The sequence below is a fragment of the Salmo trutta genome, chromosome 20 (genome assembly GCF_901001165.1).
Source record: "Salmo trutta chromosome 20, fSalTru1.1, whole genome shotgun sequence".
Lineage (NCBI taxonomy): Eukaryota > Metazoa > Chordata > Actinopteri > Salmoniformes > Salmonidae > Salmo > Salmo trutta.
The window spans coordinates 12474649-12546737 of NC_042976.1; the positions used below are offsets into that span (position 1 = coordinate 12474649).

The window sequence follows — 72089 nt, forward strand, 5'->3', positions numbered from 1 at the left end:
GTGGACTTGGACACAACTATCTACAGCAAGAGTTTCCAGTCGTGACATCTAAAATATACGGATCCAACAAGACGTTTAATGAGGGCTTTTCATATAGGGACTTCAATGGCCACTTCTTCGCTCTTTACATCTCACCAGTGGAGTTGGAACATGGTGGGAAGTTCATCTTCCATTTTAAAACCTCCTAGTCTCCTCTATTAATGTGGTAAACATAAAAGAGGTTCATCTTCCATTTCAATACCTCCTAGTTGCCTCTATTAATGTCGTAAACATAAAGGAGGTTCATCTTCCATTTTAAAAACCTCCTAGTTGTCTCTATTAATGTGGTAAACATAAAGGGTGAGCATATCCAAAGGTACATTTCTTAGAATAAATTAATTCTACTTGCATTTGTGAGAACAGATAACTGATCCCCACTGTCTTCCATTTCATTCTCCACAGTGCCCCCTAGTGGTGTGTCCATCATGAATCATCCGGTTGTGCTGAGGTGCGAGGTGTTGGAGGTGAGCGGTGATCTGGTGACCCTGTCCAGGCTGAGGATGAAGGGGAGGAGGGGGCTACTGGTCAAACAGGACATCCTGATAGTGAGTCACCCCAACAGGACGCTCAGTGTGAAACCCCCCCAGCCTCTGTATGGACCAGCTGCACTTGGCAGTGTGTGGTGTTCAAAATATTGAAATATATATTTTAATATCAAATATTTTAACATGTAAAAAATATTTAAGCAATTTTAAAATAAGGCTGTAACATAACAAAATGTGGAAAAAGTCAAGGGGTCTGAATACTTTCCGATTGCGCAGTATAATATATGCATTTTTTCAGCACTTACAGGTTGAATTAAAAGTTTATTTGACCAGATCTGTGTCTTCTTGTCTACACACAGTGATGAAACGGAGCATGTTCTTCATCTCTGTGCAGACAGAGTGTGAATCTGTCTGTGTCCCACCTGGATCAACAGCCAGGGTCAGACCTGGCTCAACCTCACTGCTCAGAGTTCAGCTGGGAGTGGACGTCACATGATGACATCACAGTGAAGCCAAAGTTTGAAAGCGCAGGAGTGTTTTTGTTTGCAAGAACTCTACCAGAGAATGTCTCAATTCTTGTCTGTTTTGTCCAGACAATCCATTGTGAATTTTCCATAATTACAAAATAGTTTCCAGTGTTGAAATAGTTTTGAAAGCCAGCTTCTGCAAATACTCTTCTTTCTTAACTTTCTTTGTTCATTCAGTTAGTATGTAACAATATACAGTTGAAGTTGGAAGTTTACATACACTTAGATTGGAGACATTATAACTCGTTTTTCAACCACTCCACAAATTTCTTGTTAACCAGCTATAGCTTTGGCAAGTCGGTTAGGACATCTACTTTGTGTATGACACAAGTCATTTTTCCAACAATTGTTTACAGACAGATTATTTCACTTATAATTCACTGTATCACAATTCCAGTAGGTCAGAAGTTTACATACACCAAGTGTGTGGTGTTCAGAGGGCTTGCTCAGAGCGACAGCCTCCCTGACCTCACAATGCCCACACAGACAACAGTGTCTTCAATGACAGGTAACAACTTGTGATTTTATAGACTCTGCGATCTGTACCCATATGTTCCAAACCCAGCACAATCTAAAAATATTGTTCAGCACGGGACCTCTGCATAGGCTTATTGTAACAAAGGAAAGAGGTCATCATTTGTACTTGAGAGAATTTCTTGTAGAATATAATCTAACAGAGAATCTCTGTTTCTTAGAGACGGGCACAGCGACGGTGGTCAGAGGGGAGATTATGGGGGGTGCCACCCTAGTAATACTGGTTCTGCTGTCGAAGACCAAAAGGTAAGGAAACACTCCCTCTTGGATACTCTCCATAGAAAAGAATAGAGGCATCCAACCTAATCCCAAAGAAATGGAAAAGACACTGCAGGTACCATCTAAAATGACTGAATTAGACAGTGCATATCTTTCTCATTCATTTGGGAAAGACGCATATATCTAGCCTACACGTGGATTCATCTCCACATTGGTCTTCAAACAACTGACACACTTAGATTTGTGAATTGTCACTTTAATACATGGATGTACAGAAAGTATTACTATTACAATTTTTTTTAACAATACAAAACATCCACATGCAAATGACAGCATTCAGATGCTCACCAACATCCACAACATCACCGCTGGCCAGATCCACCTGTTCACACCCCCATCACCAACATCCACAACATCACCGCTGGCCAGATCCACCTGTTCACACCCCCATCACCAACATCCACAACATCACCGCTGGCCAGATCCACCTGTTCACACCCCCATCACCAACATCCACATCACCGCTGGCCAGATCCACCTGTTCACACCCCCATCACCAACATCCACAACATCACCGCTGGCCAGATCCACCTGTTCACACCCCCATCACCAACATCCACAACATCACCGCTGGCCAGATCCACCTGTTCACACCCCCATCACCAACATCCACAACATCACCACTGGCCAGATCCACCTGTTCACACCCCCATCACCAACATCCACATCACCGCTGGCCAGATCCACCTGTTCACACCGCCATCTTCAACATCCACAACATCACCGCTGCCCAAATCAAACCTGTTCACACCCCCATCACCAACATCCACAACATCACCGCTGGCCAGATCCACCTGTTCACACCCCCATCACCAACATCCACAACATCACCGCTGGCCAGATCCACCTGTTCACACCCCCATCACCAGCATCCACAACATCACCGCTGGCCAGATCCACCTGTTCACACCCCCATCACCAACATCCACAACATCACCGCTGGCCAGATCCACCTGTTCACACCACCATCACCAACATCCACATCACCGCTGGCCAGATCCACCTGTTCACACCCCCATCTTCAACATCCACAACATCACCGCTGGCCAGATCCACCTGTTCACACCCCCATCACCAACATCCACAACATCACCGCTGCCCAGATCCACCTGTTCACACCACCATCACCGACATCCACATCACCGCTGGCCAGATCCACTTGTTCACACCCCCATCTTCAACATCCACAACATCACCGCTGGCAAGATTCACCTGTTCACACCCCCATCACCAACATCCACAACATCACCGCTGGCCAGATTCACCTGTTCACACCCCCATCACCAACATCCACAACATCACCGCTGCCCAGATCCACCTGTTCACACCCCCATCACCAACATCCACAACATCACCGCTGCCCAGATCCACCTGTTCACACCACCATCACCAACATCCACATCACCGCTGGCCAGATCCACCTGTTCACACCCCCATCACCAACATCCACAACATCACCGCTGGCCAGAACCACCTGTTCACACCCCCATCACCAACATCCACAACATCACCGCTGGCCAGATCCACCTGTTCACACCCCCATCACCAACATCCACATCACCGCTTACCAGATCCACCTGTTCACACCCCATCACCAACATCCACAACATCACCGCTGGCCAGATCCACCTGTTCACACCCCCATCACCAACATCCACAACATCACCGCTGGCCAGATCCACCTGTTCACACCCCCATCACCAACATCCACAACATCACCGCTGCCCAGATCCACCTGTTTACGCCCCCATCACCAACATCCACAACATCACCGCTGGCCAGATCCTTTTGTAAGGATACTGGCCATAATGTAGCAAGTTTAGTGTTCTATTTTCAGCTTCTGTTCTACCCCTTAACCCCAGCCCGACATACAGTATAGGGTCATGAAGTACCCAAGGATGTTTATAAAATAATGATATGTTTAAAGATAAATTATTAAATAATTCTACCCTGAAACCTAACTATTAGTGATATAGTTTATGTAGCATATATAATGAGTCATTAAATTGTTAAACATAAAGTTCTAACTAGGTTGGACTAGGATAAGAGAGGAATGTGTGTGTGTTTAAGAAAACACCGAGAACCATTAACCCATGTTTGACCCGACCTAGCTAGAACTCAGAGAGTAGATGATATGAGAGGGAGTAACTGTCACGGGTGTCGTAGGGTAGAGACCAAGACGCAGCGGGAAAATATATACTCATCTTCTTTTTATTTGGTGAAGAAGGAAAACACAATAAATGTATACAAAACAAAACGAACTGGACAGTCTTGTCAGGCATACAGCTAAACAAGCACAATCTCCCACAAAAAAACCATGAAAAACAAACTCCTAATTATAGGACCCTCAATCAGAGGCAACAATAACCAGCTGCCACCAATTGAAGGTCCAACCCCAATTAACTACACATACAAATACAAAAGACTAGATAGAACATAGAAAATATACAAACATAGACTAACAAACCCCGGACCACATAAACCAAACACCCATCTACCTAAATACATAACCCAAACCACATAAAACAAACACCCCCTGCCACGTCCTGACCAAACTACAATAACAAATAACACCTATACTGGTCAGGACATGACAGTAACCCTCAAGGTTTCCCTAATCTCGGAGGAATGGAACTGTCAGCTAGGTAGTGATACACATTGTTGAGAACTCTGGAGAAGGAGATAACTCTCCTAAAAGTTTGTGTGTATGTGTGTGCGTAAAGAAGGTGCCTGGTTTAAAATAGAGGTCTTTGTATATGAACTGGAGAGTGCCCTCGTGAATAAACATTTTGACTATTGTAAGCTGGGAATTCTGTCTTATTTAATTCTGTTTTATTTAAACCAGAACTTTACAAACTCTGGGTTGCAGACTGAGTAGATGATTTGAAGTTTATGAAAATTATATATCAGATATGCAGTCAGTTTATTTTGCATTACATAATCGGTAGTTTTGTTTTTACTTCCTCTTTTCTTCAGTCATTTCCTGTAGAAACTTAACAGGGCCCTAAGTAATGATGTGAGTTTGCTACTGAGCAAAGACGGGAACAGAACAGGTAACTACAGTAACATGGGGAAGGACAGAGGCTCTATGAGTGTGACATTGTTGTGGATCCTGGTATGGATATCAGCATACGGTCAAGGATTCTCAGCTGAAGGTGAGTAGCGGGTTTCTGGTTGAATTATCAAGATCATTTTTGAGTGTAAAATAAAACATCTCCATTTAGAGTTTGGCATACAAGTACAATGATAAAGCTATCGAGGAGTCATTCGAGAAAGAAGAAGGGGGGGGGTTGCTTTTTATTGTATCATTTTGACACATTTCTGCTCTCCACAGTATTGTCGAAGAACATATTTTTCATTGCCAAGCCCAGAGAAAAAGTCACTGTTCCAGTTTCCCCTGTGGTTCTACAAGGGACAGAGCACCAGTACCAATGGATATGGACCTCGCATGACGGCAGACACTCAAACACCACAATAGCCAATATCATTTCATCCACTTGGGAATCTGTATCGAAAACTTTGGGTTTTTCAAAAGGCCGTGGATATGGTCTTTCCATGTGGGCAAACTTTGGAAATGCTGGAGAGTTTGTGTTCATGCAAACCAAACCAGCTTCAGTTATTGTGATGAGGTTTCAGGTGTTTGCTTTCAAAGGTATTATGTTTATTGTCACTTTTTCAATATCAGAATTGGAGTCAAACATAAGCATGTTCCTTTTGTGTTTGATATCACAAAAAACATGTACTGGATATGCCAACAAGGATGTTTGATTTGTAAATGTTAACCAATTATTTTGTTTGCAGTTACACCCAATGAATGGTCTTCATTTCATCTGGGTTCTGATGTGAGTTTTAGTTGTGAGCTGTCCAGCCTACCAGAAGGGACCACACTTCAGTGGGAAAGAGAAGGAGATCCCACTTCTAACACCACGTTGTTTTACAACAACACTGCCCACGTGGTCATCCATAGTGTTGATCAGAGCAGTAAGGGGAGATGCTACTGCACTCTCAGACAGAATGGAACATTGTTATATGGAGTTTATAATACCTTGAATGTTCAGACAAGTAAGTTAGCTAGATTCATGGATATTGTCAGTAATATATTAATTCATTAACAGTAACTGCAGGTTCACTCATCATGTGTAGATTAACTTGATTGTTGTAGATATTCTTCTTCATAGTATTTTCCACAATGTTTATTTTTTCCAGGCACATTCAACATGCCAGTAACTTTGTTCAGAGAGAGCAGCATCAGCAGTGAGGTGGAGATGACGTGCAGGTCTTTATCCTTGTACAAAAAAGCCTCCTGGACCAAGAGTACATCTCCAGTGGAAGCACCTGCTACTCTGACATCAGATGATAGACTAGAAATAGACCGGTTCTCATTTCCCACGTTCAACTCTAAAGATTTTCCCCTGAGACTTTCACCAGTGGTATTTGAGGATGGAGGAGTGTTCAGATGTAATTTTAATAAAGACCTTATGTCTTATGTTCAACTCACAACCATTCAAGGTAACTTTGCTTTTGTCTTTTAAAATGTTCAATGAGAGAGCAAACACTCTCTGCTCAAGTAACCTAATGTTGGTTCTCTGATTGTCAACCACAAAATGACATGTTTCATTGACCAGATATATACTAGGCCTACATTATTATTATTATTACGGTATACTGTTCTTTCAGATGGGAAAGTTCAGTTCTGTTTTCTGTTCTCTGGCCCAGTCTCTGCATCTAGAGAGCCCCCTGGTGGCCAGTCGGTGGTACTGAAGTGTGAGGTGTCGGAGGTGAACGGTGACCCTGTGACCCTGGCCTGGCTGAGGATGGAGGGGGGGACGGGGGTAGTGGTAAAACAGGACATCCTTACAGAGAGTCAACCCAACTGGACACTCAGTGTGACCCTGCCCAGCCTCCATAGGGACCAGCTGGACTGGCAGTGTGTGGTGTTCAGAGAGGACATGCTCAGAGCGAGTGTTCCCCTCAGACTCCGTGGTGCTGGTGGAAGATCTGGGTTACCAGGCCTAGTGTTACCATCGCCTCTGAAAGGTTACTAATGACGATAGTCGATTATAGTAGGTCACAGTAGATCACATCCTCTGAATGAGTAGATTCAGTGAGACATCATGATCATCATAAACAATACCAAACAAGTAACCAAATCAATGTCTCTACATTGCTGATTGCCCCCCACTATACTGTGATGCCTTTGGAGTCATAGCAAAAGTCGTAGTAAGTCCTCAGCTGTCTCATTTTTAGCATGTTCTCTTCATACTCGGTTTCCAACAGATTACACTCTGCAGACTTCGATCATTGTGGCCAGTACGGCTTTGGTTGTTGCCGGGATACTGATTGGTGCTTGGTTGTTCTACCTGAAGAGGAAGACGACAGACCCAGGTAAAGACTGATAATGACTGTAACTACAGTAACAGGGCTGTCTCTACTCCTGAAATGACTAACTACAGTAACAGGGCTGTCTCTACTCCTGATAATGACTATGACTACAGTAACAGGGCTGTCTCTACTCCTGATAATGACTGTAACTACAGTAACAGGGCTGTCTCTACTCCTGATAATGACTATAACTACAGTAACAGGGCTGTCTCTACTCCTGATAATGACTAACTACAGTAAAAGGGCTGTCTCTACTCCTGATAATGACTATAACTACAGTAACAGGGCTGTCTCTACTCCTGATAATGACTAAAACTACAGTAACAGCGCTGTCTCTACTCCAGATAATGATTATAACTACAGTAACAGAGCTGGCTCTACTCCTGATAGAAACTACAGTAACAGGGCTGTCTCTACTCCTGATAATGACTTTAACTACAGTAACAGGGCTGTCTCTACTCCTGATAATGACTGTAACTACAGTAACAGGTCTGTCTCTACTCGTGTTAATGACTACTACCACTGTAACAGTGCTGTCTCTACTCCTGATAATGACTATAACTACAGTAACAGGTCTGTCTCTACTCGTGTTAATGACTACTACCACTGTAACAGAGCTGGCTCTACTCCTGATAAAAACTACAGTAACAGGGCTGTCTCTACTCCTGATAATGACTACTACTACAGTAACAGGGCTGTCTCTACTCCTGATAAAGACTAACTACAGTAACAGGGCTGTCTCTACTCCTGATAATGACTATAACTACAGTAACATGGCTTTCTCTATTCCTAATAAAGACTATAACTATAGTAACAGGTCTGTCTTTACTCCTGATAATGACTAACTACAGTACAGGGCTGTCTCTAATCCTGATAATGACTATAACTACAGTAGCAGGGCTGTCTCTACTCCTGATAATGACTAAAACTACAGTAACAGGTCTGTCTCTCCTCCTGATAATGACTAACTACAGTAACAGAGCTGTCTCTACTCCTGATAATGACTATAACTACAGTAACAGGGCTGTCTCTACTCCTGATAATGACTATAACTACCTGATAATGACCATGACTACAGTAACAGGGCTGTCTCTACTCCTGATAATGACTGTAACTACAGAAACAGGGCTGTCTCTACTCCTGATAATGATTATAACTACAGTAACAGGGCTGTCTCTACTCCTGATAATGACTGTAACTACAGAAACAGGGCTGTCTCTACTCCTGATAATGACCATGACTACAGTAACAGGGCTGTCTCTACTCCTGATAATGATTATAACTATAGTAACAGGGCTGTCTCTCCTCCTGATAATGACTATAACTACAGTAACAGGGCTGTCTCTACTCCTGATAATGACTATAACTACAGTAACAAGGATTTCTCTACTCCTGATAATGACTACTGCTACTACTGTAACAGGGCTGTCTCTACTCCTGATAATTACTGTAACTACAGTAACAGGGCTGTCTCTCCTCCTGATAATGACTATAACTACAATAACAGGGCTGTCTCTACTCCTGATAATGACTATAACTACAGTAACAGGGCTGTCTCTCCTCCTGATAATGACTATAACTACAGTAACAGGGCTGTTTCTACTCCTGATAATGACTGTAACTACAGTAACAGGGCTGTCTCTACTCCTGATAATGACTAAAACTACAGTAACAGGTCTGTCTCTCCTCCTGATAATGACTAACTACAGTAACAGAGCTGTCTCTACTCCTGATAATGACTATAACTACAGTAACAGGGCTGTCTCTGCTCCTGATAATGACTATAAATACAGTAACAGGGCTGTCTCTGCTCCTGGTAATAACTATAACAACAGCAAAAAGGGCAGTCTCTCCTCCTGATAATGACTGTAACTACAGTAACAGGGCTGTCTCTCCTCCTTATAATGACTATAACTACAGTAACAGGGCTGTCACTACTCTTGATAATGACTCTAACTATAGTAACAGGGCTGTCACTACTCTTGATAATGACTACTACTACAGTAACAGGGCTGTCTCTCCTCCTGATAATGACTAAAACTACAGTAACAGGTCTGTCTTTACTCCTGATAATGACTATAACTACAGTAACAAGGATTTCTCTACTCTTGATAATGACTACTACTACTACTACTACTACTGTAACAGGGCTGTCTCTACTCCTGATAATGATTATAACTACAGTAACAGGGCTGTCTCCACTCCTGATAATGACTGTAACTACATTAACTGGGCTGTCTCTACTCCTGATAATGACTATAACTACAGTAACAGGTCTGTCTTTACTCCTGTTAATGACTATAGCTACAGTAACAGGCTGTCTCTCCTCCTTATAATGACTATAACTACAGTAACAGGGCTGTCTCTACTCGTGTTAATGACTGCCTCCACTGTAACAGAGCTGGCTCTACTCCTGATAAAAACTACAGTAACAGGGCTGTCTCTACTCCTGATAATGACTGTAACTACAGTAACAGGGCTCTTTCTACTCCTGATAATGTCTAACTACATTAACTGGGCTGGCTCTGCTCCTGGTAATGACTATAACAACAGTAACAGGTCTGTCTCTACTCCTGATAAAGATTAACTACAGTAACAGGGCTGTCTCTACTCCTGAAAATGACTATAACTACAGTAACATGGCTTTCTCTATTCCTAATAAAGACTATAACTATATTAACAGGTCTGTCTTTACTCCTGATAATGACTATAACTACAGTAACAGGGCTGTCTCTCCTCCTGATAATGACTATAACTACAGTAACAGGGCTGTCTCTACTCCTGATAATGACTGTAACTACAGTAACAGGGCTGTCTCTACTCCTGATAATGACTATAACTACAGTAACAGGTCTGTCTCTCCTCCTGATAATTACTAACTACAGTAAGAGATCTTTCTCTACTCCTGATAATGACTATAAATACAGTAACAGGGCTGTCTCTGCTCCTGGTAATAACTATAACAACAGTAACAGGGCTGTCTCTACTCCTGAAAATGACCATGACTACAGTAACAGGGCTGTCTCTACTCCTGATAATGACCATGACTACAGTAACAGGGCTGTCTCTACTCCTGATAATGACTGAAACTACAGAAACAGGGCTGTCTCTACTCCTGATAATGACTGTAACTACAGTAACAGGGTTGTCTCTACTCCTGATAATGATAATAACTACAGTAACAGGGCTGTCTCTACTCCTGATAATGACCATGACTACAGAAACAGGGCTGTCTCTCCTCCTGATAATGACTATAACTACAGTAACAGGGCTGTCTCTACTCGTGTTAATGACTACTACCACTGTAACAGGGCTGTCTCTACTCCTGATAATGACTATAACTACAGTATCATGGCTGTCTCTACTCGTGTTAATGACTGCCTCCACTGTAACAGGGCTGTTTCTACTCCTGACAATGACTAACTACATTAACAGGGCTGTCTCTACTCCTTATAATGACTATAACTACAGTAACAGGGCTGTCTCTCCTCCTGATAATGACAGTAACTACAGTAACAGCGCTGTCTCTACTCCTGATAATGATTATAACTACAGTAACAGGGCTGTCTCTACTCCTGATAATGACTATAACTACAGTAACAGGGCTGTCTCTACTCCTGATAATGACTGTAACAACAGTAACAGGGTTGTCTCTACTTCTGATAATAACTACAGTAACAGGGCTGTCTCTACTCCTGATAATGACTATAACTACAGTAACAGGGCTGTCTCTATTCCTAAAAAAGCCTATAACTATAGTAACAGGGCTGTCTCTCCTCCTGATAATGACTATAACTACAGTAACAGGGCTGTCTCTACTCCTGATAATGACTATAACTACAGTAACAAGGATTTCTCTACTCCTGATAATGACTACTGCTACTACTGTAACAGGGCTGTCTCTACTCCTGATAATTACTGTAACTACAGTAACAGGGCTGTCTCTCCTCCTGATAATGACTATAACTACAATAACAGGGCTGTCTCTACTCCTGATAATGACTATAACTACAGTAACAGGGCTGTCTCTCCTCCTGATAATGACTATAACTACAGTAACAGGGCTGTTTCTACTCCTGATAATGACTGTAACTACAGTAACAGGGCTGTCTCTACTCCTGATAATGACTAAAACTACAGTAACAGGTCTGTCTCTCCTCCTGATAATGACTAACTACAGTAACAGAGCTGTCTCTACTCCTGATAATGACTATAACTACAGTAACAGGGCTGTCTCTGCTCCTGGTAATGATTATAACTACAGTAACAGTGCTGTCTCTACTCCTGATAATGACTATAAATACAGTAACAGGGCTGTCTCTGCTCCTGGTAATAACTATAACAACAGTAAAAGGGCTTTCTCTACTCCTGATAATGACCATGACTACAGTAACAGGGCTGTCTCTATTCCTGATAATGACCATGACTACAGTAACAGGGCTGTCTCTACTCCTGATAATTAACATGACTACAGTAACAGGGCTGTCTCTACTCCTGATTAAAGCTACTGTAACAGGGCTGTCTCTACTCCTGATAATGACTGTAACTACAGAAACAGGGCTGTCTCTACTCCTCATAATGACTGTAACTACTGTAACAGGGCTGTCTCTACTCCTGATAATGACCGTGACTACAGTAACAGGGCTGTCTTTACTCCTGATAATGATTATAACTACAGTAACAGGGCTGTCTCTACTCCTGATAATGACTGTAACTACAGTAACAGGTCTGTCTCTCCTCCTGATAATGACTATAACTACAGTAACAGGGCTGTCTCTACTCGTGTTAATGACTGCCTCTACTGTAACAGGGCTGTTTCTACTCCTGATAATGACTAACTACATTAACAGGGCTGTCTCTACTCCTTATAATGACTATAACTACAGTAACAGGGCTGTCTCTCCTCCTGATAATGACTAAAACTACAGTAACAGCGCTGTCTCTACTCCTGATAATGATTATAACTACAGTAACAGGGCTGTCTCTACTCCTGATTATAACTATAACTACAGTAACAGGGCTGTCTCTACTCCTGATAATGACTGTAACAACAGTAACAGGGTTGTCTCTACTTCTGATAATAACTACAGTAACAGGGCTGTCTCTCCTCCTGATAATGACTAAAACTACAGTAAAAGCGCTGTCTCTACTCCTGATAATGACTGTAACTACAGTAACAGGGCTGTCTCTAATCCTGGTAATAACTATAACAACAGTAACAGCGCTGTCTCTACTCCTGATAATGACCATGACTACAGTAACAGGGCTGTCTCTACTCCTGATAATGTCTGTAACTACAGTAACAGGGTTGTCTCTACTCCTGATAATGACCATGACTACAGTAACAGGGCTGTCTCTACTCCTGATAATGAACATGACTACAGTAACAGGGCTGTCTCTACTCCTGATAATGACTGTAACTACAGAAACAGGGCTGTCTCTACTCCTGATAATGACTGTAACTACAGTAACAGGGCTGTCTCTACTCCTGATAATGACTGTAACTACAGAAACAGGGCTGTCTCTACTCCTGATAATGACTGTAACTACTGTAATAGGGCTGTCTCTACTCCTGATAATGATTATAACTACAGTAACAGGGCTGTCTCTACTCCTGATAATGACAATGACTACAGTAACAGGGCTGTCTCTACTCCTGATAATGATTATAACTACAGTAACAGGTCTGTCTCTACTCCTGATAATGACTATAACTACAGTAACAGGGCTGTCTCTGATCCTGATAATGACTATAACTACAGTAACAGGGCTGTCTCTGCTCCTGGTAATAACTATAACAACAGTAACAGGGCTGTCTCTACTCCTGATAATGACCATGACAACAGTAACAGGGCTGTCTCTACTCCTGATAATGACCATGACTACAGTAACAGGGCTGTCTCTACTCCTGATAATGACTGTAACTACAGAAACAGGGCTGTCTCTACTCCTGATAATGATAATAATTACAGTAACAGGGCTGTCTCTACTCCTGATAATGACCATGACTACAGTAACAGGGCTGTCTCTACTCCTGATAATGAACATGACTACAGTAACAGGGCTGTCTCTACTCCTGATTAAAGCTACTGTAACAGGGCTGTCTCTACTCCTGATAATGACTGTAACTACTGTAACAGGGCTGTCTCTACTCCTGATAATGATTATAACTACAGTAACAGGGCTGTCTCTACTCCTGATAACGATTATAACTACAGTAACAGGGCTGTCTCTACTCCTGATAATGACTGTAACTACAGTAACAGGTCTGTCTCTCCTCCTGATAATGACTATAACTACAGTAACAGGGCTGTCTCTACTCGTGTTAATGACTACTACCACTGTAACAGTGCTGTCTCTACTCCTGATAATGACTGTAACTACAGTATCATGGCTGTCTCTACTCGTGTTAATGACTGCCTCCACTGTAACAGGGCTGTTTCTACTCCTGATAATGACTAACTACATTAACAGGGCTTTCTCTACTCCTGATAATGACTACTACTACAGTAACAGGGCTGTCTCTCCTCCTTATAATGACTATAACTACAGTAACAGGGCTGTCACTACTCTTGATAATGACTATACCTACAGTAACAAGGATTTCTCTACTCCTGATAATGACTTTTACTACTACTACTACAGTAACAGTGCTGTCTCTACTCCTGATAATGTCTAACTACAATAACTGGGCTGTCTCTACTCCTTATAATGACTATAACTACAGTAACAGGGCTGTCTCTACTCCTGATAATGACTATAACTACAGTAACAGTGCTGTCTCTCCTCCTGATAATGACTAAAACTACAGTAACAGCGCTGTCTCTACTCCTGATAATGATTATAACTACAGTAACAGGGCTGTCTCTACTCCTGATAATGACTATAACTACAGTAACAGGGCTGTCTCTCCTCCTGATAATGACTACTGCTACTACTGTAACAGGGCTGACTCTACTCCTGATAATGACTGCAGTAACAGGGCTGTCTCTACTCCTGATAATGACTATAACTACAGTAACAGGGCTGTCTCTATTCCTAAAAAAGACTATAACTATAGTAACAGGGCTGTCTCTCCTCCTGATAATGACTATAACTACAGTAACAGGGCTGTCTCTACTCCTGATAATGACTATAACTACAGTAACAAGGATTTCTCTACTCCTGATAATGACTACTGCTACTACTGTAACAGGGCTGTCTCTACTCCTGATAATTACTGTAACTACAGTAACAGGGCTGTCTCTCCTCCTGATAATGACTATAACTACAATAACAGGGCTGTCTCTACTCCTGATAATGACTATAACTACAGTAACAGGGCTGTCTCTCCTCCTGATAATGACTATAACTACAGTAACAGGGCTGTTTCTACTCCTGATAATGACTGTAACTACAGTAACAGGGCTGTCTCTACTCCTGATAATGACTAAAACTACAGTAACAGGTCTGTCTCTCCTCCTGATAATGACTAACTACAGTAACAGAGCTGTCTCTACTCCTGATAATGACTATAACTACAGTAACAGGGCTGTCTCTGCTCCTGGTAATGATTATAACTACAGTAACAGTGCTGTCTCTACTCCTGATAATGACTATAAATACAGTAACAGGGCTGTCTCTGCTCCTGGTAATAACTATAACAACAGTAAAAGGGCTTTCTCTACTCCTGATAATGACCATGACTACAGTAACAGGGCTGTCTCTATTCCTGATAATGACCATGACTACAGTAACAGGGCTGTCTCTACTCCTGATAATTAACATGACTACAGTAACAGGGCTGTCTCTACTCCTGATTAAAGCTACTGTAACAGGGCTGTCTCTACTCCTGATAATGACTGTAACTACAGAAACAGGGCTGTCTCTACTCCTCATAATGACTGTAACTACTGTAACAGGGCTGTCTCTACTCCTGATAATGACCGTGACTACAGTAACAGGGCTGTCTTTACTCCTGATAATGATTATAACTACAGTAACAGGGCTGTCTCTACTCCTGATAATGACTGTAACTACAGTAACAGGTCTGTCTCTCCTCCTGATAATGACTATAACTACAGTAACAGGGCTGTCTCTACTCGTGTTAATGACTGCCTCTACTGTAACAGGGCTGTTTCTACTCCTGATAATGACTAACTACATTAACAGGGCTGTCTCTACTCCTTATAATGACTATAACTACAGTAACAGGGCTGTCTCTCCTCCTGATAATGACTAAAACTACAGTAACAGCGCTGTCTCTACTCCTGATAATGATTATAACTACAGTAACAGGGCTGTCTCTACTCCTGATTATAACTATAACTACAGTAACAGGGCTGTCTCTACTCCTGATAATGACTGTAACAACAGTAACAGGGTTGTCTCTACTTCTGATAATAACTACAGTAACAGGGCTGTCTCTCCTCCTGATAATGACTAAAACTACAGTAAAAGCGCTGTCTCTACTCCTGATAATGACTGTAACTACAGTAACAGGGCTGTCTCTAATCCTGGTAATAACTATAACAACAGTAACAGCGCTGTCTCTACTCCTGATAATGACCATGACTACAGTAACAGGGCTGTCTCTACTCCTGATAATGTCTGTAACTACAGTAACAGGGTTGTCTCTACTCCTGATAATGACCATGACTACAGTAACAGGGCTGTCTCTACTCCTGATAATGAACATGACTACAGTAACAGGGCTGTCTCTACTCCTGATAATGACTGTAACTACAGAAACAGGGCTGTCTCTACTCCTGATAATGACTGTAACTACAGTAACAGGGCTGTCTCTACTCCTGATAATGACTGTAACTACAGAAACAGGGCTGTCTCTACTCCTGATAATGACTGTAACTACTGTAATAGGGCTGTCTCTACTCCTGATAATGATTATAACTACAGTAACAGGGCTGTCTCTACTCCTGATAATGACAATGACTACAGTAACAGGGCTGTCTCTACTCCTGATAATGATTATAACTACAGTAACAGGTCTGTCTCTACTCCTGATAATGACTATAACTACAGTAACAGGGCTGTCTCTGATCCTGATAATGACTATAACTACAGTAACAGGGCTGTCTCTGCTCCTGGTAATAACTATAACAACAGTAACAGGGCTGTCTCTACTCCTGATAATGACCATGACAACAGTAACAGGGCTGTCTCTACTCCTGATAATGACCATGACTACAGTAACAGGGCTGTCTCTACTCCTGATAATGACTGTAACTACAGAAACAGGGCTGTCTCTACTCCTGATAATGATAATAATTACAGTAACAGGGCTGTCTCTACTCCTGATAATGACCATGACTACAGTAACAGGGCTGTCTCTACTCCTGATAATGAACATGACTACAGTAACAGGGCTGTCTCTACTCCTGATTAAAGCTACTGTAACAGGGCTGTCTCTACTCCTGATAATGACTGTAACTACTGTAACAGGGCTGTCTCTACTCCTGATAATGATTATAACTACAGTAACAGGGCTGTCTCTACTCCTGATAACGATTATAACTACAGTAACAGGGCTGTCTCTACTCCTGATAATGACTGTAACTACAGTAACAGGTCTGTCTCTCCTCCTGATAATGACTATAACTACAGTAACAGGGCTGTCTCTACTCGTGTTAATGACTACTACCACTGTAACAGTGCTGTCTCTACTCCTGATAATGACTGTAACTACAGTATCATGGCTGTCTCTACTCGTGTTAATGACTGCCTCCACTGTAACAGGGCTGTTTCTACTCCTGATAATGACTAACTACATTAACAGGGCTTTCTCTACTCCTGATAATGACTACTACTACAGTAACAGGGCTGTCTCTCCTCCTTATAATGACTATAACTACAGTAACAGGGCTGTCACTACTCTTGATAATGACTATACCTACAGTAACAAGGATTTCTCTACTCCTGATAATGACTTTTACTACTACTACTACAGTAACAGTGCTGTCTCTACTCCTGATAATGTCTAACTACAATAACTGGGCTGTCTCTACTCCTTATAATGACTATAACTACAGTAACAGGGCTGTCTCTACTCCTGATAATGACTATAACTACAGTAACAGTGCTGTCTCTCCTCCTGATAATGACTAAAACTACAGTAACAGCGCTGTCTCTACTCCTGATAATGATTATAACTACAGTAACAGGGCTGTCTCTACTCCTGATAATGACTATAACTACAGTAACAGGGCTGTCTCTCCTCCTGATAATGACTACTGCTACTACTGTAACAGGGCTGACTCTACTCCTGATAATGACTGTAACTACAGTAACAGGGCTGTCTCTCCTCCTGATAATGACTATAACTACAGTAACAGGGCTGTCTCTACTCCTGATAATGACTATAACTACAGTAACAGGGCTGTCTCTACTCCTGATAATGACTGTAACTATAGTAACAGGGCTGTCTCTACTCCTGATAATGACTGTAACTATAGTACCAGGGCTGTCTCTACTTCTGATAATAACTACAGTAACAGGGCTGTCTCTACTCCTGATAATGACTATAAATACAGTAACCGGTGCTGTCTCTACTCCTGATAATGACTGTAACTATAGTAACAGGGCTGTCTCTACTTCTGATAATAACTATAACTATAGTAACAGGGCTGTCTCTACTTCTGATAATGACTACAGTAACAGGGCTGTCTCTACTCCTGATAAAGACTAACTACAGTAACAGGGCTGTCTCTACTCCTGATAATGACTATAACTACAGTAACATGGCTTTCTCTATTCCTAATAAAGACTATAACTATAAAAACAGGTCTGTCTTTACTCCTGATAATGACTATAACTACAGTAACAGGGCTGTCTCTACTCCTGATAATGACTGTAATTACAGTAACAGGGCTGTCTCTACTCCTGATAATGACTATAACTACAGTAACAGGGCTGTCTCTACTCCTGAAAATGACTGTAACTACAGTAACAGGGCTGTCTCTACTCCTGATAATGACTAAAACTACAGTAACAGGTCTGTCTCTCCTCCTGATAATGACTATAACTACAGTAACAGAGCTTTCTCTACTCTTGATAATGACTATAACTACAGTAACAGGGCAGTCTCTACTCCTGATAATGACTATAACTACAATAACAGGGCTGTCTCTACTCCTGATAATGACTATTACTACAGTAACAGGGCTGTCTCTACTCCTGATAATGACTATAACTACAGTAACAGGGCTGTCTCTACTCGTGTTAATGACTGCCTCTACTGTAACAGGGCTGTTTCTACTCCTGATAATGACTAACTACATTAACAGGGCTGTCTCTACCCCTTATAATGACTATAACTACAGTAACAGGGCTGTCTCTCCTCCTGATAATGGCTAAAACTACAGTAACAGCGCTGTCTCTACTCCTGATAATGATTATAACTACAGTAACAGGGCTGTCTCTACTCCTGATTATAACTATAACTACAGTAACAGGGCTGTCTCTACTCCTGATAATGACTGTAACAACAGTAACAGGGTTGTCTCTACTTCTGATAATAACTACAGTAACAGGGCTGTCTCTCCTCCTGATAATGACTAAAACTACAGTAAAAGCGCTGTCTCTACTCCTGATAATGACTGTAACTACAGTAACAGGGCTGTCTCTAATCCTGGTAATAACTATAACAACAGTAACAGGGCTGTCTCTACTCCTGATAATGACCATGACTACAGTAACAGGGCTGTCTCTACTCCTGATAATGTCTGTAACTACAGTAACAGGGTTGTCTCTACTCCTGATAATGACCATGACTACAGTAACAGGGCTGTCTCTACTCCTGATAATGAACATGACTACAGTAACAGGGCTATCTCTACTCCTGATAATGACTGTAACTACAGAAACAGGGCTGTCTCTACTCCTGATAATGACTGTAACTACAGTAACAGGGCTGTCTCTACTCCTGATAATGACTGTAACTACAGAAACAGGGCTGTCTCTACTCCTGATAATGACTGTAACTACTGTAATAGGGCTGTCTCTACTCCTGATAATGATTATAACTACAGTAACAGGGCTGTCTCTCCTCCTGGTAATGACTATAACTACAGTAACAGGGCTGTCTCTACTCCTGATAATTACTGTAACTACAGTAACAGGGCTGTCTCTCCTCCTGATAATGACTATAACTACAATAACAGGGCTGTCTCTACTCCTGATAATGACTATAACTACAGTAACAGGGCTGTCTCTCCTCCTGATAATGACTATAACTACAGTAACAGGGCTGTTTCTACTCCTGATAATGACTGTAACTACAGTAACAGGGCTGTCTCTACTCCTGATAATGACTAAAACTACAGTAACAGGTCTGTCTCTCCTCCTGATAATGACTAACTACAGTAACAGAGCTGTCTCTACTCCTGATAATGACTATAACTACAGTAACAGGGCTGTCTCTGCTCCTGATAATGACTATAAATACAGTAACAGGGCTGTCTCTGCTCCTGGTAATAACTATAACAACAGCAAAAAGGGCAGTCTCTCCTCCTGATAATGACTGTAACTACAGTAACAGGGCTGTCTCTCCTCCTTATAATGACTATAACTACAGTAACAGGGCTGTCACTACTCTTGATAATGACTCTAACTATAGTAACAGGGCTGTCACTACTCTTGATAATGACTACTACTACAGTAACAGGGCTGTCTCTCCTCCTGATAATGACTAAAACTACAGTAACAGGTCTGTCTTTACTCCTGATAATGACTATAACTACAGTAACAAGGATTTCTCTACTCTTGATAATGACTACTACTACTACTACTACTACTGTAACAGGGCTGTCTCTACTCCTGATAATGATTATAACTACAGTAACAGGGCTGTCTCCACTCCTGATAATGACTGTAACTACATTAACTGGGCTGTCTCTACTCCTGATAATGACTATAACTACAGTAACAGGTCTGTCTTTACTCCTGTTAATGACTATAGCTACAGTAACAGGCTGTCTCTCCTCCTTATAATGACTATAACTACAGTAACAGGGCTGTCTCTACTCGTGTTAATGACTGCCTCCACTGTAACAGAGCTGGCTCTACTCCTGATAAAAACTACAGTAACAGGGCTGTCTCTACTCCTGATAATGACTGTAACTACAGTAACAGGGCTCTTTCTACTCCTGATAATGTCTAACTACATTAACTGGGCTGGCTCTGCTCCTGGTAATGACTATAACAACAGTAACAGGTCTGTCTCTACTCCTGATAAAGATTAACTACAGTAACAGGGCTGTCTCTACTCCTGATAATGACTATAACTACAGTAACATGGCTTTCTCTATTCCTAATAAAGACTATAACTATATTAACAGGTCTGTCTTTACTCCTGATAATGACTATAACTACAGTAACAGGGCTGTCTCTCCTCCTGATAATGACTATAACTACAGTAACAGGGCTGTCTCTACTCCTGATAATGACTGTAACTACAGTAACAGGGCTGTCTCTACTCCTGATAATGACTATAACTACAGTAACAGGTCTGTCTCTCCTCCTGATAATTACTAACTACAGTAAGAGATCTTTCTCTACTCCTGATAATGACTATAAATACAGTAACAGGGCTGTCTCTGCTCCTGGTAATAACTATAACAACAGTAACAGGGCTGTCTCTACTCCTGAAAATGACCATGACTACAGTAACAGGGCTGTCTCTACTCCTGATAATGACCATGACTACAGTAACAGGGCTGTCTCTACTCCTGATAATGACTGAAACTACAGAAACAGGGCTGTCTCTACTCCTGATAATGACTGTAACTACAGTAACAGGGTTGTCTCTACTCCTGATAATGATAATAACTACAGTAACAGGGCTGTCTCTACTCCTGATAATGACCATGACTACAGAAACAGGGCTGTCTCTCCTCCTGATAATGACTATAACTACAGTAACAGGGCTGTCTCTACTCGTGTTAATGACTACTACCACTGTAACAGGGCTGTCTCTACTCCTGATAATGACTATAACTACAGTATCATGGCTGTCTCTACTCGTGTTAATGACTGCCTCCACTGTAACAGGGCTGTTTCTACTCCTGACAATGACTAACTACATTAACAGGGCTGTCTCTACTCCTTATAATGACTATAACTACAGTAACAGGGCTGTCTCTCCTCCTGATAATGACAGTAACTACAGTAACAGCGCTGTCTCTACTCCTGATAATGATTATAACTACAGTAACAGGGCTGTCTCTACTCCTGATAATGACTATAACTACAGTAACAGGGCTGTCTCTACTCCTGATAATGACTGTAACAACAGTAACAGGGTTGTCTCTACTTCTGATAATAACTACAGTAACAGGGCTGTCTCTACTCCTGATAATGACTATAACTACAGTAACAGGGCTGTCTCTATTCCTAAAAAAGACTATAACTATAGTAACAGGGCTGTCTCTCCTCCTGATAATGACTATAACTACAGTAACAGGGCTGTCTCTACTCCTGATAATGACTATAACTACAGTAACAAGGATTTCTCTACTCCTGATAATGACTACTGCTACTACTGTAACAGGGCTGTCTCTACTCCTGATAATTACTGTAACTACAGTAACAGGGCTGTCTCTCCTCCTGATAATGACTATAACTACAATAACAGGGCTGTCTCTACTCCTGATAATGACTATAACTACAATAACAGGGCTGTCTCTACTCCTGATAATGACTATAACTACAGTAACAGGGCTGTCTCTCCTCCTGATAATGACTATAACTACAGTAACAGGGCTGTTTCTACTCCTGATAATGACTGTAACTACAGTAACAGGGCTGTCTCTACTCCTGATAATGACTAAAACTACAGTAACAGGTCTGTCTCTCCTCCTGATAATGACTAACTACAGTAACAGAGCTGTCTCTACTCCTGATAATGACTATAACTACAGTAACAGGGCTGTCTCTGCTCCTGGTAATGATTATAACTACAGTAACAGTGCTGTCTCTACTCCTGATAATGACTATAAATACAGTAACAGGGCTGTCTCTGCTCCTGGTAATAACTATAACAACAGTAAAAGGGCTTTCTCTACTCCTGATAATGACCATGACTACAGTAACAGGGCTGTCTCTATTCCTGATAATGACCATGACTACAGTAACAGGGCTGTCTCTACTCCTGATAATTAACATGACTACAGTAACAGGGCTGTCTCTACTCCTGATTAAAGCTACTGTAACAGGGCTGTCTCTACTCCTGATAATGACTGTAACTACAGAAACAGGGCTGTCTCTACTCCTCATAATGACTGTAACTACTGTAACAGGGCTGTCTCTACTCCTGATAATGACCGTGACTACAGTAACAGGGCTGTCTTTACTCCTGATAATGATTATAACTACAGTAACAGGGCTGTCTCTACTCCTGATAATGACTGTAACTACAGTAACAGGTCTGTCTCTCCTCCTGATAATGACTATAACTACAGTAACAGGGCTGTCTCTACTCGTGTTAATGACTGCCTCTACTGTAACAGGGCTGTTTCTACTCCTGATAATGACTAACTACATTAACAGGGCTGTCTCTACTCCTTATAATGACTATAACTACAGTAACAGGGCTGTCTCTCCTCCTGATAATGACTAAAACTACAGTAACAGCGCTGTCTCTACTCCTGATAATGATTATAACTACAGTAACAGGGCTGTCTCTACTCCTGATTATAACTATAACTACAGTAACAGGGCTGTCTCTACTCCTGATAATGACTGTAACAACAGTAACAGGGTTGTCTCTACTTCTGATAATAACTACAGTAACAGGGCTGTCTCTCCTCCTGATAATGACTAAAACTACAGTAAAAGCGCTGTCTCTACTCCTGATAATGACTGTAACTACAGTAACAGGGCTGTCTCTAATCCTGGTAATAACTATAACAACAGTAACAGCGCTGTCTCTACTCCTGATAATGACCATGACTACAGTAACAGGGCTGTCTCTACTCCTGATAATGTCTGTAACTACAGTAACAGGGTTGTCTCTACTCCTGATAATGACCATGACTACAGTAACAGGGCTGTCTCTACTCCTGATAATGAACATGACTACAGTAACAGGGCTGTCTCTACTCCTGATAATGACTGTAACTACAGAAACAGGGCTGTCTCTACTCCTGATAATGACTGTAACTACAGTAACAGGGCTGTCTCTACTCCTGATAATGACTGTAACTACAGAAACAGGGCTGTCTCTACTCCTGATAATGACTGTAACTACTGTAATAGGGCTGTCTCTACTCCTGATAATGATTATAACTACAGTAACAGGGCTGTCTCTACTCCTGATAATGACAATGACTACAGTAACAGGGCTGTCTCTACTCCTGATAATGATTATAACTACAGTAACAGGTCTGTCTCTACTCCTGATAATGACTATAACTACAGTAACAGGGCTGTCTCTGATCCTGATAATGACTATAACTACAGTAACAGGGCTGTCTCTGCTCCTGGTAATAACTATAACAACAGTAACAGGGCTGTCTCTACTCCTGATAATGACCATGACAACAGTAACAGGGCTGTCTCTACTCCTGATAATGACCATGACTACAGTAACAGGGCTGTCTCTACTCCTGATAATGACTGTAACTACAGAAACAGGGCTGTCTCTACTCCTGATAATGATAATAATTACAGTAACAGGGCTGTCTCTACTCCTGATAATGACCATGACTACAGTAACAGGGCTGTCTCTACTCCTGATAATGAACATGACTACAGTAACAGGGCTGTCTCTACTCCTGATTAAAGCTACTGTAACAGGGCTGTCTCTACTCCTGATAATGACTGTAACTACTGTAACAGGGCTGTCTCTACTCCTGATAATGATTATAACTACAGTAACAGGGCTGTCTCTACTCCTGATAACGATTATAACTACAGTAACAGGGCTGTCTCTACTCCTGATAATGACTGTAACTACAGTAACAGGTCTGTCTCTCCTCCTGATAATGACTATAACTACAGTAACAGGGCTGTCTCTACTCGTGTTAATGACTACTACCACTGTAACAGTGCTGTCTCTACTCCTGATAATGACTGTAACTACAGTATCATGGCTGTCTCTACTCGTGTTAATGACTGCCTCCACTGTAACAGGGCTGTTTCTACTCCTGATAATGACTAACTACATTAACAGGGCTTTCTCTACTCCTGATAATGACTACTACTACAGTAACAGGGCTGTCTCTCCTCCTTATAATGACTATAACTACAGTAACAGGGCTGTCACTACTCTTGATAATGACTATACCTACAGTAACAAGGATTTCTCTACTCCTGATAATGACTTTTACTACTACTACTACAGTAACAGTGCTGTCTCTACTCCTGATAATGTCTAACTACAATAACTGGGCTGTCTCTACTCCTTATAATGACTATAACTACAGTAACAGGGCTGTCTCTACTCCTGATAATGACTATAACTACAGTAACAGTGCTGTCTCTCCTCCTGATAATGACTAAAACTACAGTAACAGCGCTGTCTCTACTCCTGATAATGATTATAACTACAGTAACAGGGCTGTCTCTACTCCTGATAATGACTATAACTACAGTAACAGGGCTGTCTCTCCTCCTGATAATGACTACTGCTACTACTGTAACAGGGCTGACTCTACTCCTGATAATGACTGTAACTACAGTAACAGGGCTGTCTCTCCTCCTGATAATGACTATAACTACAGTAACAGGGCTGTCTCTACTCCTGATAATGACTATAACTACAGTAACAGGGCTGTCTCTACTCCTGATAATGACTGTAACTATAGTAACAGGGCTGTCTCTACTCCTGATAATGACTGTAACTATAGTACCAGGGCTGTCTCTACTTCTGATAATAACTACAGTAACAGGGCTGTCTCTACTCCTGATAATGACTATAAATACAGTAACCGGTGCTGTCTCTACTCCTGATAATGACTGTAACTATAGTAACAGGGCTGTCTCTACTTCTGATAATAACTATAACTATAGTAACAGGGCTGTCTCTACTTCTGATAATGACTACAGTAACAGGGCTGTCTCTACTCCTGATAAAGACTAACTACAGTAACAGGGCTGTCTCTACTCCTGATAATGACTATAACTACAGTAACATGGCTTTCTCTATTCCTAATAAAGACTATAACTATAAAAACAGGTCTGTCTTTACTCCTGATAATGACTATAACTACAGTAACAGGGCTGTCTCTACTCCTGATAATGACTGTAATTACAGTAACAGGGCTGTCTCTACTCCTGATAATGACTATAACTACAGTAACAGGGCTGTCTCTACTCCTGAAAATGACTGTAACTACAGTAACAGGGCTGTCTCTACTCCTGATAATGACTAAAACTACAGTAACAGGTCTGTCTCTCCTCCTGATAATGACTATAACTACAGTAACAGAGCTTTCTCTACTCTTGATAATGACTATAACTACAGTAACAGGGCAGTCTCTACTCCTGATAATGACTATAACTACAATAACAGGGCTGTCTCTACTCCTGATAATGACTATTACTACAGTAACAGGGCTGTCTCTACTCCTGATAATGACTATAACTACAGTAACAGGGCTGTCTCTACTCGTGTTAATGACTGCCTCTACTGTAACAGGGCTGTTTCTACTCCTGATAATGACTAACTACATTAACAGGGCTGTCTCTACTCCTTATAATGACTATAACTACAGTAACAGGGCTGTCTCTCCTCCTGATAATGACTAAAACTACAGTAACAGCGCTGTCTCTACTCCTGATAATGATTATAACTACAGTAACAGGGCTGTCTCTACTCCTGATTATAACTATAACTACAGTAACAGGGCTGTCTCTACTCCTGATAATGACTGTAACAACAGTAACAGGGTTGTCTCTACTTCTGATAATAACTACAGTAACAGGGCTGTCTCTCCTCCTGATAATGACTAAAACTACAGTAAAAGCGCTGTCTCTACTCCTGATAATGACTGTAACTACAGTAACAGGGCTGTCTCTAATCCTGGTAATAACTATAACAACAGTAACAGGGCTGTCTCTACTCCTGATAATGACCATGACTACAGTAACAGGGCTGTCTCTACTCCTGATAATGTCTGTAACTACAGTAACAGGGTTGTCTCTACTCCTGATAATGACCATGACTACAGTAACAGGGCTGTCTCTACTCCTGATAATGAACATGACTACAGTAACAGGGCTATCTCTACTCCTGATAATGACTGTAACTACAGAAACAGGGCTGTCTCTACTCCTGATAATGACTGTAACTACAGTAACAGGGCTGTCTCTACTCCTGATAATGACTGTAACTACAGAAACAGGGCTGTCTCTACTCCTGATAATGACTGTAACTACTGTAATAGGGCTGTCTCTACTCCTGATAATGATTATAACTACAGTAACAGGGCTGTCTCTACTCCTGATAATGATTATAACTACAGTAACAGGTCTGTCTCTACTCCTGATAATGACTATAACTACAGTAACAGGGCTGTCTCTACTCCTGATAATGACTATAACTACAGTAACAGGGCTGTCTCTGATCCTGATAATGACTATAACTACAGTAACAGGGCTGTCTCTGCTCCTGGTAATAACTATAACAACAGTAACAGGGCTGTCTCTACTCCTGATAATGACCATGACAACAGTAACAGGGCTGTCTCTACTCCTGATAATGACCATGACTACAGTAACAGGGCTGTCTCTACTCCTGATAATGACTGTAACTACAGAAACAGGGCTGTCTCTACTCCTGATAATGATAATAATTACAGTAACAGGGCTGTCTCTACTCCTGATAATGACCATGACTACAGTAACAGGGCTGTCTCTACTCCTGATAATGAACATGACTACAGTAACAGGGCTGTCTCTACTCCTGATTAAAGCTACTGTAACAGGGCTGTTTCTACTCCTGATAATGACTGTAACTACTGTAACAGGGCTGTCTCTACTCCTGATAATGATTATAACTACAGTAACAGGGCTGTCTCTACTCCTGATAACGATTATAACTACAGTAACAGGGCTGTCTCTACTCCTGATAATGACTGTAACTACAGTAACAGGTCTGTCTCTCCTCCTGATAATGACTATAACTACAGTAACAGGGCTGTCTCTACTCGTGTTAATGACTACTACCACTGTAACAGTGCTGTCTCTACTCCTGATAATGACTGTAACTACAGTATCATGGCTGTCTCTACTCGTGTTAATGACTGCCTCCACTGTAACAGGGCTGTTTCTACTCCTGATAATGACTAACTACATTAACAGGGCTTTCTCTACTCCTGATAATGACTACTACTACAGTAACAGGGCTGTCTCTCCTCCTTATAATGACTATAACTACAGTAACAGGGCTGTCACTACTCTTGATAATGACTATACCTACAGTAACAAGGATTTCTCTACTCCTGATAATGACTTTTACTACTACTACTACAGTAACAGTGCTGTCTCTACTCCTGATAATGTCTAACTACAATAACTGGGCTGTCTCTACTCCTTATAATGACTATAACTACAGTAACAGGGCTGTCTCTACTCCTGATAATGACTATAACTACAGTAACAGTGCTGTCTCTCCTCCTGATAATGACTAAAACTACAGTAACAGCGCTGTCTCTACTCCTGATAATGATTATAACTACAGTAACAGGGCTGTCTCTACTCCTGCTAATGACTTTAACTACAGTAACAGGGCTGTCTCAACTCCTGATAATGACTGTAACAACAGTAAAAGGGTTGTCTCTACTTCTGATAAAGCTACAGTAACAGGGCTGTCTCTACTCCTGATAATGATTATAACTACAGTAACAGCGCTGTCTCTACTCCTGATAATGATTATAACTACAGTAACAGGGCTGTCTCTACTCCTGATAATGACTATAACTACAGTAACAGGGCTGTCTCTCCTCCTGATAATGACTACTGCTACTACTGTAACAGGGCTGACTCTACTCCTGATAATGACTGTAACTACAGTAACAGGGCTGTCTCTCCTCCTGATAATGACTATAACTACAGTAACAGGGCTGTCTCTACTCCTGATAATGACTATAACTACAGTAACAGGGCTGTCTCTACTCCTGATAATGACTGTAACTATAGTAACAGGGCTGTCTCTACTCCTGATAATGACTGTAACTATAGTACCAGGGCTGTCTCTACTTCTGATAATAACTACAGTAACAGGGCTGTCTCTACTCCTGATAATGACTATAAATACAGTAACCGGTGCTGTCTCTACTCCTGATAATGACTGTAACTATAGTAACAGGGCTGTCTCTACTTCTGATAATAACTATAACTATAGTAACAGGGCTGTCTCTACTTCTGATAATGACTACAGTAACAGGGCTGTCTCTACTCCTGATAATGACTACTACTACAGTAACAGGGCTGTCTCTCCTCCTGATAATGACTATAACTATAGTAACAGGGCTGTCTCTCCTCCTGATAATGACTATAACTACTGTAACATTGATGTCTCTACTCCTGATAATGACTGTAACAACAGTAACAGGGCTGTCTCTACTCCTGATAATGTCTAACTACATTAACTGGGCTGGCTCTGCTCCTGGTAATGACTATAACAACAGTAACAGGTCTGTCTCTACTCCTGATAAAGACTAACTACAGTAACAGGGCTGTCTCTACTCCTGATAATGACTATAACTACAGTAACATGGCTTTCTCTATTCCTAATAAAGACTATAACTATAAAAACAGGTCTGTCTTTACTCCTGATAATGACTATAACTACAGTAACAGGGCTGTCTCTACTCCTGATAATGACTGTAATTACAGTAACAGGGCTGTCTCTACTCCTGATAATGACTATAACTACAGTAACAGGGCTGTCTCTACTCCTGAAAATGACTGTAACTACAGTAACAGGGCTGTCTCTACTCCTGATAATGACTAAAACTACAGTAACAGGTCTGTCTCTCCTCCTGATAATGACTATAACTACAGTAACAGAGCTTTCTCTACTCTTGATAATGACTATAACTACAGTAACAGGGCAGTCTCTACTCCTGATAATGACTATAACTACAATAACAGGGCTGTCTCTACTCCTGATAATGACTATTACTACAGTAACAGGGCTGTCTCTACTCCTGATAATGACTATAACTACAGTAACAGGGCTGTCTCTGCTCCTGGTAATAACTATAACAACAGTAACAGGGCTGTCTCTACTCCTGATAATGACCATGACTACAGTAACAGGGCTGTCTCTACTCCTGATAATGACCATGACTACTGTAACAGGGCTGTCTCTACTCCTGATAATGACTGTAACTACAGAAACAGGGCTGTCTCTACTCCTGATAATGACTGTAACTACAGTAACATGGTTGTCTCTACTCCTGATAAAGATAACTACAGTAACAGGGCTGTCTCTACTCCTGATAATGAACATGAGTACAGTAACAGGGCTGTCTCTACTCCTGATTAAAGCTACTGTAACAGGGCTGTCACTACTCCTGATAATGAACATGACTACAGTAACAGGGGTGTCTCTACTCCTGATAATGATAATAACTACAGTAACAGGGCTGTCTCTACTCCTGATAATGATTATAACTACAGTAACAGGGATGTCTCTAATCCTGATAATGACCATGACTACAGTAACAGGGCTGTCTCTACTCCTGATAATAATTATAACTACAGTAACAGGGCTGTCTCTACTCCTGATAATGACTATAACTACAGTAACAGGGCTGTCTCTACTCCTGATAATGACTGTAACTACAGTAACAGGTCTGACTCTCCTCCTGATAATGACTATAACTACAGTAACAGGGCTGTCTCTACTCGTGTTAATGACTGCTACAACTGTAACAGTGCTGTCTCTACTCGTGATAATGACTATAAATACAGTATCATGGCTGTCTCTACTCGTGTTAATGACTGCCTCCACTGTAACAGGGCTGTTTCTACTCCTGATAATCACTAACTACATTAACAGTGCTGTCTCTACTCCTGATAATGACTACTACTACAGTAACAGGGCTGTCTCTCCTCCTTATAATGACTACTACTACTGTAACAGGGCTGTCTCTACTCCTGATAATGTCTAACTACATTAACTGGGCTGTCTCTACTCCTGATAATGACTATAACTACAGTAACAGGTCTGTCTTTACTCCTTATAATGACTATAACTACAGTAACAGGGCTGTCTCTACTCCTGATAATGACTATAACTACAGTAACAGGTCTGTCTCTACTCCTGATAATGACTATAACTACAGTAACAGGGTTGTCTCTTCTCCTGATAATGACTATAACTACAGTAACAGGGCTGTCTCTACTCCTGATAATGACTACAACTACATTAACAGGGCTGTCTCTACTCCTGATAATGACTACAACTACATTAACAGGGCTGTCTCTACTCCTGATAATGACTACAACTACATTAACAGGGCTGTCTCTACTCCTGATAATGACTATAACTACAGTAACAAAGTTGTCTCTACTCCTGATAATGTCTAACTACATTAACTGGGCTGGCTCTGCTCCTGGTAATGACTATAACAACAGTAACAGGTCTGTCTCTACTCCTGATAATGACTATAACTACAGTAACAGGGCTGTCTCTGCTCCTGGTAATAACTATAACAACAGTAACAGGGCTGTCTCTACTCCTGATAATGACCATGACTACAGTAACAGGGCTGTCTCTACTCCTGATAATGACCATGACTACTGTAACAGGTGTTACGAACCGGCTCAGAGTTCGCAACTTAAGGGAGACAACGTGGAGACAAGGAGTAACAAAAATATATATTTATTAAATAAAGTAACTAAGTAATTAACAATGGCATGTGTAATCAGTAATCAGTAGTGTAAGTGAGTGTTTTGCATACCTGAATGTGATAATGCAGGGTGTTGAAAGGTGCCAAAGCAAATAACCAAAAAGCCACAAAACTACACAACCAAAAACAACAAAGTGTCTGCGTGGAGAGAGTCTCCCCAATGACTGTGGAAGAGGTGTCTTTATCCTGGGACACACCCGAGCCCAGGTGTTTCCCATCTAGCTGACGACCCTTCCCACTCCGCCCACTGGCATCCTAATAAGGAACAAGAGCAAAGGGAGAAAATACAGCAGACAGAGTGGGAGGGTCGTCACACCCCCCCCCCATAAAACCGGGGACCAACAAGGGCCCCGGAACAACGTACCAGCCTCTGCCTCCCAAATTGACAAGGGGTTAAGTGTTCACAGTTCCACCTGCCCCAACCAACCTCCTCCCCAGACCTCAGCAACCTTTACACAGGAAGCAACTTTTAAGAGGAAAGAAGAAAACGAGACCAGGAGGGAACAGACAGGAACAACAGAACATGACAACCCCAAACAACGGTCAGTCACGTAAATATTCAGGAACAGGGCGCACGAGAGAGCGCATCAGCAATCACGTTACCAGTTCCCCGGATATGCCTCACATCGAGATGGAAGGATTGTAAAAATAAACACCATCTCATTATCCTCTGATTAGGACACATCATGGACCTGAAAAAAAATGAGAGGGTTATGGTCGGTGTAGACCACAATAGGTACTACTCCCGACCCGACATACCCTTCAAAGTGTTGTAGCGCCCAAATGAGTGCTAGCGCTTCTTTTTCCATGACCGAGTAGTTCAACTGATAACGGTTCAACTTTTTGGAAAAGAAACTAACAGGGCTCTCAACCCCAACTTGACACAGGCCTCTGCGTCCCAAATTGACACAGGCCTCTGCGTCCCAAATTGACACAGGCCTCTGCGTCCCAAATTGACACAGGCCTCTGCGTCCCAAATTTACGAGAGATTACATGTTCACCTTCCACTTGCCCCAGCCAACCTCCTTCTCCCCAGGCCTCAGCAACCTTTGTGTACAGTAAGCAACATTTAAGAGGAAAGGAGAACACAAGACCAGGAGGGACCAGACAGGAAAGTTAGAACACGACAAAACCAAACAATGGTCAGTCACATAACACTCAGGAACAGGGCGCACAAGAGACCACATCAGCTACAAACGCAAACAACATCTCCCAACGGTTCATAGTCACGCCAACGATTCATAGTCACTAAACTCATAACGAATACGAGTACAGACTAGAGGGTGTAATAAAGGCAAAAAATGTCATGTGCCCTACTCGTCAGTGGCACCTGCCAATAGCACAATAACAGGTCAAATTTGCTCACAAACTTAGCTGCGCCGACTTGATCAAGGCCGTCCTCCATCTGAGGAAGAGGAAATTAATCTGGCTTAGTGACTCCGTTTACATTACGGTGGTCCGTTCCATCCGGTTTACTGACCAAGATACAGGGAGAAGCCCAACTGGAGAAAGAAGGCTCTGCTATCTTACTCTCCAGCATGTACCTGACCTCAGCATCCAGACAACGCAGTTTCTCTACAGAGACTCTATAGAACCGCTGACGAATGGGGTCAGCACCTCCAATGTCCATATCATGCTCTATCAAGTTTGTACGTGTAGGCGTCACAGAAAACAAACCTGGAATTTTCCGAATCAGACCAACCAGCTCTTTCCGCCCATCAACAGGTAGCTGAGTAAAAGGGCTATCCAAAATATCCAGTGTCTCAGAATTTTTCAATCTACCCTGCAGTATGCAATCATCGGGACCAGGAACATTTTTTTCCTCATGCACAGACCTAGCATTAAAAGAACCAAGGGAAGTAACGTTATCAGCCAAACGAACAGGTTTACCATCCTCTGTAGACACCCACTTTCTCATCAGAACATCCTCTTGGAGAAAATAACCATGTGCTACATCTCCCAACTGTTCCACAGGCACAATTTGGTCACGCAACTCTTCTAATGTGGGGTCAGTCCGTGGCGCATTGTTTAGATCGGAGCGGAGTACAGACAACGGAATAACAGGGAAAACAGTGAGAGACTTCTTTGTGGTATTCTCATTTACCGGAGCAGGGACCAGGTCACCCTGGCTCATAGACCGCGTCACTGCACCCCCAGAGAACACCGCTGGGAAACTCTGCTCACTCTCATCAGGAATCCCTACAATTGACGGTTTAGTGGAAACCACTAGAGATGGAAACACGACAGGCCACACACACTCACCAGCCAAGTTATTCCCAAGGATAACGTCGATACCCTCAATAGGCAACGAAGGACGCACCCCCACAACAACCTCACCTTTCACCAGTCCACAATTCAATATCAGTTTATGCAATGGAACTGACAGATTGTTCAAACCTATTCCCCTAATTAGAACACTATTCCCAGAATCAGTCTCAGCAGAGAAGGGTAACACAGATTCCAACACAAACGATTCCGAGGCACCTGTGTCTCGTAGGATCTTCACTGGCACTAGGTTCTTACTTCCTAACATAGACACAAATCCCTCCGTAACGAAAGGTAAATAGCCTGGGTCAATATGAACTTTCACATGGCCCTGGGCCTGAGACAATGTTTCAGGAGTAAACTGATGTGGAACAGACGCAGCTAACGCCGTAGGCCTAGATTTAACGTTATCACACGTACTGAATTTACCCCTAGACCTGAGAACCGGACATTCATTTTTCCAATGACCTGAGCCGTGACAGTAGTGACACTCTTGACCAAAGTCAGTTTTACCACGGGAGTCAGGCTCAACCCTAGTTGAATAAAACTCTGCCCGTGAACCAGAGTATCTCTGTGAGCGAGGCCCAAATCTCTCCGAACGCCCAAATCTCCCCACTCACTCCAAGTACGGGGTTCTACAAAAACACTTTTGTGAGTCAAAACATATTCGTCTGCCAAAACCGCAGCTTCAGCGACAGTTTCTACTTTCCGTTCGTTAATGTACGTGGCTATACGATCAGGGATTGTGTCCTTAAATTGTTCTAACATAATCAGATCACACAGCCCTTGAAAAGTCATAACCGCAGAGGCGGAACACCAGCGATTAAACTGTGAAGATAATTTTCACGCAAACTCAACATGAGTCTGCTTATCATCCCTTTCTAAAGTTCTAAATCGTTGGCGGTAAGCCTCAGGAACCAATTCGTAAATCTGTAACACCGCCGTTTTAACCTTAGTGTAGCCGACAGTGTCAGTTATGATAAGAGCTGAATATGCTTCCTGCGCTTTACCAGTCAGCACACACTGCAACATTAAAGTGCGGTCAGAATCAGGCCAACTTCTAGCGTCAGCAACACGCTCAAACAACGAAAAGAATGTCTCAGGGTCCCTTTCATTAAACTGAGGCAACAACCGTAAATTCCCAACAATGTCAAATGTGTCCGGGGCACGACCAAAAGAGGAACGATTCCTAAGTAAATCTGCGTCACCTTCCCAGAGCAAACTCTCTCCTGAGAGCTTTCCTTCCCTAACCAACTCTAGTCGCTCCTCTTGCAGCTTGATTTTAGCACGCTCGATATCCTGTTTAAATTCCAATTCCTTTTCATATTTCAACCGATCAGCACGCTCCATATCCTGTTTAAATTCCAATTCCTTTTCATATTTTAACTGATCAGCAGCCAATTCCTTTTCATATTTCAACCGATCTGCATGCTCCATATCCTGTTTAAATTCCAATTCCTTCTCATATTTTACACGATCGTGCTCCATCTTCTCACGATCGTGCTCTAGCTGTAACAGAAGCAGCTCTTTCTGCTGTTCAAAAAGAAGACTACTAGAACTAACCGATGGAGCGGTAATTGTAACATATCGGGGAGATAGCGAGTCCTCAGCAGAGGCTGCCCCAGTGGTAACGTCAAGAATACCACTCTCCATCAGATTGGCCTTCAATATTAACCTAATAGAATTTTTTTTACGTTTATCACTAATTTCAACCTTGTAGTGTTCAGCAACCTTCAACAGCTGTTCTTTAGTACATAAGTCTAACAGTTCCTCTGATGGAAAGCGAATGAACTCGTCTACATTAGACGCCATAGTCAGAGAGGGAGAGAAAAAAAAAATTCTCACTCAACCCCTCTGAGCACACCAGACCACAACAAGAGAAATAACAATCACACTGGTACCACAGAAAAGAGATGAGATATGGAGCTTCCCCCAAAACCTACAATAACTCAACCCTAGTCTTCATGCAGATTTGCGGTGGGTAATTATGCACTGTAGCCCACTGGCGAGGAAGTAACCCCCCAGCACGCTGGTAGATTCCACCAAGCAACGGATGTGCTCCCGAGACAACTGCTCAGTCCACAGACACCACACAAAAATAAAACATTAACAATGCCCAACATATTCCAAAAACGAAACACGTCGCTAAACCTATCAGGGGAAAAAGGCTATAGCTCCAGGTAGTAAGTTTCACTACCCTATCCAAATCTCCCACCGAGGTACACAGCTAATTGTACTCACCTCAGACCAATGTTCCAACAGCGAGTAGAACAAGCGTTTCCAGGCTAGGCAGGACCTGGAAACTAACCAATGTACTCTCTCCAACCCAGCACACAAACCAAACAAACAAAGGCAACCAGTACTGAGCACCAAACTCAAACTAACAAAATATACAAACAAAGCACCTCAATTTACCATACCTCCACGTTTTCTCCCAAACACAAGTTCAAGATCCCGGATGAGCCCCCACTTGTTACGAACCGGCTCAGAGTTCGCAACAAAAGGGAGACAACGTGGAGACAAGGAGTAACAAAAATATATATTTATTAAATAAAGTAACTAAGTAATTAACAATGGCATGTGTAATCAGTAATCAGTAGTGTAAGTGAGTGTTTTGCATACCTGAATGTGATAATGCAGGGTGTTGAAAGGTGCCAAAGCAAATAACCAAAAAGCCACAAAACTACACAACCAAAAACAACAAAGTGTCTGCGTGGAGAGAGTCTCCCCAATGACTGTGGAAGAGGTGTCTTTATCCTGGGACACACCCGAGCCCAGGTGTTTCCCATCTAGCTGACGACCCTTCCCACTCCGCCCACTGGCCTCCTAATAAGGAACAAGAGCAAAGAGAGAAAATACAGCAGACAGAGTGGGAGGGTCGTCACACAGGGCTGTCTCTACTCCTGATAATGAACATGACTACAGTAACAGGGCTGTCTCTACTCCTGATAATGATAATAACTACAGTAACAGGGCTGTCTCTACTCCTGATAATGATTATAACTACAGTAACAGGGCTGTCTCTACTCCTGATAATGACCATGACTACAGTAACAGGGCTGTCTCTACTCCTGATAATGACTGTAACTACAGTAACAGGGCTGTCTCTACTCCTGATAATGACTAAAACTACAGTAACAGGTCTGTCTCTCCTCCTGATAATGACTATAACTACAGTAACAGGGCTGTCTCTACTCGTGTTAATGACTGCTACAACTGTAACAGTGCTGTCTCTACTCGTGATAATGTCTAACTACATTAACTGGGCTGTCTCTACTCCTGATAATGACTATAACTACAGTAACAGGTCTGTCTTTACTCCTTATAATGACTATAACTACAGTAACAGGGCTGTCTCTACTCCTGATAATGACTATAACTACAGTAACAGGTCTGTCTCTACTCCTGATAATGACTATAACTACAGTAACAGGGTTGTCTCTACTCCTGATAATGACTATAACTACAGTAACAGGGCTGTCTCTACTCCTGATAATGACTATAACTACAGTAACAGGGCTGTCTTTACTCCTGATAATAACTATAACTACAGTAACAAGGATTTCTCTACTCCTGATAATGACTATAACTACAGTAACAGGGCTGTCTCTCCTCCTGATAATGACTAAAACTACAGTAACATCGCTGTCTCTACTCCTGATAATGATTATAACTACAGTAACAAGGCTGTCTCTACTCCTGATAATGACTATAACTACAGTAACAGGGCTGTCTCTACTCCTGATAATGACTAAAACTACAGTAACATCGCTGTCTCTACTCCTGATAATGATTATAACTACAGTAACAGGGCTGTCTCTACTCCTGATAATGACTATAACTACAGTAACAGGGCTGTCTCTACTCCTGATAATGACTGTAACTATAGTAACAGGGCTGTCTCTACTCCTGATAATGACTTTAACTACAGTAACAAAGTTGTCTCTACTCCTGATAATGACTATAAATACAGTAGCAGGGCTGTCTCTACTCCTGATAATGACTGTAACTATAGTAACAGGGCTGTCTCTACTTCTGATAATAACTACAGTAACAGGGCTGTCTCTCCTCCTGATAATGACTACAACTACATTAACAGGGCTGTCTCTACTCCTGATAATGACTACAACTACATTAACAGGGCTGTCTCTACTCCTGATAATGACTAACTACATTAACAGGGCTGTCTCTACTCCTGATAATGACTATAACTACAGTAACAGGGCTGTCTCTACTGATAATGACTATAACTACAGTAACAGGGCTGTCTCTACTCCTGATAATGACTATAACTACAGTAACAGGGCTGTCTCTACTCCTGATAATGACTATAACTACAGTAACAGGGCTGTCTCTACTCCTGATAATGACTATAACTACAGTAACAGGGCTGTCTCTACTCCTGATAATGATTATAACTACATTAACAGGGCTGTCTCTACTCCTGATAATGACTATAACTACAGTAGCAGGGCTGTCTCTACTCTTTATAATGACTATAACTACAGTAGCAGTGATGTCTGTACTTCTGACCAAACTTGTCGGGTTGCTACATCATAGGTTTATGCCAAAAATGGTGTACAAATATTTTTCTATGATCTCTTTTTTCAAAGCTGTGACATCCCTACCACTTACCCAGAAGAATGACACAGTCTATGGTAACATCACTGATCCACATGCAGACCAAGGTATCTCTTTCTCTACTTTGTACAATACATAAGATATATCTTGTTTAACAGAGGTATGAGAGTGAGGCCTAAGGGTAGAGAAAGGAGGTTGAGATCATAGAATTACATATAAGAACTCTTAATAGGATCTCTGTGGTTGAGATGACTGTTTAACATTTAGGCACTTTGTATGTTTCAGAGAGCCAGGGGGGGCAAGATGGCAATGAGGAAGTTCATTACTCCGAAGTTGCATTCGGTGAACCCAGGCTTGGTGGTGAGTAGTGGATTTGGAAATTTAGAATGTTTCTTAGAATGTAAATTGAAGCGTAACAATTGGCATTTCTTGTCTTTTTCAGATCCCAACATCAGGGTCACATCAGGGTCAAATCAGGTAAGAATAGCACTTAGCTGTTTAGAATGTTCTTTGTGATTAACTCATATTAATGTCCATAGGTACAGGAAGAGGGTGCTGTGATCTATTCGACACTCAACATATAAAGACACCTGTCTTTCAGCAGGATAAAACTACTGTGTTAAAATGCAGGGATTATTTTCTGTTTATTTCTTATTGTGTTCATTAGTCTATTGTGGAGTTTTGTACCTGACTATGTCACAATGTAAAGGAAGGTTGTGCTTATTTCAATCCTGCTCACATGCTGACAGCACACAAGGAATTATCAAATCGGAAAGCAGCTGCACAAGACTAATCGTAATGCCCGTAGTAAATTTTGTTTTACTTGTGAAGGAACATCGATGAATTACACAATGTTCATGGGTCAATATGTTACAATTCAAATAACTCCAAATGTAAATGACTTAAAAACCTCAAACCAACTATAAATTGTAGAAGTTCATACATGCAGTTAAAGTCGGTCATTTACATACTGTCATGACGTTGCCCTCTTTGGGTACAGCGAGCACTATCCCCCTCTCCCTCTCTATACTCCTTACACCAGGCTCTGTAAAAGAGGTCGTAAATTCCTGGAGGAGACCCCCTCCTCATTGCCAGACAGTATAGAGAGAGTGAGTTTTCATAGAGAGAACAAAGGAATTTCTTCTACCTCACAGAACTTGACAACCAAACAATATTCAGGTTCTGGAGAAGGTATAAAAGATCGGTGAAGAATCCAGCTACGAACTGGGTCCGTTTGGTACAATTTTGTGAAACTCATACCGCCACATTACCATAACCATGTTTATAGAAGAGTCTCAGTTATGAGGCTTACATCTAATGGTTGTATAAAATGAATGAATAAGGATGAAGCTATTTGTGACATGATGGGATGCTATGTAATGATGTTAATGTGAGAGAATTGTATTTCTGTTTAAAGTTTCACTAAGTCATTGGCACACCCCCAGGGGCAAAGACAGGACCTGGCGTCATGAGACAGCCCTTCTCAATGTTCCGAATAAAACCCCCACCTGGGTTTTCTATCAGCAGACCAGCTTACCTCGATAACGAGAGGGTCAAGGTTTGAGACCGAGCTTACCTCAATTACGAGATGGCTAAAGGTTGCATTATTTCCCTCTATCTCTATCATTGAGGGAAATAAGGTTTAAGTAGATTGCTGAATCTTTTAACCATCCCACGTGGTTAAACTCTTAGACTATCAATACCGACAGAATAAGAACAAGTCTTTGATATTAATTACTAGTCTGCAGCTAGGAATTCGGTATCATTGAACGTGAAGACCGACAACTGCCGAAACATCTATTCTATAACGACATGAATGAATGTCACTCTGAACCATCCATTCTAACCACAACAGAGAGAGAGAGAGCGGACAAACTCTCCAACAGAAACGAACTTTCAACAGAGATCCCGACAACACACTGAGCGTAAAAATATATATTGATTGCAATTGTTCCCGAATGAGTGAGCGTTCATGTGCAAAGGATTAGCATTTCAATTGTTATAATTATCAACTCTGTAGTGCCTTCTCAGCTGACCCCCACTCCCCTTTTGTCTAACAAGCCGCCATACTTGTTTAGCCCACTAGAGCACATTCCTCTATAATTTCTTTGTAACCATATCTACTTTGTTTGTTTGTGTTATGCATTTCTGTGAATTACTTAGTTAGTAAATAAATGATTTTAAGACAATTGATGTATGGATGACTCATAGTGAAGACTGGGCTCGTGCAGATAACCAACAATTTACGACGTTTGGAATGAGACTGTCACAGTATCCATCGTGGATTTGAAAGGAGGACCAAGGCGCAGCAGAAGTGTGGACACTCATGTTTCTTTAATTAGAAAAACAAGTAAAGTATCCACTGGAAAAACAATAAACAAAACAATGAACAGTACTCAAGATACGACAGTGTAGCAGGCTAAACCAAAAAAAGCAGTGCTCACCACAATTCCCCACAACCCCCCGTGACAAACATACTCCTACATATATGACTCCCAATCAGGAACAACGATCCCTAGCTGTTCCTGATCAGGAGTCACAAGACACAGAGAACATTCAAACACACACACACAAGACTGCCACGTCCTGACACCCAAACTACTACAACAGCTCCATCTGCTGGTCAGGACGTGACAGAGACTAACGTGAGGTAAATAATAATTCAATAAATTCGAAGACTAATTGATCAGATATTAAAATATCTGAAAGTTATATTAGGAAAATTATAACTTTGTAATCTGAATATTTTCCTTGGTGCCCCGACGTCCTAGTCAATTACAGTTACACGATTAATCAGTTTAATCGCGTAATAATAATTACAGAGAGTTATTTGATAAATAAGTCTTCAGTTTTAATGATGCCAAAGACACGACAATACACTTAGGTTGGAGTCATTAAAACTCATTTTTCAACCACTCCACAAATTTCTTCAAGTCGGTTAGGACATCTACTTTGTGCATGACACAAGTCATTTTTCCAACAATTGTTTACAGGCAGATTATTTCACTTATAATTCAAGGTATCACAATTCCAGTGGGTCAGAAGATTACATTCACTAAATTGACTGTGCCTTTAACAGCTTGGAAAATTCCATAAAATGGTGTCATGGCTTTAGAAGCTTCTGATAGGCTAATTGATATCATTTGAGTCAATTGGAGGTGTACCTGTGGATGTATTTCAAGGCCTACCTTCAAATGCAGTGCGTCTTTGCTTGACATCATGGGAAAATCAAAAGAAATCAGCCAAGACCGCAGAAAGAAAATTGTAGACATCCACAAGTCTGGTTCATCCTTGGGAGCAATTTCCAAATGCCTGAAGGTCTCTGTCTCCTGGAGATGAACGTACTTTGGTGCGAAAAGTGCAAATCAATCCCAGAACAACAGCAAAGGACCTTGTGAAGATGCAGGAAACAGGTACAAAATTATCTACATCCACAGTAAAATGAGTCTTATATTGACATAACCTGAAAGGCCGCTCAGCAAGGAAGAAGCCACTGCTCTAAAACCACCATAAAAAAGTCAGACTACGGTTTGCAGCTGCAGATGGGAACAAAGATCGTACTTTTTGGACAAATGTCCTCTGATCTGATGAAACAAAAATAGAACTGTTTGGCCATAATGACCATCGTTATGTTTGGAGGAGAAAGTGGGAGGCTTGCAAGCTGAAGACTACCATCCCAACCGTGAAGCACAGGGGTGGCAGCATCATGTTGTGGGGGTGCTTTACTGCAGGAGGGTCTGGTGCACTTCACAAAATAGATGGCATCATGAGGATGGGAAATTATGTGGATATATTGAAGCAACATACATCTCAAGACATCAGTCAGGAAGTCAAAGCTTGGTCGCAAATAGGTCTTCCAAATGGACAATGACTCCAAGCATACTTCCAAAGCAAAATGGCTTAAGGACAGCAAAGTCAAGGTATTGGAGTGGCCATCACAAAGTCCTGACCTCAAGCGTGTGTGAGCAAGGAGGCCTACAAATCTGACTCAGTTACTCCAGCTCTGTCAGGAGGAATGGGCCACAATTCACCCAACTTATTGTGGGAAGCTTGTGGAAGGCTACCTGAAACGTTTGACCCAAGTAAAAAAATGTTAAGGCAATGCTACCAAATACTAATTGAGTGTATGTAAACTTCTGACCCACTGGGAATGTGATGAAAGAAATAAAAGCTGAAATAAATCATTCTCTCTACTATTATTCTGACATTTCACATTCTTAAAACAAAGTGGTGATCCTAACTGACCCAAGACAGGGATTCTTTACTCTGATTAAATGTCAGGAATTGTGAAAAACTGAGTTTAAATGTATTTGGCTAAGGTGTATGTAAACGTTCAACTGTAAATATTGAAAGCATTTAATGAGAACTAAAAGGTGTGCAACATGAAAATATTGTCTCATTTACATTGTGTAATTTATTGATGGTCCCTAACTAGACCCAGCCATAGGCTATCCAAAGTCAAACCAATTTTGCCATGTTCGAACACCAGCCAGCTACATACCAACACAAGAGACAACCCACAAGTTTAAGAGTTAATTTCATGGATTTCTACACATTTTGCCGTGGGGTGTAGAGAAAATGTTGCAGATTTAAAGCAAGTTGGCTTCAATTCAACACATTTTGCCATGGAGCGGAGAGAAGATTTTGCAATTTAAAACTCATTTTGTGCAGTTCTACTCATTTTGGCATTGGGCAGAGAGGAAAATGAGCTGTTTTACAGTTAATTTCCTGCAATTCTAAACATCTTGCTATAGGGTGGAGAGAAATGTTTTTAATATGATATGAGTGAGACTTGGGGCTAGTGCTGAGCGATTAACCGAAATTTCAGTTATCTTTCGGTAAAAAAAAAAACATTGGTTCAATTATTTGAATTCCATTTTGTTCAGTTTTTTTCTGTGAGCTCAATGCGCATATTGCACAGCTTCTCAAGAGATAAATCAGATTCAGCCTGAACTGTGCGATGTAGTAGGGAATTTCCATCAGGCCAATATTCTGAATAGTTTAGCGCATAAAACGTGACATTTAACTACATTGACCACAATCCATTGAGAATCTACTTGTCCTGTCTCTGTTTCTTTTACTGTATGCCTGCTACGGAAGAGGCAGAATGCAGGATAGTGAGGGGATATAGAGAGCAGGTGTTGCTTCACGAGATATCTCTACCTGAAAATACATGATCTAAGTCCAACTGATTGATAGTTTGTCATAAAAGTATGCTTTATTTAATTTGAAGAACTACTAAAATAGTGATTTTGTCAGACAGCATAGGCAGCAGCTCTATAGTGATGATTTGTAATGATGAATAATGAAGTCATAAAATGAAACAAATGATATATACACAGCTGAAATATTTGATTAAAGTAAAGGCATGTAAAATGATATAAGTGATGAGCAGTAATGGGCAGTCACTACCACCATGGGACATAAACTCTTTGTTTTATTCTGTGTTACAGTATTCAACCCAAATAACCAAAATGGAAAACCATGATTATTATTTTTATTATCAAACTGAAACCAAACTGACCTCAAAAAGCACTAATCTTCAGCACGAATGGGAGACCGATGGTTATTCGACCATGATAACAAGTTTAGATAACAGGATGCTAAACTAATTTAGCAATCTAAAACAATCTAGCTGACATGAGCTATATTGAGTGACTGTCAGTGACTGACATAACAAGAGAAACTGCTGATGCACAACCACATTTCCAAATGACACCTGGTGTATTCTACTATTATAACTTGCAATAATAAATTGAGACCCCGGCTGCTTTCCTGGGGAAATTGATCCGAGGGCCTTCAAAATGGGGGCTGTGGGACACCAGTTGCCAATCCCTGATCTAGTAGAATTCTCTGGCTGCACACTATTGAGGAACAGAACCGTCTTTCGAGAACTACGTAAATTTGACAACAGCTAATAACCACTTAAGGTGACACACCCATGTATAGACAGCAGGTGGCGAAATTGAGGAATATCAAATAGCTGTCACTGAAATGATTTTGGATTGCTGTAGATATTGCATCATTGGGTGCAAACGACAGTAATGTTTTTGTATTTTATAGATGTATATTTTGTATGGAAAGTAACTTCATTAGATTGGTATTTTGAAATAAATACGATCCTTGTAAACGGAATTCAAGTCATTGTATAGGTGAGTGCATTTACATATGTTACCAGGAGATGGCAATGTTGGAAAGACAATGTTTTGCAAGAATACAGTACATGAGGTTTTATTTTTTTATTTCACTTTAATTTGAGAGAGGAATAATGCATTTCTTTCAACCTTCTTCCCTTTTCCTTTGCTATCTCTAGTTCCTTTAGGGATTGCTGTGTAAAGGTAGCAATTCAATGCATTTCTCTCTCCTTCTAAATGCAATGAATAGTCTGTGCATAGAAGGAATGTTTTTATACAGACAGGTGCTGAGTCTAGCACCAAAATCCCTCCTTTTTTTGTGCAGAGGTGTGTATACATACACACACACACACACACACATACACACACGCACACACACACACACACACACACACACACACACACACACACACACACACACACACACACACATATGCAACCACACACACACACTCGCTTCTGTGCTTCTGTGTGGGTCTGCGTGTCTTGTGTTAGCATGTGGGAGCTATTGAAAGGATTCAAGGTCTCCTGAAATGAAGTATTTTATACTTGACTCAGAAAGAAGGAATGGGAAACAAAACCTTATTTCAATTCTCACTGATACGTAACAATGGTGTTGTGAAGAAAGTGACAGCCGCAGGTGTTGAGAGGAGAATGAATCAAGGTGAAGGCCTATTCTGCCTCTCACCGTGCATGGCTCTTTTCTCTGCAAACCTCTTAGCTGCAATAGGACTATAGTGTAGCATCCATGGTCTCAGGCTGGAGCTTTGTCTGTAGCTGTCTGGGTTAAGACAACACATAATAAGCAGTGCTCTTTTGAAAATAATATTATGTATTGTTGAAGGAATTGCTGGCCTCTATTAGTGAAAACATTATTTTTAAAAAGCCATTATACAGTATTTTCAGCGATTTATTTTCCCTTCATTTGGTATGAATACTATCCTCCAATAGGGGGCAAGCCAGTACAGTTTAACGCTTTTACAGTTTTTTTGTGTGCAGTGTCTTTGCTTCTCTGTGATCGAGTCACTCACATGGATGTACATCTACACAGAAATGCATGCTAACACACATACACATACAGACCTATACATCTGAACATGCACATACAAAAAAATACACACACACACACCACAATATATTATAATCTGTACGAGAGCATGCGGAGGAAGGAGCGTCTATCTCCTGTTACCAGTGCATTGTGTTCTCTATTTAAGGCAATGTTTACCCAGCTCTCACCATGCACTGCTACCTTACAGATGGCCTGAAAGACAGTCATACTCTTTAGCTCTGTGCCTGCATCTCTGTCTCACCCCCACTGATACAAACCAGGGTGTCCAGGGGACCTAAACCAGGACCTAAACCAGGGTGTCCAGGGGACCTAAACCAGGACCTAAACCAGGGTCCTGGGGACCTAAACCAGGACCTAAACCAGGGTGTCCAGGGGACCTAAACCAGGACCTAAACCAGGGTTCTGGGGACCTAAACCAGGACCTAAACCAGGGTGTCCAGGGGACCTAAACCAGGACCTAAACCAGGGTATCCAGGGGACCTAAACCAGGGTGTCCAGGGGACCTAAACCAGGGTGTCCAGGGGACTTAAACCAGGACCTAAACCAGGGTGTCCAGAGGACTTAAACCAGGACCTAAACCAGGGTGTACAGGGGACTTAAACCAGGACCTAAACCAGGGTGTTCTGGGGACCTAAACCAGGACCTAAACCAGGGTGTCTAAAGAACTTAAACCCTCACACACAAACTAAGGGCTGCAGAGATTTGTAGAAAGACTACTGTAAACATGGTATGCTTTAGAAAACACCATGGTCCTTACCAGTGCACTAAGCACACTTGCTGAGACGGTGGTGGCAAATTATCAATAGTGCTGATGAGGGGGGGATAGGTGTTATGTGACCGTGAAGGGACTCTTTATGTAACAGTGAAACCACTGCAGATAACCTGGTTTATTACGCTGGTGGTCACACAGTGACACACACAGCAGCAGTCAGGGAGCTGAGTAGTGTTATCTAGAGCCAGTAGCTTGGTTGACCATCAGTGACCATCACACTACTGAATTACACTAACTGGCCATCGCAACACTCAATGACCATGACAACACTACTTAGTGACCATTCGATCAATGAGTGACCATCCTATAGCACTGAGTGACCATTAGACCAATGAGTGACCATCCTATTGCACTGAGTGACCATTAGACCACTGAGTGACCATTAGACCACTGAGTGACCATTAGACCACTGAGTGACCATCCTATAGCACCGAGTGACCATCCTATAGCACAGAGGGACCATCCTATAGCACTGAGTGGCCATCCTATAGCACCGAGTGGCCATCCTATAGCACCGGGTGGCCATCCTATAGCACCGGGCGGCCATCCTATAGCACCGAGTGACCATCCTATAGCACCGAGCGACCATCCTGTAGCACCGAGCGACCATCCTATAGCACCGAGCGACCATCCTATAGCACCGAGCGACCATCCTATAGCACCGAGCGGCCATCCTATACCTCCGAGCGGCCATCCTATAGCTCCGAGTGACCATCCTATAGCTCCGAGTGACCATCCTATAGCACCGAGGGACCATCCTATAGCACCGAGTGACCATCCTATAGCACCGAGTGACCATCCTGTAGCACCGAGTGGCCATCCTGTAGCACCGAGTGACCATCCTATAGCTCCGAGTGACCATCCTGTAGCACCGAGTGACCATCCTGTAGCACCGAGTGGCCATCCTGTAGCACTGAGTGACCATCCTGTAGCACCGAGTGACCATCCTATAGCACCGGGTGGCCATCCTATAGCACCGAGCGGCCATCCTATAGCACCGAGCGACCACCCTATAGCACCGAGCGACCACCCTATAGCACCGAGCGACCATCCTATAGCACAGAGCGGCCATCCTATAGCACCGAGTGGCCATCCTATAGCACCGAGTGGCCATCCTATAGCACCGAGTGGCCATCCTATAGCACCGAGTGGCCATCCTATAGCACCGAGTGACCATCCTATAGCACCGAGTGACCATCCTATAGCACCGAGTGGTCATCCTATAGCTCCTAGTGCCCATTTGACCACTGAGTCACCATCTGACCACTGAGTGACCCTCCTGTACCACTGAGTGACCCTCCTGTACCCCTGAGTGACCCTCCGGTACCACTGAGTGACCCTCCTGTACCACTGAGTGACCCTCCTGTACCCCTGAGTGACCCTCCGGTACCACTGAGTGACCCTCCTGTACCACTGAGTGACCCTCCTGTACCCCTGAGTGACCCTCCGGTACCACTGAGTGACCCTCCTGTACCCCTGAGTGACCCTCCTGTACCCCTGAGTGACCCTCCGGTACCACTGAGTGACCCTCCGGTACCACTGAGTGACCCTCCTGTACCACTGAGTGACCCTCCGGTACCACTGAGTGACCCTCCTGTACCCCTGAGTGACCCTCCTGTACCCCTGAGTGACCCTCCGGTACCACTGAGTGACCCTCCTGAACCACTGAGTGACCCTCCGGTACCACTGAGTGACCCTCCTGTACCCCTGAGTGACCCTCCGGTACCACTGAGTTTTTCAGTGTGGACAGAAAGAGACCTTCCAGGAACAGTGTCCCTCCAACCAGCTGTCATCCTGGAAATGAGGGAGAGAGAGAGTGTGAGTGAACGAGTTGTTCCAGGCACAGAGCAAGAGACCTCCTCCCCTGCCAACCGCCAAGTCATTTAGCTCTGCATGCTGTCTGGAGTGGAGGTGTGGTGACCAAATTCAGCGGTGTGCTGATGTGTGTCTGAGTGCTTAAGGAGGAAGGAACTTCATGTTTTACTAGAATCACTCAGAAGTCGGAACCACTCAGGCAGTCACCCAAACGGCAGCCTATTCCCTATGTAGTGCACTATATAGGGAACAGGGTTCCATTTGATACAGGAACAGTGATATTGTTGTAAAAGGACTGGGCTTCATCTCTTGTCTCTTATCTCTTGTCTGCATCTTGCTAATTGCTCCACTGGGATGACTGCCGCTGTGTTATGATGTATTGTGTAGTATGACATCTGTGGGCCAGATAGACTGAGTGTATACATGGATTACTTGTAGTGGGAGTAGTGGGACACAGAGCCTCATGCAGTAAAATGTGACGTGGGACAGAGAGCATTGTGTTATAAGCGGGATAGTTGTATTCTGAAGAAGGAAGTAAAATGCTGCAGTGCACTATTGACAGGAAATCCATCCTACTGTGGAAACATAGGATTGGTCCCAAATGACACCCTATTACCTATATAGTGCACTTCTTTTGACCAGGGTCAACACTAGTGCACTATGTAGGGAAGATGGGGCTATGGTAGGATGCAGTTGCAGTACAACCCCAGTACAGTATGATGATCATTACTCCCACATCCTCCCTGTGTTTCATCACCATTAATAGCCATCAATAGATAGTATGATGATGTCTGGTCTGGGAGTTTAGCGCATCGAGTCTGTGAACTAGGAAGTGACTGGGTCGATGTCCATGCTGGGGCCCAACAGACTGCTGTGAGTGTGAAAACTATGGGCCCGCTGTCAGTCTAGTGTTCTCTCCTTAGACTTGTCTCTGTCATTCTCTCTCTCTCCTTCTCAATCTATCTTCATCGGGCTCCTGAGTGGCGCAGCGGTTTAAGTCACTGCATCTCAGTGCTAGAGGAGTCACCACAGACCCTGGTTTGGTCCCGGGCTGTTGGTCCAGCGTTGTCCGGGTTAGGGGAGGGTTTGGCCGGGGTAGGCCGTCATTGTAAAATAAGAATGTGTTATTAACTGACTTGCCTAGTTAAATAAAGGTGAAATAAAATAAAAAGTGGCAGATAGAAGGGTTTCAATTGATCTGGGTCTCTGCAGTGTTGCCATTGAATCGGAGAGGATCTCATCAGTCCAATTTGTGTTACTCCAGTCAATCAGTTTCCACTTGTCTTGTTCAAAAGCATTATGTTACCTAGCTACAGTACACTCACTGACTGCTCTCACTATGTAACCTAGCTACAGTACACTGACTGCTCTCACTATCTAACCTAGCTACAGTACACTGACTGCTCTCACTATGTAACCTAGCTACAGTACACTGACTGCTCTCACAATGTAACCTAGCTACAGTACACTGACTGCTCTCACTATGTAACCTAGCTACAGTACACTGACTGCTCTCACTATATAACCTAGCTACAGTACACTGACTGCTCTCACTATCTAACCTACACTGACTGCTCTCACTATCTAACCTAGCTACAGTACACTGACTGCTCTCACTATGTAACCTAGCTACAGTACACTGACTGCTCTCACTATGTAACCTAGCTACAGTACACTGACTGCTCTCACTATGTAACCTAGCTACAGTACACCGACTGCTCTCACTATCTAACCTAGCTACAGTACACTGACTGCTCTCACTATCTAACCTAGCTACAGTACACTGACTGCTCTCACTATCTAACCTAGCTACAGTACACTGACTGCTCTCACTATGTAACCTAGCTACAGTACACTGACTGCTCTCACTATGTAACCTAGCTACAGTACACTGACTGCTCTCACTATGTAACCTAGCTACAGTACACTGACTGCTCTCACTATCTAACCTACACTGACTGCTCTCACTATGTAACCTAGCTACAGTACACTGACTGCTCTCACTATGTAACCTAGCTACAGTACACTGACTGCTCTCACTATGTAACCTAGCTACAGTACACTGACTGCTCTCACTATGTAACCTAGCTACAGTACACTCACTGACTGCTCTCACTATGTAACCTAGCTACAGTACACTGACTGCTCTCACTATGTAACCTAGCTACAGTACACTGACTGCTCTCACTATGTAACCTAGCTACAGTACACTGACTGCTCTCACTATGTAACCTAGCTACAGTACACTGACTGCTCTCACTATGTAACCTAGCTACAGTACACTCACTGACTGCTCTCACTATGTAACCTAGCTACAGTACACTGACTGCTCTCACTATGTAACCTAGCTACAGTACACTGACTGCTCTCACTATGTAACCTAGCTACAGTACACTGACTGCTCTCACTATGTAACCTAGCTACAGTACACTGACTGCTCTCACTATGTAACCTAGCTACAGTACACTCACTGACTGCTCTCACTATGTAACCTAGCTACAGTACACTGACTGCTCTCACTATGTAACCTAGCTACAGTACACTGACTGCTCTCACTATGTAACCTAGCTACAGTACACTGACTGCTCTCACTATGTAACCTAGCTACAGTACATTGACTCTGCTTTGCCCCTTCGCCGTTCAGCTTCAACATTATTTCTGATCACTGATGATCACTTCATAGGGATGAGATGAGTCCACAACCATGGCTATATGTTATTGTGAGTAATATCATCTAGCACATGGCTTATTTAGCTAGAATGTCATGCTCCTCTCCCTCGAAATATGGATTTTCCAAATTTCTCAATTATGGATCTAATTTCCCAATTGTGCATGCTGCCGTAATTGGGGAATATGAGCTGGGCCACGGTTACATAAAGACACACTGCTTATTGCTGTGTTATCCTGCTTCGAGCTCTGTGATTCAGGAACAAAACGATTCCCTGTCCACGTGTGTGACACAGCTTACCGGTTCTGGCATCTTGTGAAAAATAAGTGTTTAATTTTACTAGCCGTGCTGCATGCGGCAGAAGAAGCAATGGGACTGTTGTTAAGTGTTACGGGCTATTATGTGTCATTATGCGTATGTCTCTCTCTTTCTCCCCATCCATCGGTCCGTGTCTGTCTCTCCTCTCCTCTGACCAAATCCCTAGGGGCCCGCCAAGGACCTCCTCTCATCAATCCACCCCTCCTTCCCCTCTACCTCCAGATCCCCCCCATCAGCCCGGCAGCACATGGATTGATCATTCCTTTTGTCTCCATCCTACTCTTCTCTCTCCATTCTCTCGTCTCCCCTGTCTCTCCTGACAAATGCCCCCACTTTCATTCTTACCCTCTGCCTCTCTCTCTCTCTCTCTCTCTTTGCCTCTCTCTCTGCCTCTCTCTCTCACTCTCTCTCTCTGCCTCTCTCTCGCTATCTATCCCTCTGTCTGTATCTTTCTCTTTCCCTCCTTGTCTCAGTATCTCCATCCCTGCCCCCCCTCTCTCTAGTTCTCTTTCTCTCTCTTTCATTCCCTCAATCTCTCTCCCTATCTCTCTCCATCTCTATCTCCTCTCTCTCTCTCTCTCTCTCTCTCTCTCTCTCTCTCTGTCTCTCTTTCTCTCTATAGACTATAGCAGCGGTAGACGTCTGTGGAAATGACTGAGAATTGATTTTCTCTGCGACTCGTGCACAGCCAGCTATTAAGCAGGAACAGGATCTCTCAGTAACATGAAACCTGAGGAAGTTAATGTTGTGCGTGCCCAGGGTGAGGAGGCATATGCAGAGGATCTGCTTTCTCTGACTGGAGAACAGAGATGGGGTGTGTGTGTGAGGCTGTGCGTGTGTGGGGCTGTGGGGATGACTGTGTTGGGCGGGGTTTTGTGGGTACAGTAAGTGTAATGCGTGTATGTGTGTGTGTTTTGTGTCACTGCAGGGGAGTGTGTTTTGCCCCTATAGCTGCTTGACTACTAATTTGATTTGAGAATGAAAAGCATCAGGAGAGAGAGAGAGAGAGAGAGAAAATAAAGCTTTGACTATGTACAAACTCAATGAGCGTAGCCTTGCTATTGAGAAAGGTTGCCGTAGGCAGACCTGGCTCTCAAGAGAAGACAGGCTATGTGCACACTGCCCACAAAATGTGGTGGAATCTGAGCTGCACTTCCTAACCTCCTGCCAAATGTAGAAGTCATTAGCCTAGGGGTTCACATACTTTTTCCAATCTACAATGTGAATGTTTAAATGATGTATTCAAAATAGACAAGAAAAATCCAATAATTTGTGTGTTATCAGTTTAAATCAAATCAAATCAAATCAAATTTATTTATATAGCCCTTCGTACATCAGCTGAAATCTCAAAGTGCTGTACAGAAACCCAGCCTAAAACCCCAAACAGCAAGCAATGCATGTGAAAGAAGCACGGTGGCTGGGAAAAACTCCCTAGGAAAAACTCCTGAGAAAGGCCAAAAACCTAGGAAGAAACCTAGAGAGGAACCAGGCTATGAGGGGTGGCCAGTCCTCTTCTGGCTGTGCCGGGTGGATATTATAACAGAACATGGTCAAGATGTTAAAATGTTCGTAAATGACCAGCATGGTCAAATAATAATAATCATAGTAGTTGTCGAGGGTGCAACAAGCACGTCCGGTGAACAGGTCAGGGTTCCGTAGCCGCAGGCAGAACAGTTGAAACTGGAGCAGCAGCATGGCCAGGTGGACTGGGGACAGCAAGGAGTCATCATGCCAGGTAGTCCTGAGGCATGGTCCTAGGGCTCAGGTCCTCCGAGAGAAGGAAAGAAAGAGAGAAAGAGAGAATTAGAGAGAGCATATTTACATTCACACAGGACACCGGATAAGACAAGAGAATACTCCAGATGTAACAGACTGACCCTAGCCCCCCGACACATAAACTACTGCAGCATAAATACTGGAGGTTGAGACAGGAGGGATCAGAAGACACTGTGGCCCCATCCGATGATACCCCCGGACAGGGCCAAACAGGCAGGATATAACCCCACCCACTTTGCCAAAGCACAGCCCCCACACCACTAGAGGGATATCTACAACCACCAACTTACCGTCCGAAGACAAGGCCGAGTATAGCCCACAAAGATCTCCGCCACGGCACAACCCAAGGGGGGGGCGCCAACTCAGACAGGAAGACCACGTCAGTGGCTCAACCTACTCAAGTGACGCACCCTCCCATGGACGGCATGGAAGAACACCAGTAAGTCAGTGACTCAGCCCCTGTAAAAGGGTTAGAGGCAGAGAATCCCAGTGGGAAGAGGGGAACCGACAAGGCAGAGACAGCAAGGGCGGTTCGTTGCTCCAGCCTTTCCGTTCACCTTCACACTCCTGGGCCAGACTATACTTAATCATAGGACCTACTGAAGAGATAAGTCTTCAGTAAAGACTTAAAGGTTGAGACTGAGTCTGCGTCTCTCACATGGGTAGGCAGACCATTCCATAAAAATGGAGCTCTATAGGAGAAAGCCCTACCTCCAGCCGTTTGCTTAGAAATTCTAGGGACAATTAGGAGGCCTGCGTCTTGTGACCATAGCGTACGTGTAGGTATGTACGGCAGGACCAAATCGGAAAGATAGGTAGGAGCAAGCCCATGTAATGCTTTGTAGGTTAGCAGTAAAACCTTGAAATCAGCCCTTGCCTTAACAGGAAGCCAGTGTAGGGAGGCTAGCACTGGAGTAATATGATCAAATTTTTTGGTTCTAGTCAGGATTCTAGCAGCCGTATTTAGCACTAACTGAAGTTTGTTTAGTGCTTTATCCGGGTAGCCGGAAAGTAGAGCATTGCAGTAGTCGAGCCTAGAAGTAACAAAAGCATGGATTAATTTTTCTGCGTCATTTTTGGACAGAAAGTTTCTGATTTTTGCAATGTTACGTAGATGGAAAAAAGCTGTCCTTGAAGCAGTCTTGATATGTTCTTCAAAAGAGAGATCAGGGTCCAGAGTAACGCCGAGGTCCTTCACAGTTTCATTTGAGACGACTGTACAACCATCCAGATTAATTGTCAGATTCAACAGAAGATCTCTTTGTTTCTTGGGACCTAGGACAAGCATCTCTGTTTTGTCCGAGTTTAAAAGTAGAAAATTTGCAGCCATCCACTTCCTTATGTCTGAAACACAGGCTTCTAGCGAGGGCAATTTTGGGGCTTCACCATGTTTCATTGAAATGTACAGCTGTGTGTCGTCCGCATAGCAGTGAAATTTAACATTATGTTTTCGAATGACATCCCCAAGAGGTAAAATATATAGTGAAAACAATAGTGGTCCTAGAACGGAACCTTGAGGAACACCGAAATTTACAATTGATTTGTCAGAGGACGAACCATTCACAGAGACAAACTGATATCTTTCCGACAGATAAGATCTAAACCAGGCCAGAACTTGTCCATGTAGACCAATTTGGGTTTCCAATCTCTCCAAAAGAATGTGGTGATCGATGGTATCAAAAGCGGCACTAAGATCTAGGAGCATGAGGACAGATGCAGAGCCTCGGTCTGACGTCATTAAAAGGTCATTTACCACCTTCACAAGTGCAGTCTCAGTGCTATGATGGGTTCTAAAACCAGACTGAAGCGTTTCGTATACATTGTTTGTCTTCAGGAAGGCAGTGAGTTGCTGCGCAACAACTTTTTCTAAAATTTTTGAGAGGAATGGAAGATTCGATATAGGCCGATAGTTTTTTATAATTTCTGGGTCAAGATTCGGCTTTTTCAAGAGAGGCTTTATTACTGCCACTTTTAGTGAGCTTGGTACACATCCGGTGGATAGAGAGCCGTTTATTATGTTCAACATAGGAGGGCCAAGCACAGGAAGCAGCTCTTTCAGTAGTTTAGTTGGAATAGGGTCCAGTATGCAGCTTGAGGGTTTGGAGGCCATGATTATTTTCATCATTATGTCAAGAGATATAGTACTAAAACACTTTAGTATCTCCCTTGATCCTAGGTCCTGGCAGAGTTGTGCAGACTCAGGACAATGGAGCCCTGGAGGAATACCCAGATTTAAAGAGGAGTCCGTAATTTGCTTTCTAATGATCATGATCTTTTCCTCAAAGAAGTTCATAAATTTATTACTGCTGAAGTGAAAGCCATCCTCCATTTGCGAATGCTGCTTTTTAGTTAGCTTTGCGACAATATCAAAAATAAATTTCGGATTGTTCTTATTTTCCTCAATTAAGTTGGAAAAATAGGATGATCGTGCAGCAGTGAGGGCTCTTCGATACTGCACTGTACTGTCTTTCCAAGCTAGTCGGAAGACTTCCAGTTTTGTGTGGCGCCATTTCCGTTCCAATTTTCTGGAAGCTTGCTTCAGAGCTCGTGTATTTTCTGTATACCAGGGAGCTAGTTTCTTATGACAGATGTTTTTAATTTTTAGGGGTGCAACTGCATCTAGGGTATTGCACAAGGTTAAATTGAGTTCCTCGGTTAGGTGGTTAACTGATTCTTGTCCTCTGACGTCCTTGGGTAGGCAGAGGGAGTCTGGAAGGGCATCAAGGAATCTTTGGGTTGTCTGAGAATTTATAGCACGACTTTTAATCTTCCTTGGTTGGGGTCTGAGCAGATTATTTGTTGCAATTGTAAACGCAATAAAATGGTGGTCCGATAATCCAGGATTATGAGGAAAAACATTAAGATCCACAACATTTGTTCCATGGTACAAAACTAGGTCCAGAGTATGACTGTGGCAGTGAGTAGGTCCAGAGACATGTTGGACAAAACCCACTGAGTCGATGATGGCTCCGAAAGCCTTTTGGAGTGGGTCTGTGGACTTTTCCATGTGAATGTTAAAGTCACCAAAAATTAGAATATTATCTGCTATGACTACAAGATCCGATAGGAATTCAGGGAACTCAGTAAGGAACACTGCATATGGCCCAGGAGGCCTGTAAACAGTAGCTATAAAAAGTGATTGAGTAGGCTGCATAGATTTCATGACTAGAAGCTCAAAAGACGAAAACGTCATAGTTTTTTTTTTTGTAAATTGAAATTTGCTATCGTAAATGTTAGCAACACCTCCGCCTTTGCCGGATGCACGGGGGGTATGGTCACTAGTGTAACCAGGGGGTGAGGCCTCATTTAACACAGTAAATTCATCAGGCTTAAGCCATGTTTCAGTCAGGCCAATCACATCAAGATTATGATCAGTGATTAGTTCATTGACTATAACTGCCTTGGAAGTGAGGGATCTAACATTAAGTAACCCAATTTTGAGATGTGAAGTATCACAATCTCTTTCAATAATGGCAGGAATGGAGGAGGTCTTTATACTAGTAAGATTACTGAAGCGAACACCGCCATTTTTAATTTTGCCCAACCTAGATCGAGGCACAGGCACGGACTCAATGGGGAAAGCTGAGCTGACTACGCTAACTGTGCTAGTGGCAGACTCCACTAAGCTGGCAGGCTGGCTAACAGCCTGTTGCCTGGCCTGCACCCTATTTCATTGTGGAGCTAGAGGAGTTAGAGCCCTGTCTATGTTCGTAGATAAGATGAGAGCACCCCTCCAGCTAGGATGGAGTCCGTCACTCCTCAGCAGGCCAGGCTTGGTCCTGTTTGTGGGTGAATCCCAGAAAGAGGGCCAGTTATCTACAAATTCTATCTTTTGGGAGGGGCAGAAAACAGTTTTCATCCAGCGATTGAGTTGTGAGACTCTGCTGTAGAGCTCATCACTCCCCCTAACTGGGAGGGGGCCAGAGACAATTAATCGATGCCGACACATCTTTCTAGCTGATTTACATGTTGAAGCTATGTTGCGCTTGGTGACCTCTGACTGTTTCATCCTAACATCGTTGGTGCCGACGTGGATAACAATATCTCTATACTCTCTACACTCGCCAGTTTTAGCTTTAGCCAGCACCGTCTTTAGATTAGCCTTAACGTCGGTAGCCCTGCCCCCTGGTAAACAGTGTATGATCGCTGGATGATTCTTTTTAAGTCTAATACTGCGGGTAATGGAGTCGCCAATGACTAGGGTTTTCAATTTGTCAGAGCTAATGGTGGGAGCCGTCGGCGTCTCCGACCCCACAACGGGAGGAGCAGAGACCAGAGAAGTCTCGGCCTCCGACTCCGACTCGCTTAACGGGGAGAACCGGTTGAAAGTTTCTGTCGGCTGAATAAGCGACACCGGTTGAGCATTCCTACAGCGTTTCCCTCCAGACGCCATGAGAAAGTTGTCCGGCTGCGGGGACCGTGCGAGGGGGTTTATACTAACGTTACTATCTGTACTTGCTGGTGGCACAGACGCTGTTTCGTCCTTTCCTACACTGAAATTACCCTTGCCTAACGATTGCGTCTGAAGCTGGGCTTGCAGCACAGCTATCCTTGCCGTAAGGCGATCGTTCTCCTGTATATTATGAGTACAACGACTGCAATTAGAAGGCATCATGTTAATGTTACTTAGCTTCGGCTGTTTGAAGTCCTGACGAACCATGTCCAGATAAAACCTCCGGGGTAGGAAAGTTGAATGAAAAAAAAGTTGAGTGAGGGAAAAAGTAAAAATATACGGTAATGAAAAAGTAAAAACCGTCAGGTAGCAAAGTAAAAACGGCAACAAAAACGCACAGCAGCGTAAACAAGTCTGCAAGTTGTGACTGAATCTAGTTGTGACTGAATCTGCAGATTAAGCACACTATGTTTGTCTATTGTTGTGAAGATCAGATCAAATTTGATGACCGATTTAAGCAGAAATCCAGGTTTTTCCAAAGCGTTCAAATGCTTTTTCTTGCAACTGTATATATTGGGTGAAATACCACAGTGTGCCATCACATCAGCCAGATTTGTGACCTGTTGCCACAAGAAAAGGGCAAACAGTGAAGAACAAACAGCATTGTAAATACAACCCATATTTATGTTTATTTATTTTCCCTTTTGTACTTTAACTATTTTCACATCGTTACAACACTGTATATATATATACTTAACATGACATATGAAAAGTCTCTATTCCTTTAAAACCTTTGTGAGTGTAATGTTTACTGTTCATTTTTTATTGTTTATTTCACTTTTGCTTATGATCTATTTCACTTGCTTTGGCAATGTAAACATAATGTTTCCCATGCCAATAAAGCCATTTGAATTGGAGAGAGAGAGAGATTGGTATAATTGGCACTGTTCCCTAATCTGATAACATTAAGCTCTGATAAAACAACAACAACAAACATAATGTCTTTGTGTGAGCTGTTTACCGTGTCTCAATGACCATCTCTCCCTTCACCCTCTAGTCTGGTTTCTTTTCTGTTTCATTATGTGTGTTTGGATGACTAGCACCGACTCATCATTGTTACCATAGATACCATGGAAGAGCTGATGAGTCCATGTTGTCGTCCACTGTCACCAGCGCCAGGGGGCCTGCACACACATGCACGCACGCACGTACCCCCCACCGTTGTCATGTCAACAGAAGTAATGACACCACTGGACTAGTGGCTCTGAATAACACTGTGTGTGTGTGTGTGTGTTCCAGGACCCTTGGCACGGAACCTGAAAAACCAATGACACACATCACATCTGAGGTTAAATACAGCCCTATCCTAGCCCCACTTATAGCCCTGGCTTAGCCCCACTTCTAGCCCTGTCCCAGCCCCAATAATAGCCCTGGCTTAGCCCCAATTATAGCCCTGCTTAGCCCCCCTTATAGCCCTGTCCTAGCCCCACTTATAACTCTGGCTTAGGCCCATTTATAGCCCTATCCTAGCCCCACTTATAGCCCTGGTTTAGCCAATGTATTGCCCTATCCTAGCCCCACGTATAGCCCTGTCCTAGCCCCACTTATAGTCCTGTCCTAGCCCCCTTTATAGCCCTGCTTAGCCCCACTTATAGCCCTGCTTAGCCCCACTGATAGCCCTGGCTTAGCCCCACTTATAGCCCTGGCTTAGCCCCACTTATAGCCCTGTCCTAGCCTCACTTATAGACCTGGCCTAGCCCCACTTATAGCCCCGCTTAGCCTCACTTTTAGCCCTGCTTAACACCACTTACAGTCGAAGTTGGATGTTTACATACACTTAGGTTGGAGTCATTAAAACTCGTTTTTCAACAACTCCACACATTTCTTGTTAACAAACTATAGTTTTGGCAAGTCGGTTAGGAAACCTACTTTGTGCATGACACAAGTAATTTTTCCAACAATTGTTTACAGACAGATTATTTCACTTATAATTCACTGTATCACAATTCCAGTGGGTCAGAAGTTTACATACACTATATTGACTGTGCCTTTAAACAGCTTGGAAAATTCCATAAAATGATGTCATGGCTTTAGAAGCTTCTGATAGGCTAATTGACATAATTTGAGTCAATTGGAGGTGTACCTGTGGATGTATTTCAAGGCCTACCTTCAAACTCAGTGCCTCTTTGCTTGACATCATGGGAAAATCAAAAGAAACCAGCCTAGACTTCAGAAAAAAAATTGTAGACCTCCACAAGTCTGGTTCATCCTTGGGAGCAATTTCCAAACACCTGAAGGTACCCCTTTCATCTGTACAAACAATAGTACACAAGTATAAACACCATGGGACCACTCAGCCGTCATACCGCTCAGGAAGAAGACGTGTTCTGTCTCCTAGAGATGAACGTACTTTGGTGTGAAAAGTACAAATCAATCCCAGAACAACAGCAAAGGACCTTGTGAAGATGTTGGAGGAAACAGGTACAAAATTATCTATATCCACAGTAAGACGAGTCCTATATTGACATAACCTGAAAGGCTGCTCAGCAAGGAAGAAGCCACTGCTCCAAAACCGCCATAAAAAAGCCAGACTAGGTTTGCAACTGCACATTGGGACAAATATCATCCTTTTTGGAGAAATTCCCTCTGGTCTGATGAAACAAAAATAGAACTGTTTGGCCATAATGACCATTGTTATGTTTGGAGGAAAAAGGGGGGAGGCCTGCAAGCCGAAGAACACCATCCCAACCGTGAAGCACTGGGGTGGCATCATCATGTTGTGGGGGTGCTTTGCTGCAGGAGGGACTGGTGCACTTCACAAAATGGATGGCATCATGAGGATGGGAAATTATATGGATATATTGAAGCAACATCTCAAGACATTAGTCAGGAAGTTAAAGCTTGGTCGCAAATGGGTCTTCCAAATGGACAATGACCCCAAGCATACTTCCAAAGTTGCAGCAAAACGAAGTCAAGGTATTGGAGTGGCCAACACAAAGCCCTGACCTCAATCCTATAGAACATTTGTGGGCAGAACTGAAAAAGTGTGTGCGAGCAAGGAGGCCTACAAACCGGACTCAGTTACTCCAGCTCTGTCAGGAGGAATGGGCCAAAATTCACCCAACTTATTGTGGGAAGCTTGTGGAAAGCTACCTGAAACGTTTGAACCAAGTTAAACAATTTAAAGGCAATGCTACCAAATACTAATTGAGTGTATGTAAACTTCTGACCCACTGGGAATATTCTCTCTACTATTATTCTGACATGTCACATTCTTAAAATAAAGTGGTGATCCTATCATTTTTACAATGATTAAATGTCAGGAATTGTGAAAAACTGAGTTTAAATGTATTTGGCTAAGTTGTATGTACATTTTCGTCTTCAACTGTATGTATTCACACTGGAGGCTGGAATGGAGTCCATGGAATGTTATCAGCCACATGGAAACCACATGTTTGATGTGTTTGATATCATTCCATGTACTCCATTCCAGGCATTAATAGTAGCCGTCCTCCCCTCAGCAGCCTCCACTGCAGTGGTGATATAAAACAGATCACATATTAGAGTCCAGCGCCAGACAAAAGAGCACCACCACCACCAGAAATACCTGATGATAAAATGTTCAGCAGGCAGCCTGTTAGACATGCCCCTCTTTCATGAACAGACCCGGGAGGGGAGGGATGGGATGGAGGGGGTTGATTGGGTGAAGGGGGCTTTTACTTTGTCATCAGTCACTGGGCCGTGTGTGTGGATCAATAAGCCCCATTAGAAGCTTCTGTTCTCTGTTCTCTGTGCAATCCCACAGGAAGGGCCTCCGCTCTGCTCTGCTCCGCATCACTATACAGTGTTTAGGCCAAAAGGCCCACAACTACACACACACACATGCATGCAGGTGCAGTCACACACAGGCAGGAGTACATACACACACCACACACACACACAAACCATCAAATTACTCCTCCCACCCCCACCCATCCCCTCCCTCCTCTCCCCCTCAGCACCCCCATCAAATCAATCTTGCTGATCAGCTCCCTGTCACTCCACAGCAGGGGGTAGGGGCATCGGCCCTCCCATGTGTGTGATAAATATGGAATGGATGGCTAAAGAGGAGCGATGCATCACAGGCCCTAAAGTAATGTTCAATTGATGCTATTAGAATGGATCATCTCTAGGCAGGCAGGCCGGATGATGTGGGGAGCATGGCTCCTCGGAGGATGAGGGGTCCTCTCCAACTTCTCCATCCCTCACAGCTAAATTAGTAAATATTATTGACCTGCACAAGAAGTGGGGGCCGGACAACCTCATACATTTTTATAAATTATTTTTTCATTTATTTCACCTTTATTTAACCTGGTGGCCAGTTGAGAACAAGTTCTCATTTACAACTGCGACCTGGCCAAGATAAAGCAAAACAGTGCGACAAAAACAACAACACAGAGTTACATATGGCATAAACAAACGTACAGTCAATAACACAATAGAAAAATCTATGTACAGTGTGTGTGCAATTGTAGTGTGACAACCCTCCCACTCTCGTGTGGATTTGTCATTTACCTTGCAGTCATGTGGGGGCAGGTGCAGTTTTGCTGCAAGCAGATGTGGCTGGTGTTGAGAGGCCTGTTGGTTTCTTTTCCAAAAAGTTTAACCGTTATCAGTTGAACTACTCGGTCATATGGGCGCTACAACACTTCGAGGTGTATGTCGGGTCGGGAGTAGTTCCTATTGTGCTCTACACCGACCATAACCCTCTCACCTTTTTGAGGTACATGATGTGTCCTAACCAGAGGATAATGAGATGGTGTTTATTTTTACAAGCATTCCATCTCAATGTGCGGCACATCCGGGGGACTGATAATGTCATTGCTGACGCGCTCTCTCATGCGCCCTGTTCCTGAATGTCCATGTGACTGACCACTGTTATTTTGTGTTTGGTCCTGTTCTATCGCTCCTGTCTGTTCCCTTCTGGTCTCGTTTTCTTTCCTCTTAAAGGTTGCTTCCTGTCCACAAAGGTTGCTGAGGTCTGGGGAGGACGAGGTTGGCTGGGGCAAGTAGAAGTGTGAACACGTAACCCCCTCATCAATTTGGGACGCAGGCTGGGTCAATTTGGGACGCAGGCTGGGTCAGTTTGGGATGCAGGCTGGATCAATTTGTTTGTGTGACTGGTATGGTGTTCCGGGGTCCTTGTTGGTCCCTGGTTTTATTGGGGGTGTGTGGGGGGGGGGGGTGACAACCCTCCCAGTCTGTCTACCGAATTCTTTCTCTTTGCTCTTGTTTTCCTTAATAGGATGTCAGTGGGCGGAGCCGGGAGGGACGTCAGCTAAATGGGACACACCTCTTCCCCATTCATTGGGGAGACTCTCCATGCAGACACTGATAGATTTTGGTTGTGGCATTTTTGTGGCTGTTTGCGTTTGTTTGCATTGGCACCTTTCAACACCCCTTATTATCACATTTATGCACGCAACCACTCACTTACACTACTGACTACACATACCACTGTTAATTGTATTTAGTTTACTTTAGTTAATAAATATATTTTGTTATTCCTTATCTCCACGTTGTCTCCCTTTCTGTTATGAACTTTGAGCCGGTTCGTGACAGTAGTAAGATTAGGGAGGTAAGGCAATTGTCACGTCCAGGACGTGGCAGGGGTGTGTTTGTTTAGAGTGTTTCGGGGTTTGTTGGGCTATGTTCTGTTTTAAGAGGGGTGTTTGTTTAGAGTGTTTCGGGGTTTGTTGGGTTATGTTCTTGTTAGTCTATTTCTATGTTAGTTCTAGTATGTCTATTTCTATGTGGTGTTTGTTGGGTTGACCTTCAATTGTACGCAGCTGCTCCTAGTTGCTTCTAATTGAAGGTCCTATTTAAGAGGGGTGTTTTTCTATGGGATTTTGTGGGTAGTTGTTCCTTGTATAGCTGTAAGCCTTACAGGACTGTTTATCGTCGTTGTTTTTTGTATACGTTTGTTTTGGTTTCCCTTCTTTCTGCCTAATAAAAAGAAGATGAGTATACACACTCCCGCTGCGTTTTGGTTCCATCTTTACGACGAACGTGACAGCAATAAATAGGCCAGAGTGGCGAAATAATTACAATTTAGCATTAACTCTGGAGTGATACATGTGCAGATGATGATGTGCAAGTAGAGATACTGGGGTGCAAAAGAGCAAAAAAATAAATAACAATATGGGGATGAGGTAGTTGGGTGTGCTATTTACAGATGGGCTGTGTACAGGTACAGTGATCGGTAAGCTGCTCTGACAGCTGATGCTTAAAGTTAGTGAGGGAGATATAAATCTCCAACTTCAGTGATTAAAAAAATATATAATTTTCAATTCGTTCCAGTCATTGGCAGCAGAGAACTGGAATGAAAGGCGGCCAAAGGAGGTGTTGGCTTTGGGGATGACCAGTGAAATATACCTGCTGGAGCGAGTGCTACGGGTGGGTGTTGTTATGTTGACCAGTGAGCTGAGATAAGGCGGGGCTTTAACTAGCAAAGACTTATAGTTTAATTTGCCGCCCTAACCCTCCCATACCCCTCTCATACCCTCCTGACACCCCCATACCCCTCTCGTACCCTCCTGACCCCCCCATACCCCTCTCGTAACCTCCTAACCCTCCCATACCCCTCTCATACCCTCCTAACCCTCCCATACCCCTCTCATACCCTCCTAACCCTTCCATACCCCTCTCATACCCTCCTAACCCTTCCATACCCCTCTCATACCCTCCTGACCCTCCCATACCCCTCTCGTACACCCCTAACCCTCCCATACCCCCCTCGTACCGTCGTAACACTCCGAAACCCTTCCTGCGGCCCATCCCAGCCTGATTGATGTCCTGGCTGTGGGAGTCCATGTCAACAGGATGTAAAAACGACTGGCTACATCGCAGTGAGACAAATTCAAAAAAGGTTCATTGAATCAGTGGTCCTAATTTACTCTAATTAGCAGTCTGATTAGAACTGCGGAGTGTGTTTTCATGACCACGTCAGAGAGAGGAGGAGGGATGGAGAGAGGAGAAGGGATGGAGAGAGAGAGAGGGTGGGGGGATGGAGGGAGGGAGAGAGAGAGGGAGGAGGGATGGAGAGAGAGAGGGTGGGGGGATGGAGGGAGGGAGAGAGAGAGGGAGGAGGGATGGAGAGAGAGAGGGTGGGGGGATGGAGAGAGAGAGGGAGAGAGGGTGGGGGGATGGAGGGAGGGAGAGAGGGTGGGGGATGGAGAGAGAGAGAGTGGAGGGATGGAGGGAGAGAGGGTGGGGGATGGAGGGAGAGAGGGAGAGAGGGTGGGGGGATGGAGGGAGGGAGAGAGGGTGGGGGATGGAGAGAGAGAGAGGGTGGAGGGATGGAGGGAGAGAGGGTGGGGATGGAGGGAGAGAGGGAGAGAGGGTGGGGGATGGAGGGAGGGAGAGAGGTTGGGGTGTGTAGAGAGAGATAGGGTGGGGGATGGAGAGAGGGAGAGAGGGTGGGGGGATGGGGAAGGGAGAGAGGGTGGGGGATGGAGAGAGGGTGGGGGGATGGAGAGAGGGTGGGGGATGTAGAGAGAGATAGGGTGCGGGATGGAGAGAGGGAGAGAGGGTGGGGGGATGGAGGGAGGGAGAGAGGGTGGGGGATGGAGAGAGGGTGGGGGGATGGAGAGAGGGTGGAGGGACGGAGAGAGAGAGGGTGGGGGGATGGAGGGAGGGAGAGAGGGGGATGGAGGGAGAGAGGGTGGGTGGATGGAGAGAGAGAGGACGTATGATGGAATGATGGGAGGAGAGGGGAAGGTGTGCTACAGAAACTGCAGTAGCAGGAAGCTGAAGTTATGGAGAAACTTGACAATGGACGAAGGAATGAAGGGATGGAGGGAGTGGGTAGGAGGGATGGAGAGAGGGAGACAGGGGGCCTGGGTGCATTTCGGGTATTATAGAAGGCCTTTGTACATCTGAATATAATTATTTTTCTCCGAAGATGGCTGGTGAACCGGGAGTTTTCTTTCATGACAGACACATCAAAAGGAGAGGAGCCTACAGGTAGCGTCGTACAGCAGCCCCGCTATATTAACCCTGACAGGGGTGTAGGATGTGATACTTCCCCAGCTCCTCTCTTCCCCTCCCACTGCATGGTCAGTAGACAGGCAGATTATCACAGGTCTAGGCAGTGTAGCAGTAGAGGAACCACTCTGTCTGACCCTTCAACCCTTTCATCTCTGTTGTATTCTAAACAAGCCCTGCCTCTGAATCTCCAACTCCTTCACCCATTAACCCCACGACCTCGCCTCCATCCCCCTGGAACTAAACAGATAGATAGCATGTGTGTGTGTGCATGCGTGTGGCCGTGTGTCCTGCTAGTCATGTGATTGATGCTATTCGCTATGATGCTAATCTCACTGAGCCAAGACCAACTGCCAGTTGCAGGCCTGAACATACAACCAACCTGGCCATTACTCGCGACTAAGATGTGAGGCACAAAATGGTGGCCTAGTGGCCCACATCTGTGGCTCAGTGCTCAATGGTAATAAAATCAGTGGTGGTGACACTTGGGTGACCTCCCATTCGACATTGTTAACACATCAGAGGATGATGGGCTCTGCGCTTCATCCTAAATCACACCCTATTATCTAAGTAGTGCACTACTTTTGACCAGAACCCAATGGCACACTATTTCGTGTAGTGCACTACTTTTGACCAGAGCCCATAGGGGAATATACTTTTAACCTTGTTAGGGGAGTCAGTAAAATGAACTTTCAGCGCTGTGAAATGACGATCATAGAACAGACAGAAGACTGTCATGCATGCCCTGTGTGAGGCCACGATATCAATGTCATTTAGAGTGGGGGGGGGGCGGGGCGGGGGCACAGCCACTGAGACTGCAAGTCAAGGACCTGGCAAAAATAAAGGGTAAAGAAAAGAAATAAAGAAAATAAATCTTGAGAGAGAGAATAACCTGACATGGGCCAGACAGAGACTTGTCCGCTCAGTATAGTCATCAATCTTCCTAATAGGTTATCTGTTTTTATTCCTGCGCCTGCAAGTCTTTTTAATGCATTTCTATTAGGTGCTATTTCAACATACAGTGCCTACATGAGGGGGGGTAGAGAGAGAGAGAGAGAGAGAGAGAGAGAGAATAAGAAAAATTGATCTAACATTGATTTTCTATGACATAATTTATTCTGGTGGAGGAACAATGTGAGAGTGTTTATGTGTGCCCCTTAGTGTGTGTGTGTGTGTCCCTTAGTGTGTGTGTGTCCCTTAGTGTGTGTGTGTCCCTTAGTGTGTGTGTGTGTCCCTTAGTGTGTGTGTGTCCCTTAGTGTGTGTGTGTCCCTTAGTGTGTGTGTGTGTGTCCCTTAGTGTGTGTGTGTCCCTTAGTGTGTGTGTGTGTCCCTTAGTGTGTGTTTGTGCCCCTTAGTGTGTCTGTCCCTTAGTGCGTGTGTGTGCCCCTTAGTGTGTGTGCGTTCCCCTTAGTGTGTGTTTGTGCCCTTAGTGTGTGTGTGTGCCCCTTAGTGTGTGTGTGTGTGTGTGCCCCTTAGTGTGTGTGTGTGCCCCTTAGTGTGTGTGTGTGCCCCTTAGTGTGTGTGTGTGTGCCCCTTAGTGTGTGTGTGTGTGTGTGCCCCTTAGTGTGTGTGTGTGCCCCTTAGTGTGTGTGTGTGCCCCTTAGTGTGTGTGTGTGTGCCCCTTAGTGTGTGTGTGTGCCCCTTAGTGTGTGTGTGTGTGTGTGTGCCCCTTAGTGTGTGTGCGTTCCCCTTAGTGTGTGTGTGTGTGCCCCTTAGTGTGTGTGTGTGTGTGTGCCCCTTAGTGTGTGTGCGTTCCCCTTAGTGTGTGTGTGTGTGCCCCTTAGTGTGTGTGTGCCCCTTAGTGTGTGTGTGCCCCTTAGTGTGTGTGTGCCCCTTAGTGTGTTTGTGCCCCTTAGTGTGTGTTTGTGCCCCTTAGTGTGTGCGTTCCCCTTAGTGTGTGTTTGTGCCCCTTAGTGTGTGTTTGTGCCCCTTAGTGTGTGTTTGTGCCCCTTAGTGTGTGTGTGCCCCTTAGTGTGTTTGTGTTCCCCTTAGTGTGTGTGTGTGCCCGTTAGTGTGTGTGTGTGCCCCTTAGTGTGTGTGTGTGCCCCTTAGTGTATGTGTGCGCCCCTTAGTGTGTGCGCGTGTGTGTGTGCCTTTGTGCATGCGTGTGTGTGTGCGTACGTGTGCCTGTTTGTGTGTGTATAGAAGCAGGAGGGGGTATCCCTGGGGAGAGTGCAGGTGGTGCTGGAATCAGACCGGCTGTATTCACGTCCACACAGCCGGTAATGGGGTTAAACATATTTATACAGAGCCACTGACCTGCATCCCATCTCCCTTGTTAAAGCCCAAATGAAACCTGGGATGAAAAACAGGGAGGAAAAACAGAACAGGGGCCTAACCAAATCTGACGACTGTTTCTCTTATCTCTCGTTACACACCAATGAGAAGTGGTCAAAAGCCTGCCGCCTGTGTGTTGCTGTATGTATGACGGGGCCCAGTTGATTCTGGCATCACTATTAATAAAGGGTTATCATTAGACTACCAAATGGACTGGCCCACTGCTATTTACTCCAAAGGAAGCAGCCTGATATTTTCTGCTGATAAAGTGGCAGTGAAATACAGATTAGCGGTACGGTGCTTCCTTTATCGTTTAATGAGAAGAAACGGTGACTACTCTCTCTCCCTCTTTCTCTTTCTCTCTCACTCTCTCCATCATTTTTCTTTTGCCTCCGCCTTGCACACCCTCCTCCCCAACCCACCGGGGTTGCCATGACAATGGTTGGTCGCCATGGCAACGGCAGGAGCTGACAGGTTGGAGTAGGCAGAGATAGAGCTATCTGAGCATCCCTGGCTCTATACAGGTACCTCTACAGAGAGAGGAGGGAGATGAACAGAAAATGAGAGAAGGGGGGGAGAGAGAAGAGAGAGAGCCAGAGAGAGGGGGCGAAGGAGAGAAAGAGAGAGTGTGAGAGAGAGAAAAAGGAAGCAATCTGATCTCATAGCTTTATGTCGGAATTTGACGTAATGTGGATGAATGATCCATTAATTATGCGTGGTTACAGGGTTCATTCCACGTGGTTACAGGCTTTAAACAGTGTCACACCCTGACCATAGAGCCCATAGAGCCCTTGGTTCTCTATGGTGTTGAGGTCAGAGCGTGACTAGGGGGGTGTTCTAGTCATGTTATTTCTATGTTGGTGAGTTGTATGGTTCCCAATTAGAGGCAGCTGGTAATCGTTGCCTCTAATTGGGGATCATATTTAGGAAGCCCTTTCTCCCACCTGCTTTGTGGGATATTGCTTCAGTTAGTGCCTATGTGCACGCTGTACTTCACGTTCATTGGATGTTTTGTTGTTTTTGTTGTTTCACTGTGAATTAATATTATGTGGAACTCAACTCACGCTGCGCCTTGGTCCGCTGTGTACGACAATCATGACAGAATATCCCACCAATGCAGGACCAAGCAGCGTGTTATGGAGGTTAAGGAGTTTTGGACATGGGAGGAAATCATGGGAGGTTGTGAGACCCTTCCTTGGAAGGAGACACCAAGGAAGGTGGAAGGACAGCGACTCCGCCGGGGTCCGCGGCCACAGAAACCCAACAATTTTTTTTTGGGGGGGGCACATGGAGCTGTCAGTCAAGCAGCGGAGAGTGCCAGAGCCCAAATGGGAGTCAGTTGAGGAGTTTAATGAGGGATACCGGAGAGAGGTGTTACCAAGGAGTATGCTGCAGTGCAGGCGTGCTGAAGAGCGTGTCTTCAGTCCGATGCCACAGAAACCCCAATAATTTTTTTTGGGGGGGGCACAAGGGGCTGTCGGTCGAGCCGCGGAGAGAACCAGAGACCGTCGGTGAGCTGATTGAGCTGTTAGAGGAGAGAGAAAGGAGAGAGATGTTGTGCAGGTGTGTTCTGCACAACATTCGACCTGAAGAGCCTGTCAGCAGTCTGGTGAGTCCTGTGCCGGCTCCACGCACCAGGCCTCCAGTGCGCCTCCCCAGTCTGGTACATCCTGTGCCTGCTCCCCGCACTCGCCCTGAAGAGCGTGTCACCAGTCCGGTGCAACCTGTACCGGCTCCATGCACCAGGCCTCCAGTGCACCTTCCCAGTCCGGTAGGTCCTGTGCCTGCTCCCTGCACTCGCCCTGAAGAGCGTGTCACCAGTCCGGTGCAACCTGTACTGGCTCCACGCACCAGGCATCCAGTGCGCCTCCCCAGCCCGGTACGTCCTGTGCCGGTTCCTCGCACTCGCCCTGAAGAGCGTGTCATCAGTCCGGTACAACCTGTACTGGCTCCACGCACCAGGCATCCAGTGCGCCTCCCCAGCCCGGTACGTCCTGTGCCGGTTCCTCGCACTCGCCCTGAAGAGCGTGTCATCAGTCCAGTGCCACCTGTGCCGGCAACACGCACCAGGCCTCCAGTGTGCCTCCCCAGCCCAATACATCCTGTGCCGGCTCCCCGCACTCGTCCACCAGTGCGTGTTTACGGTCCGGAGACTCCAGTGATGGTCTACAGCCCGGAACTTCCAGCAACGGTTCACAGTCCGGAGCTTCCAGCGATGGTTCACAGTCCGGAGCTTCCAGTGACGGTCAATGGCCCGGAGCTTCCAGTGATGGTCAACGGTCTGGAGCTTCCAGTGATGGTCCATGGCCCGGAGCTTCCTCCGCCGGTGCCAGGGCAGGAGCCTTCCTCTGTGCCGGCGCCCAGTCCAGGCACGGCGTCCAGTCCCGCTCCATGGCAGGAGCCTTCCTCTGTCCCAGTGCCCAGTCCAGGCACGGCGTTCAGTCCCGCTCCAAGTCCAGAGCCTTCCTTTGCGCCGGTGCCCAGCCTAGGCACGGTGGCCAAACCAGCTCCATGGCCGGAGCCCTCCTCTGCGCTGGTGCCCAGTCCAGGCACGGCATCCAGTACCGCTCCAAGGCCGGAGACTTCCTCTGCCCAGTCCGTGCACGGCATTCAGCCCGGCGCCATGGCCGGATCCGGGGTCTGGGCAGGGGCTACGACACACACTGGAGCCGCCACCGACACTAGTCACCCCCCCACCCTCCCCATCTGGTTTCAGGTTTTGCGACCGGAGTCCGCACCTTTGGGGGGGGTACTGTCACGCCCTGACCATAGAGAGCCCTTGGTTTTCTATGGTGTTGAGGTCAGAGCGTGACTAGGGGGGTGTTCTAGTCATTCTATTTCTATGTTGGTGAGTTGTATGGTTCCCAATTAGAGGCAGCTGGTAATCGTTGCCTCTAATTGGGGATCATATTTAGGAAGCCCTTTCTCCCACCTGCTTTGTGTGATATTGCTTCAGTTAGTGCCTATGTGCGCGTTGTACTTCACGTTCGTTGGATGTTTTGTTGCTTTTGTTGTTTCACTGTGAATTAATATTATGTGGAACTCAACTCACGCTGCGCCTTGTTCCGCTCTGGTCGATGATCGATCGTGACAAACAGAAACAATTCAAAGGGTTAAGTTTAGGTATTCATTCCAAGTGGTTAAAGTTTGGGCTATGGTTTTGCGAAAGCATGAAGCAACAAAAAATTGCTTTCCATTTAATATCGTCAAATACTATCCCTGCTTGCTGGAGAATTGTGAACTGCCATGGGACAGTAGTCTAAGCGTGCTCTGGCTCTGAGCTTTGTGAGTTTAAGCGCAGAGCTGGCCCATTGTATTTTACTTTGTTTTGGTGAATGCCTAGGAAGGTATATCTATTGAAATCGACGTGTGTTTCTGGTGACAAGGCTGGAGAGAGACAGACAGGGGGAGAGAGAGAGGGGGAGATGGAGAAGAATACAGAAAAAGAGGGAGCTACAGGAAGGAAAGGCAGGAGGAGAGGATATGAAATGGATAAAGAAGCAAGCAAGCATCTCTGTGTGAAGGAAGCAAGCATCTCTGCCTGGTCGTGGGACAGGGAGGACTATGGAGCACAGAGTGACTCATATACAGACCCAAATAGAGGAGCAGGCAGGCCACGGCACCGTCCCTTAGTGTTGAGTCAATTACAGAAACAGGGATTATTATCCCTCCCTAAAAAGAGAACAGAAAAAACAGGAGGAAACAAACAGGGATTATTATCCCTCCCTAAAAATAGAATAGAAAATACAATAGACTAGACTAGACTAGACTAGAATAGACTAGACTAGAATAGACTAGAATAGACTAGACTAGACTAAAATAGACTAGACTAGAATAGACTAGAATAGACTAGAATAGAATAGAATATAATTGACTAGAATAGAATAGAATAGACTAGACTAGAATATAATAGAATAGAATAGACTAGAATAGACTAGAATAGAATAGAATATAATTGACTAGAATAGACTAGAATAGAATATAATTGACTAGAATAGACTAGAATAGAATAGAATAGAATATAATAGAATAGACTAGAATAGACTAGAATAGAATAGACTATAATAGACTAGAATAGAATAGACTATAATAGAATAGACTAGAATAGAATAGAATAGAATAGACTAGAATAGAATAGACTAGAATAGAATAGAATAGAATAGAATAGACTAGAATAGACTAGAATAGAATAGACTATAATAGACTAGAATAGAATAGAATAGACTAGACTATAATAGAATAGACTAGAATAGACTAGAATAGAATAGACTATAATAGAATAGACTAGAATAGACTAGAATAGAATAGACTATAATAGACTAGAATAGACTAGAATAGAATAGACTATAATAGACTAGAATAGAATAGAATAGAATAGACTATAATAGACTAGAATAGAATAGAATAGACTAGAATAGAATAGAATAGAATAGAATAGACTAGAATAGACTAGAATAGACTAGACTAGACTAGAATAGAATATAATAGAATAGACTAGAATAGACTAGAATAGACTAGAATAGAATATAATAGAATAGACTAGAATAGACTAGAATAGAATAGACTAGAATAGAATAGACTAGACTAGACTAGACTAGAATAGACTAGAATAGAATAGAATATAATTGACTAGAATAGAATAGAATAGAATAGAATAGAATTGACTAGAATAGAATAGAATAGAATAGAATATAATATAATAGAATAGAATAGACTAGACTAGAATATAATAGAATAGAATAGACTAGAATAGACTAGAATAGAATAGAATATAATTGACTAGAATAGAATAGAATAGAATAGAATATAATAGAATAGAATAGACTAGAATAGACTAGAATAGAATAGACTATAATAGACTAGAATAGAATAGACTATAATAGAATAGACTA

The 72089-nt window shown here is 43.6% G+C and overlaps 1 protein-coding gene across 1 annotated transcript; it reads left to right on the plus strand.

Annotated features, from left to right (window-relative positions):
* Positions 1 to 1461: 1461 nt before the first annotated feature.
* LOC115155562 (uncharacterized) lies at positions 1462 to 38710 on the plus strand. The gene is made up of 12 exons (XM_029702275.1): positions 1462 to 1559; positions 1747 to 1831; positions 4841 to 5019; positions 5199 to 5516; positions 5666 to 5926; positions 6071 to 6373; positions 6581 to 6901; positions 7142 to 7249; positions 37983 to 38057; positions 38236 to 38310; positions 38393 to 38427; positions 38490 to 38710. Exons 3-12 carry the CDS (start codon positions 4932 to 4934, stop codon positions 38532 to 38534), a joined length of 1629 nt encoding a protein of 542 aa, XP_029558135.1. The 5' UTR covers positions 1462 to 1559; positions 1747 to 1831; positions 4841 to 4931; the 3' UTR covers positions 38535 to 38710.
* The last annotated feature ends 33379 nt before the right edge of the window (positions 38711 to 72089 follow it).

What these genes read in the sequence shown, in the direction of transcription:
- LOC115155562 (XM_029702275.1), top strand. Translation starts at nt 4,932, where the DNA reads ATGGGGAAGGACAGAGGCTCTATGAGTGTGACATTGTTGTGGATCCTG. An exon ending in TCAAGGATTCTCAGCTGAAG is followed by an intron (nt 5,020 to 5,198) that starts GTGAGTAGCGGG and finishes TGCTCTCCACAG; the next exon opens with TATTGTCGAAGAACATATTT. An exon ending in CGGTGAACCCAGGCTTGGTG is followed by an intron (nt 38,311 to 38,392) that starts GTGAGTAGTGGA and finishes TGTCTTTTTCAG; the next exon opens with ATCCCAACATCAGGGTCACA.